At 37.2% G+C, this 72,089-nt stretch overlaps 3 protein-coding genes and 1 long non-coding RNA gene across 4 annotated transcripts; 3 read left to right on the top strand and 1 right to left on the bottom strand.

Moving 5' to 3' along the window:
- Nucleotides 1-3,078: 3,078 nt before the first annotated feature.
- LOC131429328 (probable cytochrome P450 6a14) lies at nt 3,079-4,463 on the top strand. The gene is made up of 2 exons (XM_058593395.1): nt 3,079-4,120; nt 4,180-4,463. Exons 1-2 carry the CDS (start codon nt 3,079-3,081, stop codon nt 4,461-4,463), a joined length of 1,326 nt encoding a protein of 441 aa, XP_058449378.1.
- A 25,334-nt stretch (nt 4,464-29,797) lies between these two features.
- LOC131431428 (cytochrome P450 6a8-like) lies at nt 29,798-31,512 on the top strand. The gene is made up of 2 exons (XM_058597140.1): nt 29,798-30,938; nt 31,005-31,512. The coding sequence occupies exons 1-2, from the start codon at nt 29,855-29,857 to the stop codon at nt 31,418-31,420; spliced, it is 1,500 nt and encodes a 499-aa protein (XP_058453123.1). The 5' UTR covers nt 29,798-29,854; the 3' UTR covers nt 31,421-31,512.
- A 7,022-nt stretch (nt 31,513-38,534) lies between these two features.
- LOC131431427 (cytochrome P450 6a2-like) lies at nt 38,535-40,174 on the bottom strand. Its single transcript, XM_058597138.1, has 2 exons — nt 39,063-40,174; nt 38,535-39,009 (listed from the first exon to the last, which is right to left on the bottom strand). The coding sequence occupies exons 1-2, from the start codon at nt 40,138-40,140 to the stop codon at nt 38,594-38,596; spliced, it is 1,494 nt and encodes a 497-aa protein (XP_058453121.1). The 5' UTR covers nt 40,141-40,174; the 3' UTR covers nt 38,535-38,593.
- Nucleotides 40,175-57,968: 17,794 nt separating this feature from the next.
- Nucleotides 57,969-58,686, top strand: LOC131430880 (uncharacterized). The gene is made up of 3 exons (XR_009229579.1): nt 57,969-58,081; nt 58,245-58,549; nt 58,611-58,686. It is a non-coding gene; the product is annotated as an uncharacterized LOC131430880 (long non-coding RNA).
- The last annotated feature ends 13,403 nt before the right edge of the window (nt 58,687-72,089 follow it).

Genomic DNA, 72,089 nt, shown 5'->3' with positions numbered 1-72,089 from the left:
GTTACCCGGTGAACGACCAAAATGGTTAAAGCCGGGGTAAAATAAATGATATAAAAAAAAACAATTGTCGTTTTGCAGCCAACTTTATTATTTCCCATCGGCACCAATACTCATTAAAGTTTTCATATTTTGAACAACTTAATAATAATAAACTTTACCTTTAACTAAATATTAAGCTTTATTTTTTGCAGATCTATATAAAATATTTCGCAGCAATCTTATTTTCTGTTTCTGGAATGAAGCAATGATATTTTTGTGTACCTTGAATCATTTTTGTTTGTTGATAAACATCTTTCCATTCTACAGCACCATCGTCATATTCCTCTTGTGACATATGACAAAACGAGATTGCTGTGAAATAGTCTTGATTTCTTTTAGAAGCCTAATCGTGTAAAGCTTTAGCATTTGTTATTGGATGTTCATGTTGCCATTCGTTTCAATGTTCCACCGATTGCTTCATATGGCCTCTGATCGTGCGAGGTTGCGAAAGCTAGCAAAATTTTGTCAAATACAAATGGATGAATTGTTACTTGATCATTGTTCCAATGATGACTTTGAGCAGCATCTTGAAGAACGAACGGGAAAATCACAAATCACAACTACTTCTCCTACAGTTAATAAAGGTTTCGTGTCTTAAAAATATTGAGATTGTTTTTTCTTATATAGTCATGAGTTATAAGTTTTTCTAGTTTTGCTGTTGAATACGCTACAAAATCATCTACTGTTTTTTTCTAGATTGCATCTATCAGTAGATTTCCATTGTTCAAAAGAGATCTCTTTTACAATTTTCTGCTCAAGCTCCTCTAACAAGCTTTCCTTAAGAATTGAAGAGTTCGTGTATTTCTTGCATTCCCGGAGATAACAATTCTTTGTTCTTACCGGTAATTTTTCCAGACGCTTTACAATCAATTTGAAAGGAACATTGTTTGAGTCTGTGAAGCATTAAGTCAACATTTTCATGAATTGTACAAACACGACCTGGAAGGATTCGTATTGTCAGTAGGATCGTAGCACCAGCCATGCAATGGTTCTGTACACTATGAATCGGCTGCGAAGTCAAAAGGTCAAATTCCTCTACAGGAATGTAATACCAAGGCTTTTTACAAACACGTGCATTATGACAACCTGAACCGTTTCTGAACTGATGTACGCCTACTATTAGTTCTGAAAGGAACGTAATCTCGTTGTCATGTCATAGTTCTACATAGTTGCACCCCCAAAATTGTAGTTCATGTGAAAGCTGTACCCAAATAGTGGTGTCACCTCGTGTCGATCGTGGTGACATCTGCAAGTGTTCACCACGCTGATTGAGCAAATTTTACACACAGTTGATATGTGAGCCTGTATATCTGTTATCTGTGGTATGAGTAATGTCAACAATGTGTGCGTAAAAACAAATTCCGGCGCATCTTTTCCTGATTTTAATCAATAAATCTTCCATATGGTTGAGCAATAAACCAATCAGTTCATTCTACTTCTACTAACACATTTGATTAGCAAGAAACACATTCCTATATAAATTTCCTCTTGCAGAAATTATTGCGATATGAAGATTTATGTTCATTCTATTAGTAATCCCGAAAAATAGGAATCTTTAATTTAATACGCGAACTGCGTTGGATATGGAATGTTGTCGTAAAACTATTTATTTTTTCGGAAAACTGCTTTTGTAACAGCAAATATTTAGTTTTGTTTATTTTGTGTAGCGCAATCTAATACATCCAAAATGTCAGGCTTAACATTAATTTGAGAATAAATTATTGTTAAAAAAGATTGTTTGAAACTCAATCGTGCCAGCCACTTTGAACTTTGATAAAGCAAAGCTATGATCCTGAAATACCTAAAATCATCCGCTAGACCATTGTGTTGGGAGGATGCTGAGACGAGTGAAGCTGCTTATGCTCTCCAACTTTCTAAAACACTCATTAGTTTCCTTGTAACTTGACGTTTTTCGTGATATAAAATTTAGAAAAATCTAATGGTAAACTAACTGAGAATTTCGAAAAAAATTTTTTTTTTGATTTTAGAAGATTTTTTATTCAGTGTAAATTTTTTTTAGAAAGTTCAATTGACTATCTACAACTTCTGACACATATTTTTTTTTTGTAGAAGCTATAAATTTGCAGTTATAATTGTCTGAAAATAATGTAGCTATCAAGGATGACTTTTATCGTATCAGAGAACGCTCACTAGCAACTATTCGCACGATTCAATCAGTGCCATCAAGGAGAGACGGATATCACCGCAGCAACAAAAAACCGGCATGGTTCATTTAACATAGAATAGACACCAGTGCGAGAGCGAATTTCTCTCGATGCCCTGTCTGACAATCAAAGGTTAGCATGCTGCATTGGGGATTCTCTCTGAAGTAACAAACGGTCGCTTATTCTCGTTTCGTAATCTGATTCTATATGGACAGCTCATAATTGCGATATAATCATTTTACTATTGTCGCTTATTCTAACTATGGGCATATAACCTTTGTGCCAATTTTATGAAATTGAGCAGAAAGATCTTTTTAATTCAATTTAATACGATCGACACGAAAACAGTTATTTTCCCTATGCACAAAAACATGTTGAACTCGCAAATGAAAACAGACTATTTAGAGTCAACTTAAGCTGCATTGCGATCTCGGGCGATTCCCAGTAGTGTTTCCTACATATCTCATGCCTTCATTACAATGCAGTTCGAAGCATAAGGCAGTTGGTAGACAGTTGCAAATAAAAAAAATCTTCAACACAGCTCGCCAGGTAAAGCAGCTATGAACGGATTTGGAGCGGGCAAATCCATAGCATTTTTAACACACGTTAAAAAGTTCTTTACTCGTGTTATCAAACATGCACACCACTCATGGGGGAAGCATGATACAATTTTCAGGGTTAACTGACTACTTGCGATCGCGTGAAACAAAACTCAATCAAGTCAACAGAATCTTGATTATATCCATTAGATGTTTCAAATATATATTCAATATAAGCTTAGCTATTTCAATAACCGTTAGTGATTTGCAATTCGCACGCGGCGGGCTGCAGAAGTCGCAGAATTCCGGAGTTGTTGCATCTTTTGTCGATCCTTATGTTGTTACTCTACCTGTCACTTCTGGTGCTGGCCCTGGCCGTGCAATGGATTCGGAAACGTTTCCGGTATTGGGAAGATCGCGGAGTGCCGTACGTGACGCCGGCGTTTCCAACGGGAAATTTGCGCGGCTTTGGTCGAAAGTTTCATATTTCCACTATTATGCAACGGTGCTACAAACAGTTAAAAGGGAAAGGACCATTCGGAGGAATCTTTATGTTTACAAATCCGGTTGTGCTTGTAAAAGATTTTCAATACTTTGAAGACCGATTATTTTACTATAATGAAAAGGATAATCCTATAGAAGCCCATTTGGTGGCTTTAGAAGGAACAAGGTGGAGAAATTCTCGATCCAAAGTGACATCAGTATTTTCGTCTGGGAAGATGAAGATGATGTTTCCAACTATGATCCGTGTGGCAGACGAGTTTAGCAAGGTACTGACTAGGGAAACCGCGCAAGGAAAATCTATCGCAATGAAGGATTTTTTGTCTCGGTATACTACGGACGTAGTTGGCACCTGTACATTCGGAGTAGACTGTAATAGCTTGAATTATCCGAAAGCAGTATATCGCCAAATGGGAAAGAAGGCTTTCAACTTTACATTTCTTAAAGTGATGCTAGCAGAACAATTCCGTGACATCGCTCGTGCTTTGCACGTAACCTTCTTCGACTCGGACGTTAGTAACTTTTTCCTGAATGTAGTGAAAGATATATTTGAGTACCGGGAGCAAAACAATGTGCAACAAATTGACTTTACGAGTTTACTGAGTCGGTTGAAGAACCCAGATTCGGAGAGCGGTGAGAACACAAATCAGCAGGAATATTGGTCGATTGAAGAAATTGCTGCACAACTATTTGTGTTTTTCCTGGCTGGTTCCGAAACACCATCCACCACAATGTCTTTTTGTTTGTACGAGCTTGCCGCAAATGCTGAACTTCAGGAAAGAGCTCGAGCAAACGTGCTGCAATCGATCGAAAAACATGGTTTCATGAGCTACGAAGCCATTCACGAAATGCACTTTCTTGAGCAATGCATAAACGGCACGTCATGATCACAGTAGTAGTGAAATACTTAGGCAATTTTTTTTCTATATTTGCAGAATCACTCCGGAAATATCCTCCAGTAGCATCCTTACTACGCACGGTCACTAGAGACTACCCAGTGCCCGACAGTGGTGGCGTGATCTTACAGCGTGGGACAACCATGATCGTACCAGTTTATGCTATCCATCATGACCCTGAGTACTATTCGGACCCAGAAACCTACGATCCAGACCGCTTCAGCGCAGACCTGGTGGCCCAACGGAATCCTTTGTGCTTTGTTCCGTTCGGGGCGGGCCCTAGAACCTGTATTGGATTGCGATTCGGAATGACATCTACGTGATACTGGTAATAGGTGGAAACAAGTGAAGTGACATGTAAGTGAAGTGAATGTGAAAGTGGAAGTGAGAACGGTAATAAGGGCCATGATCTGTGTGTCAAATTGATGATTACACACGTTTACTTGTATTGATACGATGTCTGATGTCATTAGATTACTCAAATTTTGAGTAAGAGTAGCTTTTGCAAGAATTTAACCGATGCTACCAAATTTTTCAAAACCCTTCTTAACTCATAAATGGAGTAGTTGTATAAAGAATTAGCTGGCCGATGTGCGACGAATGTCACTTAAGGTCAGTGACACTTTTTTGAAGCATCGTTTCCATCAACTTGACAGGATTCAACTCAATCTAGGGTGAAACACCATTTTGTGCAACTGAGTAACCGCAAGTAAGCGTGCAAATCATGAGTCATCATGAAGATTGGAATCAAGGTTTAACAGGAATGGTGTGAAGGTTTAACTTCGAGAGCATTCGGGTCAGGAAACGGGTTACTGCGTTTTGTGTTTTTAGACAGATTATTTTCCATAAACTCAACCCGTTGTTTTGAGCTTCGCTTAATCGTTGAAGTGGTGTGATCGATACTTTGCTGCTTAGTGGAAAGTGCTGCTCAAATAAAAGTCAATTCTCGCATAATTCTGTACCGCAAAAATGAAAATTTTTCTAGTGTCTGCTGTTGTTCCTGTACCACTCTAAAGTAGAGATGCAGCTGTTCCAGTGAATCGAATCATAAATATGAACTGACAACTCATAGCTCTTCTACAATAGCTCGCTCATTTCCTCCGGAAATTTTTACTAAGGAGTGTATCGGAAAGTAGTTACCAACATTGATTATTGAATAAAAAAGGCGAAAAAAAACATATTTTGTCGTCAGTTTTCGATATATTGTAGAAAAATGACATTTTAATGCTTTTCACTGATTATATTGAAGAAAAAACTAGTTTCTGTGAAACGCTCGCACTTTGGACTTTACATTCTTCATTAAATTCTGCACAGTTACTTTTGTGACTTTCCTGGTGGCAGCTGTCCAGTTTTTTTTAACTCCTGCATGCTTTGGGACACTGTACCTTTCTTCCGAAAGTGCCGCTTGACAATTACCAATACCTTTCAATTGGCCGAAGATCCGGGCAGTTCGGTGGGTTGTGTCCTTTTCCACGAATTGTACATTATTTTTCGACAACCACTGTAGAACGGAGTTGGCGTAGTGGGCTGAAGCCAAATCTGGCCAGAAGAGAGAAGGAGCCTTATGCTTTCGGTGCAGTGGCAGCATTCTCTTCTTCAAACATTTTTTTTAAGTAACTATTTATTGAAATATGAGTTAAAATTAAATTATTAAGGTTTAAATTGGGTGTTCAGCCACCAGTGGTGACTTTTCAGCCCTATTATATATATATATATATATATATATATATATATATATATATATATATATATATATATATATATATATATATATATATATATATATATATATATATATATATATATATATATATATATATATATATATATATATATATATATATATATATATATATATATATATATATATATATATGATTTGGTTATTACCATGAGGACATTATTTGCTTCCGCAATTCTGAGATTTTTGTGTAGGGAAAATTCTAAACCTACTTGTATTGTGTAATGGGGAAAAGGAACTTATATACTAACTTACTAACTAATACAGAGAGCGAATCGATTCAATTGAAGATTGCATCGATTTTTGTCGGAATTTGCTTATAATATTATGTGACATTACATCTAATGGTTCTATATTTGTGAGTCTGTGTAACTCATTTGTACTAAACCAGGGAGGACGCTTCAAGATCATTTTCAGAATTTTATTCTGAATCCTTTGAAGCGTTTTCTTCCTGGTGGAACAACAACTTGACCAAATTGGTACTGCATAAAGCATGGCTGGTCTGAAAATTTGTTTATAAATTAACAATTTGTTTTTTAGACAGAGCTTAGAATTTCTGTTTATAAGAGGATATAAACATTTAATATATTTATTACACTTTGCCTGGATTCCTTCAATGTGATTCTTGAAAGTGAGTTTTTTGTCATACGTTAAACCTAAGTATTTAGCTTGATCAGACCATGTCAATTCCAAGCCATTCAATTTGAGAATGTGATTATTGTTTGGTCATAAGCTCTTGGCTTATGATGAAAGATAATTAATTGCGTTTTTGCTGCATTTGGTTTAATTTTCCATTTTGACAGATAATCACTGAAAATATTTAAACTTCTTTGTAGGCAACTGCAGATCACTCTTAGATTTCTACCGGTGGCTAACAGACTTGTGTCGTCACAGAATAGCGATTTCTGACAACCAACGGGTAGATTTGGAAGATCAGAAGTGAAAATATTATACAAGATTGAAGGCACGCTCGAATCCTGTGGAACAGCTGCTCGTACGGGTAGCAATTCAGATTTACAATTTTGATAGCTAACCTGAAGAGTTCGATCAGTTAAATAATTCTAAATCATTTTGATCAAATAAATAGGAAACTGGAAATCAGACATTTTTGCTATTAAACCTTTGTGCCAAACACTGTCGAATGCTTTTTCTATGTCTAGAAGAGCATCTCCAGTGGATAACCCAGAAGATTTATTTGCTTTTATCATGTTCGTTACTCTGACAAGTTGATGAGTAGTTGAATGTTCATGACGAAATCCAAACTGCTCTGGTAAAAAAATTGAATTCTCTTTTATATGAGACATCATCCTCAACAAGATATTTTTTTCAAAAAGTTTACTGATAGAAGAAAGTAAGCTAATTGGTCGATAACTTAATGTTTCTGCTGGGTTTTTATCAGGTTTGAGGATAGGAATTACTTTAGCGTTTTTCCATCTTTTTGGGAAGTAAGCTGATGAAAAACACTTGTTGAAAATTTTAACCAGGAGTCTCAAGGCAACATCGGGAAGATATTTAATAAGAATATTAAAAATTTCATCATTACCAGGAGCCTTCATGTTTTTGAGTTTCCTAATAATTGATTTAATTTCATCAAAATTCGTCTCAATAATGTCATCGTGTGATAACACTTGGGTTGCAATATGATCATATTTCAGTGAGACTTCATTTTCAATAGGACTCACAACGTTTAAATTAAAATTGTGGACACTTTCGAACTGCTGAGCAAGTTTTTGAGCTTTTTCACCATTTGTAAGAAGTATTTGATTTCCTTCCTTGAGAGCAGGAATTGGTTTCTGAGGTTTCTTAAGAACCTTAGAAAGTTTCCAGAAAGGTTTAGAATATGGTTTAATTTGTTCAACTTCTTTAGCGAAATTTTCATTTCGCAAAAGAGTAAATCTATGTTTAATTTCTTTTTGTAAATCCTTAACTATGTTTTTCATAGCAGGATCACGAGAACGTTGATATTGTCGTCGACGAACATTCTTCAACCGAATGAGCAGTTGAAGATTGTCATCGATAATAGGAGAATTTAATTTAGTTTGAGCTTTGGGAACTGAAAGATTTCTAGCTTCGATAATATAATGATTCAAATTATCAATTGCTGTGTCGATGTCCGCAGAATTTTCTAAAATAGTTTCATGATCCACATGATTTTCAATGTGAGATCTGTAATCCAACCAATTAGCTCTATGATAGTTGAATATAGAACTAATAGGATTAATTATAGCTTCGTTGGAAAGTCTGAATGTTACAGGAAGATGATCTGAGTCAAAGTCAGCATGTGTAATCGGTTCACTACAAATGTGACTATGATCTGTTAGAACCAGATCAATTGTAGACGGGTTTTTCACTGAAGAGAAACAAGTCGGATTACTGGGATGAAGAACTGTGAAGTAACCAGCTAAGAGTTGATTATGAAGTATTTTACCATTACTGTTATTTTACCTACAATTCCACTGGACATGCTTAACATTTAAGTCCCTTATTACGAAAAATTTCGATCGATATCTTGTGAGTTTTTGCAAATCGTCTTTAAAGAAATTTAATTGTTCGCCGGTGCCTTGGAATGGCAAATATGCTCCAGCGATGAAATAAATTCCATCAATGGTTTCAACTTCGATTCCCAAGCTTTCAATAACTTTAGTATTGAAAGAAGGTAGAATTCGATGTTTAATTTGCCGTTGGACAAAAATGGCAACTCCACCTGGGTGGCGGAGTAAACCTGTCAAATCGATGAACCACATAATGTGGATTACTTTTCAATTTGACATTTGGGTTAAGAAAAGTTTCTGTCACAATGGCAATATGAATTTTGTGAACTTCCAGAAAATTATAAAATTCATCTTCACTCGATTTCAAAGATCGAGCATTCCAATTTAAAATATTCAAATAATTATTTAACATCACTGTTAAATTACACCTGTTACACTAGTGTAAGACTAGTGTAACTAGCATTAGAAGTAGATGACTTGGCCGATCTACCTATTAATAAATTGTTTTCATTAGAAGATGAACTGCAAGGCGGTCCTGTGTTTTGATTATTTACATTAGAAGAAATAGGTGGTAGATTTCTACCTAATATACCAGCATAACTGACATTAGAAGAAGATGATGACGAGGTCGATCTACCTGTCAATAAATTGTTTTCGTTAGAAGAGGAATTGGCAGACGTGCCTGTTTTTTGTTTTGAATTCGAAGAAATAAGTGCCTTAGAAGAATTAGGCGTGGCATTTGTAACGGTTTTTTGATTTTCAGGTATGTTCTGTAAATTTAAGGTCGTTGATTTGACTTGTTGTCTAAGCGAACGAGCGTTTAAAATTTTTTCTCTGACAGGACATTTCAAATAATTGGATTTATGATTTCCATTGCAATTTGAACATGAAAATTAATCAGTGGTTTCATTCATTGGACAAACGTCTTTCGAATGCGATTTACCACAATTCAAACACCGTATATCCATATGACAATTTTTGGTTCCATGGCCGAAGCCTTGGCAACGACGACATTGCGTTAAGTTTGCAATACGATTATGCCGTTTATAATGTTCCCAATGAATTTTAATGTGGGAAATGAAACGTACTTTTTCTAAAGTTTTCAAATTGTTTACATCACTTCGATTGAAGTGTATTAGGTAAAGTTCATGGGAAATTCACTCTTCTTCAAACATTCTTCCTCGTACACCTCGGCGTTAATTGTGCTCTTCGTGAAGAAAATCGACGACCGCAAATCACAGGTAGAAATTGCTTGCCAGACCAACACCTTCTGCCCAAACTTTTCCATTGCCACCGTGGTGTCAGCGTCGTCCAGGTCCTGGTACACAGATTTCGTATAATATTGCGGTCCGGGCAGCGCTCAAGAGTTTTCCTTGGCGTAGGTTTCGTCGTCGTTCAGGATGCATCCGTCTTTATTCTGTAGAATCCGGCACCTTGTTTTTTGTACGTTTTCAGAGAGTTCCGAACTTTGATCCGTTGAATCATCCCGATGCTGGTGTTGAACTGCTTGGCGAAATCCCGCGTCGACGCCGATGGGTTTTTCCTGATGTACTCAACCACTTTTAAGTCCCGGCCAGGCTGGCTGGGACCCGTTCTCCTACCGGATCGGGACAAATCCTTCAAGCAAAGGGTCTTATCGAACTTCTCGATAATATTTTTGACACTGGTGTGGTGCACTTTCACCCGTTTTGCAATTTCGTTGTACGTGACACCACTTTCTGAGCACCAAGTGTGCCGAATTTTCTTTCGCGTTTCCGGATCAATTCGACTCATCATTGAAACGATAAACCGTACCGAAACCAATCGATTGCGCAGCTGTTATTGACATGTAAACAAACATGTCACCACAAAACACGCTACAAAAAATTAAGCCATTTCAGAGTAATAACTGTTTGAATGTTGCTAACTACTTATCGATACACTCCTCAGTAGGATAATTCTAAAAGGCGGGAGGATGATTTCGGAGACATAGCTGGACGACCTAAATACGAATAAAACTTACATGCTTTTTCCACACATCCGAATATCGCTAATCGCACGTGCTAGTTGATTGATTATGTGAATTTTACAAACTTTCAATACGTCACTTCCATAAATGTGATGGTATGATTATGAGGCAAAAATATTACGGGGTTGTGTAGGGGACAAGGCCGACTAAATAAAAAAATGCAATGTTCAAATACATTAATAAATTGAAAAATCCACAACAAATCGGATTTCGAGGATTTCTAAATTTTAGTTGGGAATTGATATGACATTAAGTTCAATAACTTACTTGTCAAACTCGTCTCGAAAATTCATTATACAATTTAGTAATTTGAATGAATATGCTCAAACCGAATTTAACAATTCTAAAATATAAATTTTAGATATCCACTCGCCAAGCGTGGACAAAAAGTATCTATAATTCCCTCAAAAGTCATGAGAAATGGTAAAATGTTATTTACTTATATATTGATATGATGTGGACTTCACGAACTAGATAAGTTGTAGTAAACATCTTTTCAAGTCAATTGAAATTCCATATAAAAAGATTTTGTTAAAAAATAATTCAGTTATTCAACCTGATGATATTTTCAGTTTTTTTTTCAAATTTACCAGCAAAAGACAACTTCCAAACTTTCATAGAAGAAAGATCCTACGAAAAGAATGTGTTAGTGCTAAAATTTTTGTTCAGAAAAGTCTTGAGCTTTATAATACTTTCCCCCATAATCACAGATAACAGGCTCGAACAAAATTTATCGAAGTCCTGCGTGAATTTCAAATTTGCAATACGTTGGAAACACTACTGCCATCTACTCGACTATTCGCCGCGATCTTTCGAAACGTGTATAAATCAAACGGGAATTCGATCGGAATAAAACAAAAATAAACCTGTTATTTTAACCAACAACTAAACAAAAATTTAGCGATAAGTGAATGTAGCACCAAACATTGTCGATCGCGGTGACATCTGCAAGTGTTCGCAATGTTGAATGAACAAATTTTGCACACAGTTCATATATCTCGGTTAATTTTCCAAAAGGGCGTATAAACTGTCACTTGCTTATACGCCCTAATAAAAAATCAACCGAGATATGAGCCTATATATTTGTTTTCTGTGCTTTGGCGAACTGATCTGTTCGGAACTTCTCACCAGTATGAGAGAAGCTATTTCATCCAATCGAAGTGCCATCGGCATATTTTTGTCGGCGTTCTCAGACTCAAGTTTAATGGGAATCACAAACGACCGTTGGGTCAAGAAAGTCAAATCTGAAGACGAATTCAACGAATGTTCGAGGATTTTGCAACAGCAGGATTCAAATTTTTTGGATATCTAAGCCCTGTAGAAACACCTAATAACGTAAATATAACACATTTCTTGCGTAATTCAGAGATATGCATTATGCCGTGTGTTCTTTTTATTTCTAGTAAGAAAAGAACAGGGAAAGCAGAAACGGCAGATATGGATATAAGAGTTTTCCAAACAACAATTAATTCAATCACCACCGATACCTTGTTGGAAACCACCCTGTACTCCTCAGAAAATCGAACAGATTTTTTGAATTGAACTACGGTGCTGAAACCACCCAGTGAAGGAGACTACTCGAATTTCATTCCACAGCAATAGACACCGGCACCGGATCGAATTGGGGTTGACCCGGGTTGACGGTTCAATGCATAGGACGCTGATTTTACAAACCAGTTGTCGTATGTTCGAGCCCCGACCTGGAAGGATTCTTAGTGTCAGTAGGATCCATAGTACTAGCCATGTACGCTAAGAATCGGCTGCGAAGTCTATTGAAACAGAAAGGCCAAATTCCACAAAAGGGATGTAATGCCAAGACTTTTAGACCGGATCGAATTGTCAGTGTAACAAGTTTAATATTCCTCAAATTGGCGCTCCTACCAGCCTTTCTCCAGCGTTCATATATACATTTTTTTCGGAGTAAAGACTATCCCAGAAAGTATGGACGTACTTTGATTTCGCTGTAAATAATTCACAAGTGTTAGATATTCAAATTTTATTCGATATACTGATAATATTAGACTACAGCAACAGAATATTATTCTCAACATTTGCTACTTAGCCATTGTAAACTAGCTGGCGCACCTTCTTGCGAACGTTCCTCATTAAATTCCGTACAGACTTCTTGGCGACAAGTTTTGACACTTTTTTCCAATCTTTTTCGAACTGTTGAATGGTTTCGGCTGCCGAGACATGTTTCCTAAGATGTGCCTTCGTTAATGCCCAAAATTCCTCAATTGGTCGAAGTTGTGGGCAATTTGGTGGATTTATGTCTTTTGGGACGAAAGTGACATTTTTGGTAGAATACCGTTCTACCGTTGATTTCGAGTAGTGGCAAGAAGCAAGATCTGGCCAGAAGACAACAGGATCCTTGTGGCTTCGAATCATGGGTAGAAGCCGTTTTTGTAAACATTCCTTGGTGTATATTTCGCTGTTCATTGAAGCAGTGGTGATGAAGAGTTTTGAAATCTTACTGCAGCTACAAATTGCTTGCCAGACCATAGCTTTCTTACCAAATTTTTCGACTTCAATCGATGTCTCGGACTGGTTTAACACTTGCCCTTCTCGCACCGTATAATATTGTGGTCCCGGCAAGGATTTGTAATCGAGTTTCACGTAGGTTTCGTCGTCCATGATTATGCAGTTCAAATTTCCAGCAAGAATCGTATTGTACAGCTTTCGAACCCTCGGTCCGATCGATGCTTCTTGTTTCGGACTACGTTTTGGTTGTTTCTGCTTCTTCGGAGATTTAAACGTTCTTTAGCATGAAGAATATTTGACTTTGAAGTGCCCACTTTTTTGGCCACATCCCGAACTGAAACTTCCTTCTTTTGCTCGAACGCCTTCAGTATGCGTTTCGGTTTATCCTCAAAGGTGTTATCCTCACCGAACTTCCTGATTGCATTTCGCACGGCTTTTTCACTTACTCCTTCCATTTTTGCTATCTTTCTCAGTGACAGTCCGCGTTCTGTGCACCGCACACAATTTTTCGACGTTGCTCTGCTGAAGGTCCACGCATTTCGAAATAAACTAATGAAAACGAATAAAAAACTGCACAAGTGGTTAGAGAAGAGTGTAAACAACGGGACGCAGTCATAAAAATTGACAGAACCCGAATCATTGCCAAATGGCAGCGGTTTTTAATTGCGTCCATACTTTCTGGGACAGTCTTTAGTAAACAGTTTCAATTGTCACTACACATGGAAGTTCATTGGCTTTCAAAAAGTTATTATTTCAGTCGTTTCAATAAACTCTTTGACTCTATCATGGCATTTTATCGAATGCAAGATGCGACATAGCGCACATAGCATATTTGTACGCTAAATTCAATCAAGTCGATCAGTTAAACATCTTCATGACTGAAGCAGCATTAACATGAAAACATTTAAAAACAAACGCAACCAAAGAAAAAAGCTCGTAAAATTTTCAATTCTCACCCAACAACTACTGCTAGAAATGATGATCAGCAGGAACATCTCCTTGGAAGGACTTTATTTCGATTGTCGATTTTTTGTCGAATATACAATGCCAGCGTTGAATCACACTTTTGTGACCTAACCGAAACAATCTGAATGAATTTATGTCAAAAATCAGCCAAAATTCGTGTCAGAAATTATCCTTACGAAAAAATAAGGTATAATGCGACAGCTTGAATGACAAGAGAAAGGTATTATAACACCGTTAGGTGGATTAAGAACAATTTTTTTATGCTGAAAATTTTTTTTCGTTACAAGCACCTAGCAGCCACGGTGACACTTCACTTGTCTGTTCTACACTCAAATAAAAATTCACGTTCGATTTACTTGAAAAATCACGTAAAATAGTTTCAAATGTCAAATTGAATATTTTACGTGACGGAAATGAATGTTATACGAACATCCCCTAAAATGAATAGAGTCATCACATAAGGTTTACGTGAACTGACCAAACGTAAAACAATCTACGTGAATTTCCAGTGTGAGAAACTCGATTTTGATAATGGCGAACAGTGGCCCTCAAAGTGTAAGTAGTGTAAATATTTGCGAGAAATGTTAATTAGTTACAATTTTTGACTACATCGTTCGGACCATTCCAGTATGAAAGTTTCCATGTGTTCAACTGGACCGAGTGCCTGCGTGAGTCCGGAAGATTGCCCGCTCCTGCCGGAACAGGCCGTTGGTCCACCGAAAAACGAGTTCAAAATCGGTATGAAGCTAGAGACACTGGAATCATGTAATGCGACTTCAACCTGTATCGGTAGTGTTGTGGGAGTTCTCGAATCTCGACTGCGGCTCCGGTTGGATGGCAGTGACAACAAAAACGATTTCTGGAGGTTTGTCGATTTGAGATACCAAGACGTTATTAGTAGCTTTTTAGGCAATTGAAATTATATGCTAATTTTCTGAAATAAATGTTTTATTTTTCATGGTATTTTTCGTTTCAAAGATTTATATAAAATTCTGAAATCTCCCATTGGCTTCAACCAATATATAAAATAGTAATTCTCTGGTATCTAAATTTTATATGAACTGATAGGTAAATGTGATATGAACAATACATTACATTTTACCTATGAAACACGTAACTTTTACTGAATTATGCATTAAACAGGTTTTTTTTTAAACCTACGTGAAAAGTAGTGTGGAAAATATTCACATAACTAACTATACTCATGATTAACATAACTAACTATACTCATGATTTTTAACTATAACATGATTATTATTTTGAGTGTACTCAATTGGTGCCCTGGCACAATTTCAGGTAGCGTTAATACGTCAGTACTAATTATATGCGCTGAACAGAATGAAGATTTAAAAAAATCATCAAAACTGGATACACAATTCCACACGGGTGACTAATTCGAGCGATCAATAGGAACTGAATGGAGATCTACTGAGCTGAAAAATTGATGATAGCTGTGAATGAATATGGAACACGTACACTGAGCTAAATTTTCTTTTTCACATTATATGATATTCTAATGATTTTGCACTATTAGCATTTCCAATAATAGTTACAAGATGTGTTCAACATCATGTCAAATATATGAGATAATCTTATGAAACATAAAACTCTTCTTAACGTTATTTTCACAAGATTTCCATATAACGAATGAAATTTCCAGTCTGAGTCAAATTTATTGGCGCGTCTTATAACCATTACTAGATATCCGCACAACATACATTGGAACAATCTATGAAGTGCATATTATATTCACTTCGAATTTATTTATATATATATATATATATATATATATATATATATATATATATATATATATATATATATATATATATATATATATATATATATATATATATATATATATATCTGTATATAAAAATGCAGAGATCATTCTTTGTAATCGCATCACGTAAGAACGGTTGGACGGATTGAGATGCTTTTTTTTTTGTTTGATCAGTTTTTACCCCCACCGGGTTTGTACATCAAAAAATTTAGGAAAACTTACCGGAAAAGTGGGAAAAACCAATAAAGTTATTTTGTATGGACAATGGAATTTTCCACTGCAAAAGTCGCCAATGATTGCTAGATCTACAATTGATGTTTGGCGCGCAAGGAGATGCTCAGTATTTCGCCGTTGAAGAAAAGAATACTAGATCTTTGGAAAATCGTTTGGCACGCAACGAGTAGATTTGGGTGGAGATTTCACATGCATGATTGATTCGTCATTTGGAAACACGTGCTTAATAGGGTATCAAAATCATTACTTGCCAAATGACTGTTTTAGCTATAGCGTAAACACAGAAGCACAAGTTCTAATGTTATTTACCAGTAGATGTAGTTAGATGAATTATGTTGGCCATCGTGGCCGTGAGTTGAACAAATCAAATTATGTAACGATTTTTTTACGTATCAATGATAGGATTCTGCTGTTGAAATAATGAGTTCAGATGAAAATATTTATGGTACTCATGACATTTGTAAGCTGCTTAAGCCAAATCATTTCATTTTCCGAACTTTGGATTATTTGACGAATTACCATATGCGAATCGTGAATATCATATCTGAAGGAGAAATCGTGGCATGTAAGAACCATTAGTTGCGAGATCTGCTGTTTTATACATTGGCTTTAACGATAAGAATAATCACTCCGCTAGAACAGAATATTGATTCTCAGGACTGAATACTAAGCAAACCGATGTGGTGGCTCGACGAATGAGAGGCCTTTTGATACAATTCTTGAACGAATATAGCGTTCATGTCAAAGTTAATGGACACAATATTTAATAAAAGGGTAATTTGAACTTTCTAATGTCCAAGTATTTTTCATTTTATCGCTAATTCGTTAATCGAAAATTGATCCTGTCATTATCCTGCTACGAACATTCATCAAACACGAGTAAGTAATATCACTAGCGGTGAAGTAGGTTATGGACAACCGTTCAAAATTAGTTTATTACTTTCGATAATCCCTAAGGATTTGCTTTTAAATTTTAAACGTCTTCAGTACAAATAAGTCTTAATATTCAATGATAAACAACAATCCCCGAGGGCTGCTTTTGGAAATTTGTGGGGTCAATTTAAAGTATTTATCTTGGTCATCTCTTTTTCATCCATGTGTTAATTTATTTATTTGTTTATTTAGGAGCAAGGGAAAAGCCTGCTGGAGCTGAGATTTCGGTTCTCCTTCTCCAGCAGGCATAAAACATTCTCATCTTTTGTATCAACAAATAACATTTGACCATATGATACATAACGAAATCTTTAATTACCCTTATTTAAACTACAAAGCTAACTAACAACTATTCATATTGACTAATTATCCTAATAAAACTAGCGGGAAAAGATTTGGAGAAAACGGGTTTTAATGGCGTTACGAGATAAATTGAAATTAAATCCATCAGAGCAAGTATTGAATACGCGACATATACTCGAAAACGGTTCAATGAACCCTTAGTTAGTTCTAGCACGAGAAATTCTGAGAAAGGGATTAAACCGCAAATTACGCCGAAGAATGTCAAAACTTAGCTGTTGTAGGAGATCTGCACTATCAATTCGAGATTGGATGAGGTCGGCGACGAAAACATCCTTTTGTGTATCACGGCGGACAGATAGCAAATCGACGTGTATGAGTCTACAACGATTTTCGTAGCTTGGAAGATTCAATGGATCTCTCCAGGGCAGGCGACGCAAAGCAAAACGAATGAACTTGCACTGAACAGTTTCAATGCGTAGCTTATCTGTTTGATAATATGGTGCCCAAACAACAACAGCATATTCGCGAACTAGAGCGCAATATAACGATTTCAGGCAGTATATGTTATTGAAATTTTTTGAGATGCGAAAGATGAAACCTAGCATCTTTAATGCTTTAAAGAGGGCATATTCTATGTGATCTTTGAAACTAAGTTTTGAATCCAAAAACACTCCTAGATCCTTAATTGATGTTTCCCGTTTTAGTACAGCTTGCAAAATAGTGTAATCATACATGGTCCTAGATGGCTTCCCTGAGGAACGCCAGAGCTCACGATGAATGATGGAGTAACGCAGTCGCCAATTTTCACGGTCATACTACGACCAGTCAGATATGATTCAATCCAATCCATAATCCCACATGTCAAACCTTTAGTTTGAGAGAGATCTACAATTTCTGTTCAATACACTGACTCGAAGGATGAGATGGCAATCGGTGCATTTGTTTAGTTTTTGCGTCACAAAAGCATTGAACATATCCACAATAATTCCTGATGGTATTTCTTCTTCGGGACGAAGTTAATGTGTTGGATATGAATTTGTCGTAATTTGTTTATTGTAAGCCAAGTAATCAGTAAAATAATGAAAAGATACATTAACGTTTGACAACTCTACTGTCCGAAAACACAAATTTAAAAAAAATAATTTCAGGCGAGACGAAGTTCGACGGGTCAGCTAGTATATATATAAAAATGCAGAGATCATTCTTTGTAATCGCATCACGTAAGAACGGATGGACGGATTGAGATGCTTTTTTTTTGTTTGATCAGTTTTTACCCCCACCGGGTTCGCAGATCAAAAAAATTAGGAAAACTTACCGGAAAAGTGGGAAAAATCAATAAAGTTTTTTTGTATGGACAATGGAATTTTCCACTGAAAAAGTCGTCAATGCTTGCTAGATCTACGGTTGATGTTTGGCGCGCAACGAGTTGCATAAGTGTTTGACCGTCGAAGAAAAGAATACTAGATCGTTGAAAAAATCGTTTGGCGCGCAAAGATTAGTAGTGGAGATTTCCCGTGCATCATTTAGAGCCACGTGCTTAATTGGGTATTAAAACTTGACAAATGACTCAATGACGGAATGCATATGACTGTTTTCTAGAAAACCGCTGTAGGTAGCAGAAAAAGTTCTGATATCATTTACCTGTTGATGAATTGTGATTAATGATAAATATTGGCCATCCCGGCCTAACAAATCAGTAAATTTTTGAATAAATCAATGCAAAGTTTGTGCTGTAGAAGCGTTTAGGTCAAGCTAAGAGATTTTCCGTGCAGTTTGTTTTCTAATGATTTAGAGTATACTAAGCCTCTCTAAGCAACCAAAGGTCCACAGTACATGAAAAATATCCACTTTATTAGAGCTCTAAAGTTTGCGTGGCACTTTTTGGCAACTTAAACATACAGAACAAGTTCTGAGAAAACTTTCCCGCTGCCTTAAAGCTGTGCAAGGAACTGCTCTCTGTTTAGAGAATTGACTCAAAGGATGAGATTACAATCTATGCATTTGATAAATTTTTGCTTAACAGAAGTGTTTCACATTTTCACATTAATTTTTGGTGATATTTCTTTTTTGGGCTAAAGCGAATGTGTATCGAATTCTATTGATTGTAGGTTAAGTAATCAGAAAAATAAGGAAAAAGAGTCGGAGGAAAGAATACTAGATCGTTGAAAAAATTGTTTGGAGCGCAACGAGATGCTTTGTGTAGTCAATCTAAGAGATTTTCCTTGCATTTCTCTTTCTAATAATTTAGATTAGACTATGCGCACACAGTAAGTGGCTATCAGATATCAATGTTCAAGATAATTACCATAATGAATTGAGACTATCATTACATGTTGCATATTCTGTGAAGAATGTTCAAACTGGTAAGATCAATATCAAATTACAATTTCAGCGTCGTCTCCAAGCAATCAAAAGTTCCACAGTACCTGAAAATATCCACTTCATTAGAGCTCTAAAGTACGCATGGTACTTTTTGATAACTTGAACGTACAGAACAGATTTTGAGAAAAATATCTCGCTGCTTAAAAGCTGAACACACCGAATTATTTTTTCGGATGTCGGTACAGTTTTACTGACTTTCAAACAGCTGGACATTCGGTAATTCGTTCGGTAAAAGTTTTATTTGCTGAATGATCCGTATAGTTCCAATGAACTTCGATCTGTCATAATTCTAATGACTTCTTCATCATTCAATACCGACGTTCGGCAAAAATCATAAAACAATCCTAAAAATATGTAAACGTCTTGACCCGTAAAGTATTACAATTTTTTGGTAGAAGGAAGGAGCATTTTTGTTTTCAAAACATATTATCATCCGATTAATTTATTTATTTGCGTGTGATGAATGAATTGAATTACATTTGCTCTTCAGAAATATTTTTTTCAAATAAAATGATCAAATATTTTATATATTAAATGAAAAATTACCGCTAGGAATCAGTATTATCTATTTTTTGCAAGCAATCAATTCGCACGACTATTTTTTTCTATACAAATCTAGAAATTTTCACACCTTTACGACCAAAAATTATGTTTTTTGACAGATCTTTATTTCTGCTGAATGTTTAGTGATGATTACTGAAATTCTTCATTATTTTTTATTAATTTTCCGGATATTGGTAAAACTTTTACTGAGTTCGTCAAGAGAAATGACATTTCAGAGTTCACAGACCGTGTCAGTAAATAATAAATAATCGTAACTTTTACATAGAATTTTCCGATATTCAGTAGTTCTTTGACAGATGACCGTAAGTTGGATAAATTTTACGTATCTTTCAGTAAAAATAATATTTTACAGATCGTTGCCGGAAAAATTATTACCGAACACAAAAATAGAATTTTTTTGTGTATAAGAAACTGCTTTGAAATTTGTTCTGTCGGGTGAACATTCACGTATGAGTAATTCCTTAAAACGGACTGTCCAGAATAGATATTTGTGCATTTGTTCAATTTTTGCTTATTAGAGATGTTACATATTTTCACATTAATCTTTGGTGATATTTCTTCTTTTTAAGCTAAAGCGAGTGTGTGTCGAATTCCGTTGATTGTAAGTTAAGTAATCAGAAAAATAATGGAAAGAAACGTTGACCACTTAGTCTTTTGACAATTCTTCTGGCGAGACGAAGTTCGACGGGTCAGCTAGTAGATATATATATATATATATATATATATATATATATATATATATATATATATATATATATATATATATATATATATATATATATATATATATATATATATATATAACTTTCAATGGAGGTCATGCGAATTGCAGATAATTGCCAACTACTACTTTTCTTTGAGGATTCAAGCTGTACTAGTATTCCATTCGGTAAGGGAGCACCTCATGATATTTGCGAAAGAGAAGTGAGATCCCGAGACTGAAATTAAAAAAATGAATCTTACTAAACAGATAGAGTAATGAAATGTACCGGATATATATTTCATGGTTCGTTAACGCTTATCCTTAAACGAAGTTGGATGAGCTGTCTTGTCAGCGACTTAAAATTACATTGAGATGCGAAACTTCCTGAAAAAAATGGTCTGGAGCAGTTGATGAATATCGAGGACACAACTATTCACGACTTTCATCGGATTTCCATATAAATTATATGGGATATTTTTATAACTTTCATTATGATAACGTCCATTTAGATTTGACGTACACATTAAATAAAGATTATAAGTTTCCATATAATTTCTATGAATTATATTCTGCGTATGATTCATATCACAAATCTAATGAATATGAATAAGATTTTCATTTCAGTGTATGGAGAAGAGAGGGTAAATGAAAGAAAATGTTACTATATCTTAACTAAAGAACATAAAACGTGAAAATTGCATGCATGCCTATCTGAAAGCAAGATTCTTTCTCATAATCACAAACATATGCTTGCTATGAGCTTTGAAAAATGCCTTAAATATATAAATATTCAAAAACATAACAAACAAACATTTTTAACCGCGTGAAGTCACAGCAACCTGAACATAGAGGTATGATCCTCAACAACGGATCAAAATTCGTTAAAATAACGGGGCAAATTTATTTTTGTCAAAAAAATTTAGTCTTCGGGAAAGTAATACTTTCCAGACGGAAGATTGTTAACTACGAGTTAATTTTATAGCACGTGTAGGAGAATAACTAGGTTATTTGTCACGCATAATTTTGATCATTTTGCTCCCATTGATATGAGACGATAGTTTTGAAGATTGATCCAATATATTTGCAAATACATCATCTGAATTTGAAAAGAACAACGGCTTATCTGTGGTTACACAATAAAAATTGTGTTTGTAACTAAAAAACAATACTACTGAACGATTATCAGAAATTACATTTAATAACGATACAATTGTTTTTTTTTTTTGTTATTTTTCCAGATATGATTAATCCTTAGTAATCAAAATTTTCATTGATACTACTGCTAAAAAATTTGATAACTTCTGAAAAAAGCTAGAATAGCAATTATCCCCGGAGAAGCGTTCTGCCCCATCTGCTTCTAAATCCAGCAATCGATACTCAAGACACCCTACCAATACAGACAGTTTTTTTATCGGCTCACGGTCGTGTGCGTGCTCGTAAGCCGATCGGTCAACTTCGTGTAGCGGCATAACATGTGCCGGCAAGGTCAAGACTTTCGGTTTTTCGTTTGCAATCAAACGCGGCACTTGCGGCATACATGTGAATATGATGTTATAAGAAAAATTAAACAAAAAGGTTAATCGATTAGTCATCCGAATTACCACAGAGAATTACTAATTACTATGAGATTTAATTAATTTTTGTCTTTCTATACAGAAAGAATAGACATCGTTTGAAGCCACAATTGGGGTCTTTTAAATTACCAAAATGCCTCATGACTATTGCTTACCAACCGGAAATAAAATCGTAACCTACAAAGCACATGGCACTTCCTGTTCCGGAGATATAATCGAGTAAGTGACACAACCAAGCCCATTATGATTAAGAACACAAGACCGTTATTTTACATTGATACATATCAGACATACCGGCAATGACATAGCATTCCTGAAATCGCTATACAGAAACTCAGAGATACGCAACAATTAAAAAGATGCCCATTCACTAAGAGTGAGTCACTCATGTACATATCAGATAATTCTTACACACGCTTATGAGGTCGATAAGCTAGGTTGAAGCTCAGCGAGTATTTGGCGCGATTTCGGTGTGATAAACAGATTGACTTTGTTTGATTCAGCCAAATAAAGTATTAGTGTACTAATAGCAATGCAAATTAATCAAACTTTTTAATCAATAATCAAATCACGTATTGTTTATTGTGCCATTGTTAGAAAACACATTTTCACGGGGTCATGTCAATCGAGCTCACATAGCTTTGTACTAAACAATTAGTATTTATTCTTTGCTTAGTGTCAATATAATCAACTAGCGGCTGGTCTGTTAGCGAGTTAATGCGCCGAGAAAATTCACTTCAAACAGTCAGAGTAGATCTGAACATAACATCTTGTTGCAAGAAATCGTATTTTGTGTAGATGAAGGTAGTTTACTTCAAATAAAATATTAAAGACACGTTGGTGGAGTTACTAGTGCCCTCTACAGTCCCTGTTATAATAAAGGGTAATTTTTCAGGAGGTATAGGATTTGATTTAAAGAAAAACTTGTTTTGAAACAATTGATGGAATCGATAAAACGTTCAATATAATTTAATGTTTGAAGGTGATTTCATGCAAATGTTGGCCGCCGGTCCAATTTTGGCACACTCTCTCCCACATATCGGCTGGTATTTCACGAGTAATGCCACCGGTTCATAATCCTCACCAGACAGTGACTTTTTTGGGATGCATTGGTAGCTCTTGCAATGCTTCTGACTGGTCTTCACATCAGATGCAGCATTTTTGGTTTGACTGTTGACAATTTTGCTTCGATAAAAAAGTGGATCTTCCTCCAAATTTGCAGCGCCTTTTCGTGATTAGATTATAGACCAAGGGACAATCATTTCGATACATATAGCGTTTTCCACTGTTCGTTTATTCCGATTTCTTTGAAGCATACACTTAAGATATAATTGAGTGCAATTTTGTGAACTTCTTTGTTGCGAATATAGGGAAAATTCTACGCTGTGAAACGTAAGTTTCAAATTTACATGCATATTTTAGTTCCACTTCAATTATTAACGTGATCCATAGATTGCTTCCGGAGGAGGAAACGTAATTTTGATTCCAGAAATGTGTTTGTGTTTTGCTTTCCGATGATTGGTTTTCAAGAAATGATGACACCCACCTACAAATCTTCTGGCCCTTATTACCGTTCTTACTTCCACTTTCACATTCACTTCACTTACATGTCACTTCCCTTGATTTTACCTATTACCATTATCACGCATAGTGAAATGATCACTGTAGTGGAAAAAACTAATTTTTTTTCAACAAAATGTTGGTGGCGCGATGTTCATAATGACATCAAGTTCATCCAAGTAATTACTTTCATCTCTGAAGCGACTTCCGTAATAAGGACCTACATTCACTTCATTTGCTTTCCATCGTGAAGTGATACCCATAGTAAGGGTCACAGTCACTTCACTTGGATTTCACCGTGTAGTGACACCGGTAATAAGCGCCTTTATCTGTAAAAAGTATAATTTTGAAACCTGGCCTTAATTGACTAATATTATGGAGATATATTTGTACATGTTGTTTATGATCGGTTGATGGATTTTTCTACTTTGTCCGTTTATTCAAGCAATGTAGATTGGGATTTATTGTTTGCTACCAGTGAAGTTTATGTTATGGCAGAAATCTTCTGCTTTGAAATAATTAACTGTAGCGATAACAAGTAGCGATACGGAACTGCTGTCATTTAAGTCATTTTTAAAGTCTTTTTTCTTATTATGAAAAAATATTTATATTTTCAAAAAAAAAATCAAACTATAAAAAGTTGGATTTTTGTGTTTGAAAACACCAACACCAACAAGTTTTTCGGTTTTCATGTTTGGTGGATAGAGGGCGCTATATATTTTTTCCGTTTCTGAGTAATTATTTTTTGAAAATTCCATTTAATCGGTAAATGCAACACATGAAATTTCCAGAAAATTAAACGAAACAAAAACGAAAATTTTTACTCCGCTAAGGGCATGTTCAGGAGTGTTCTAGTTCTAGTTCTAGTTCTAGATGCATTATTTAAGTCAGCTACAAAATTTAAATCTGGATTTTATAACTAGAAAAACAAGCAGCCCCAGCAATGTTTTACTCGTGTTTCAAACATACAAAAAATAGAACGGCATCGTAGACTAGTTTTAAATTTGACAGAAAAAATAGAACGGCATCGTAGACTAGTTTTAAATTTGACAGAAGAACTGGTCGAAAAAATAAAACTAGAATGGCTTGCTGGGGATACGTTTGTTACAGTTTCTGTTCTCTTATAGATCTTCCATATAGAACTTCTAGCCGCTGAATTTGCTCTAATTAGTTGATGTGTTATGGAAAAAAGACAAATTTTGTCGAAAAAAAAATTAAAAAATATCACTTTATCTCTAAACCACGAAAACCGTTAAAAACTTGCACAATTAGCATTCTCAGCCAGAAAAACTACAATTTTATCATATCCACGCATTTTTCCTAGAAACTTCTGGAAAACATATCCAAAAATTAAAAAAAAATAATTGGTACCAAGTTACGAATTTTAAACAAAAAACAATTTTCAAAAACTACAAGGATCAGCCCCATGGGGTTGTTCGAGCCATTGCTGTGGAACAAGGCAACCAAAATTTCTAATGATCTACAATCAAACAGTTCAATCAATCGTCACACTTCACTTTGGTCTCTCTTCAAATGTCGAATAAAAATCGTCACACGTTTGAATCCGCAATTGCACGAGAGTCTGCTTACACGCTCGTTCAATGTTACTCTAAAGTGAGTACAATTTAACACTTTTTCGTTAAAAGTGGAACTACTCTATAGAGAGTAAAGCTTGTTTACTCACTTTTGAGTAAATATGGTATTTGTCAAATTCTGAGTAACATTTACTCAGTGCTTCAAATGGGAAAATTAGCACGAGTGAGAAAATATTACTCAATATCATTCGAATTGAATAAGGGATTCGAATAAGGAATTCTTTGATTCAAACAAATACTGCCTTACTTTTATCCAACGAATGAAGGAAGCCACTACCTGTTCATCGGTCATTGGAAAGGATCAGTCTGCCTTCCTACGTTGCCCACGTACTGGCATTTTGTACAGCATTCGTAGAAATGTTCGATGTATTCTTATATAGAAAAAATAAATAAAATACTTGCTATATGACTGAACACTTTCTTACCGTCTTCAACCTGCGCACATTGCTTTGAGGTGTATAGTAAGCATTTCGATAATGTGTTCTTATAACATGGTTCCGCCTCCGACAAAGGGAAAAGTTCAGTGAACGTAAATTTTCACACAACGTTTTCAAAGCACTGTGAGTAAAACTTGTAGTCAATTCAAAAACTGAGTACAAGTTATTCAGTCTTCTAAATCAATATTACTCACTTTTTGACATTTGAATTAAATAAGCAAAAATGAGTACAAATTACTCACTGAGAGTAACATTGAATGAGCGTGTATGCGATACGCATCTTGATATTAAAGCTTCTCTTCGTCAAGCTTGTGTTCAAGTTTTGTTTGCAAGCAGTGATTTTTATAGCGTTAAGTTTCTCTACCATTCTGCGATTTCGGTTGAAGCTATAAACTTTTTCTCATTATCAATCGAGTTCATCTTATATAAATTAATCTTAAGCACTCAAATTTTATCCAATTTCAATTTGTCAATTTCTCAGGCGAAACCACATAACATAAAATTTCATCCCAGCTTCCATGACACAAGATCAGAGCATACCAATTAAAGCTTCAAATCGTTTTATAGTGCTTTCTGTCTAACAACAACCTATCTCTGACATGCTACACGTAGGACTGATACGTTAGCTATCATTTCGCTTCTATTTATAGATTCGCGTGCTTCCAACAGCTTCGCTTTTGCATCGATTGACCAATCAGAGCGATGCTTTCCCTTTGATACATCGCTTACTCCTTCAAAGCCGTCGTCTATGGCAGGGAAATCCGGTATGCCAGAGATTTTTAGCAGACAAAATAGGACACTGCTCGCTACTAATCAAAATTTCAATCATTTATTATTGAAAAAAAAGGTGCTTGATACATTCAAATCGAAACTTAGAAATATTTCTAATAAAATGATGAAATAATATTAATAATTGATCAAAAATACACTGAGCTGTAAATGTTTAAAACCTGATCACATTTCTACGTGTAGTTTTCCTTAAGTTTCTGATTTGAAAATAAAGATGTGTTCCACATAAAAAAAAAAGATTTTTATCCACTCTAACATGAAAATGGTCACCCCAATGGCGAAACAAAAAACTTCGGGTCAAATATTTTTCGATGGAGAGCTTAAATGCTTGACAGTTTGTTTAGCTCTTTTTGGCTTCCTCTTCGCGTGACTCTCATTATAACATAACAGGGACCCCAGTACCCCCGTATGTGTTTTGCATATTTTCGGGAAGATGTTTGTCTAACGAAAATTGTAGGTTGTTTTATTTACAGTTATATTTGTTAGTACGTGAGTTATGCAGTTGTTTTGCATGATGTGATTGTTCGATGAATCTTGAATTTGGACAATATCGAATATTTGTTTAATTATCGCAAAAATTGAACACTAAAAGTTAAATATAAAATGATGTCACAGAACTCCCGCCAGCCGAATGCCCTGAGTTTACTAACGTTCAGAAATCAATCGTTTCGAACACTAAGTTTCCAACGAGGGTTGTTACTTATGTATTTTGCCTAAAAAGGAGAACAGTATCATATTTGATCGGAAATTGTTTTATTGTTTTTCAAAATATTCCCCTAGATGATCAATACAGTTTTGCATACGCTTGAAACAAATTTCAGAACATTTTTTTCAATCTTCCCCAAACATGGGTTTTAAACGCTTCAACAGCTTCTTCAGGAGTATTCAATCGCAGTTTATTCTTCACGGAAGGGAACAAATAGAAGTCGTTAAGTGCCAATTCAGGACTATACGGTGGGTCACGGTCAATTCGACATTTTGAGTGCTCAAATATTCGATTGTTTGAGCCGATGTGTGAGAGCTTGCATTATCGTAATATGATTAACTTCTGGCAAACAAATGGTGGTATACCAATCATAATTGACGGTCTTACAATGCTCTAAAGCAACGGTAGCGATATGTCCGTTAATACCGAAAAAAAAACAAGCCACCATTTTCTTTGAAGTGTCTATTTTGAAGTCTTTTTTTGGGATCCAACGCGAACAATTTTTTTTCACGACTGAATGTTCATGCCCAAGGCTGCCTCAATTTCACGGTACGTCACGTGGCGGTCTTCCATTATCATGTTTTTCGCAGAAACGATGTTTTCTGGCAAAACAACTGATTTTGCACGACCTCATTTGAATTCATCGGCAAGCGAACAACGACCACGCTTGAATTCGTTACAGCAGTTTTTACAGTCGCATAGGATGATGCTGCACTGCCAAAAGTCGAACTAAGTTGATTGAAGTACTCTTGTCTTGATAATCCAATTCCATTTTTAATGTGGAATACATTTTTGTTTTCTATATAGGGGTGCAAATTAGAAACTCAAGAAAAAGACACGTAGAAATGTGGTCAGGTTTTGAACAACTACAGCTCAGTCAATTTTGTATCAATTATTAATATTATGCCACCATTTGATTGGAAATATTTCTACGTATTTATTTGAATGTTCGTTGCCATGTATTTTTAATTGTATATCATTGAAATGTTGATTAATAGCTAGAAGTGCCCTATTTTGTCTGCAAAAAATTTCCGGCATACCGGGTTTCCCTGCCATAGTCGACGGGTTTTAAGGAGTAAGCGATATATCAAAGAGAAAGCATCGCTTTCATTGGTCAATCGTTGCTAAAGCGAAGCTTTTGGAAGCACGCGAATCTATAAATATAAGCAAAATTGTAGCTAACGTTTCAGTCCTACGTGTAGCATGCCAAAGGTAGGTTGTTGCTAGACAGTAAGACAGAAAGCGCTATAAAGCAATTTGATGCTTTAATTTCTAATTTATATAAGATGAACTCGATTGATAATGAGAAATAGTTTATCGCTTCAACTGAAATCGCAGAATGGTAGTAATGGTAGAGAAACGCTATAAAAATAACTGCTTGCATACAAAACTTGAACACAAGCTGGGGTAAGAGAAGCCTAAATATCGATATCCGTATCGCAGGCATGTACAAACATATAATTGCATACATTTGGGCTATTGATATAATTTCGTCGGCTACAAAACAAATACAAATCATGACAAATAGAGTCTATATTCTGGGTTCGCGTATTCGGTTTTGGTTCCTAATAAAGATCAATCTAAGCAGATTCTCGTGCATTTGCGGATTCAAACGTGTGACGATTAATTGAAAATGTCGACCAATAGTAATTTTGGTTGCCTTGTTCCACATCATTGGCTAGAACAACCCGATGGGGCTGATCCTTGTAGTTTTTTTACTGAGGTAAAGTTTTCAACTCACTGTAAATAAAACAAATAGCGCTCAATTGACAGAATGTTCTGAAGATGGTTATGGTTAAAAATGTCAAACTTTATAATGGAATCCTTAAATCCACCGGTCAACACTTAGTGTGGCCAAAGCTAAATCCATAAATAACAACAATCACATGGGCATTAACGCATACAACGATAAAACTGTCCTTGGTCGTCCTTAGTATCAATGTGTTTTGCTGAACAAAACATTTTCCAACCTCAATTAGTCCAAATCAACAACGAAGTAACAACACTCGGGTGATGATCAATGATAACACTAATGGAGAATTATTTACGTTTGACTAACTCTTCCTCTCCTCATATTTACTCTAACCAAAAAAAAAATGCATGCATCATCATTACTTAGTAAACCTGTCCTACACAAACTGCGGATGTGATGATCAATGACAAACCGAAAATTTACTGATTTAAAATCAATCTCAATTTATATCACCATTATTGCGAAATATACGCGATTATACTGGTTATCTCAGTTGCCGGCAAGCAATAGAATAAGTATTCATTCTTCTACGACGAGTTACGATTAAGTGACTGTCATATCTCTCAACAGGGTTTTTTTTATTAGCGAAATGTTGGTGAGATAAGAGCAGCATTCAAATAGTGACCATTCGGCACCGGCTGGGTAAGCAATCCGATGTCAGTCGCTTCGTTCGGTTCTCCCGGTGCTGTAGTGATTTCATTTTTTCGGTTATGTTGTTTTATTTTGCACTACTCGCGGTTTCTCTTGCCTTCTACTGGGTGGGAAGAAAATATGCCTACTGGAAGCAGCGGGGAGTTCCCTACGTGGAACCGAGCTTTCCCTTCGGCAATCTGCAGCTAATGAGAACTCGACACATAAGTCTGCAGATGCAAGATGCATATAAGAAATTGAATGATAGCGGAAAAAAATTCGGTGGAGTGTTCTTTTTCATCGAACCATTGGCGATTATATTGGATTTGGATTTTGCGAAAGATGTGTACGTGAAAGATTTCCAGTATTTCCATGATCGAGGAGTTTATAGTAATGAAAAGGCTGATCCAATTACTGCTCATCTAGTCACGATGGAAGGAACCAAGTGGAAGAATTTGAGGGCAAAACTGACGCCAACTTTTACTTCTGGTAAAATGAAAATGATGTTTCCGACGATCATTGGAGTAGCTGAGCAATTCCGGAAATGTATGCAAGTAGAGGCCAATAGAGGAGGCGAAGTGGAAATGAAAGAGTTTCTTTCGCGTTTCACTACGGATGTAATTGGAACTTGTGCGTTCGGCTTAGAGTGTAACAGTTTGAAAGATCCTGAAGCAAAGTTCCGCCAAATGGGTAGAAAAGCTTTAACTGCGACTCCAATGGTGTTTTTGCGAAGAATTTTCAGTGTCACTTTCCGAGATTTGGCAAAAGCTTTGAACATTCGACTCTCGGATCCTGAAGTAGCTGATTTTTTCATGAACGCAGTACGCGAAACAATTGAGTATCGAGAAAACAATAAAATCCAAAGGAATGATTTCATGGATCTGTTGATCAAATTGAAAAATGAGGATCCGATTGACGATGGAACTCGACAGCCGCTAGACAGATTAACATTCAATGAAATTGCCGCTCAAGCTTTTGTATTTTTCCTGGCCGGATTCGAAACTTCTTCAACGGCAATGTCGTTCTGCTTGTACGAGTTGGCCAAGAATCAGGAGATTCAGGACAAAGCAAGGAAGAACGTGCAGGAAGTTTTAGCTCGGCATGAGGGAAAAATGACGTACGAAGCAGTTCACGAAATGAGATATATTGAAAATTGCATAAACGGTATGTATTTTGTTGAGTTTTTTTTTTCCATATTCGTTCATTCATATTCATATTCATATTTCCTAGAGTCACTTCGCAAGTATCCACCGATTCCAAATATTCTCCGCAACACAACCAAGGACTATCATGTTCCGGACATGAACGTCACCCTGGAGAAAGGCTACCGTGTGATGCTGCCGGTTTACGCAATCCATCACGATGCACGGTACTATCCGGACCCTGAAAAGTATGATCCGGATCGTTTTAGTCCAGAGGAAACCGCCAAGCGTCACCAAATGGCATTCGTTCCCTTTGGCGATGGTCCTCGCATTTGTATCGGTATGCGCTTCGGTATGATGCAAGCCCGTGTTGGATTGGCGTATCTGTTGCAGAATTTCCGTTTCAAACTGTCACCGAAAACTTCACGTGAACTGAAGTTTATAGCTTCTAGTTCAGTTCTCGCTTCTGAGGGCGGTTTGTGGTTGAACATAGAAAAGCTGTGAAATTTAGATTTATTGAAATATAACCTAGCGATATAAAGTTTATAGAATAAGTTTGTATAACTAAAATAAAATTTTTCTTTATTCCAAACAGATTTATTTTTACTATTTTTTACTATTTTTGCCAATAATTATCCAGAGATAGTTATGAGGTGGATAGGATTAGAATGTGTTGGACAAACGTAGCTTTAAATTGTGTGCTGTTCTGAAACCGTATCGACTGTAGCTCTGAAACGTACCCAGAGGAAGGGTTTGAGGGGCCCTGGCCCCTCCTGAAATCAGAAACAGAAACAAAAAAAATGTTTGATACGAAGCGAACAGTGTCAAAACTAAATAAAATGGAAATTAAGTACGGGCAAAATAAACGACAATAATAATAAGACACTTATTTGTTCTGGATGACTGGAAAAAGAAAGTGCGTGAGCTTACCTGAATCTCGCACATACTTATTTCGGACTAAAAAGACGAACGCAAGTGCACTTCGAGTACATGTTTGACTGGATCCATTATTATACAATAACTGAGCGGAAATATACATTGGAGAAGCCAAGTGAAAGTAAAACTAACAGAAAAGATGAATTTTTTGGAAAAAGATTCGCTCAGAGACAGGACTCGAACCTGCGTTCTTATGCATTCCGTGCATACGCGCTACCATTTCGCCACTCTGATCTTGCTTTAGCCACACTAAAACTCACAGACATAGTAGCAACGTACATCGAACAAGGTCTACATCCTGGCCGTCACCCGACCGATACCTTATATCCAAAAATCTTCTCTGTCCATCAAACACTAGTCCTCTCGCTTTATACCTATTTCTCCGATCAAGCATTGAGTAGGAGAGTGTATTTATAATTGCTTGTCACCTTCTTTAATGGTGCCAGTCGCTCTGTGTCTGTGAGTTTTAGTGTGGCTAAAGCAAGATCAGAGTGGCGAAATGGTAGCGCGTATGCACGGAATGCATAAGAACGCAGGTTCGAGTCCTGTCTCTGAGCGTATCTTTTTCCAAAAAATTCATCTTTTCTGTTAGTTTTTCTTTCACTTGGCTTCTCCAATATATATTTCCGCTCAGTCATTGCAAAAACTGAACTTAGTCATGGCGGCTTTACGTCAAACTAAAATTAATAAATCGCATTATTATACGCCAGAGAAATAAATGATTACCCGACAATATACTGAAGTCGTCGCGGCACGAGTGCCTGGAAGGTATAACCTCGATCATAGCCACACATTTTTTTTAAATACCTAATAATGATAGTTCCAGCGTAAAAGTTTAAGATGTCTGTTGAAAACGCCGGTAAATGGCGTACAGGAAATTATCTACTTAAGTAATCAATTTCTTCAATCACCCTTATAGTCTAAGTGCGTTGTCGTTTTCAACAGAATAGAAGCAGTATACATTTCATATAATAAACACTCGGTGCTGTGTGGTGTTATACCAACAGAAAATCGTAAATTGATAACTCACGAAGAGGACCCAATTAACGATTCTTATAAAAAAAAGCTTTAACTTCTCGAATATATAGTGAGAAATATTTACGAATACACGTAAAAACAAAAGTTATACAATGTTTAAGTTTATACCGCGTATGTGCCCATAGTTTGATCCCAGTGCACTCTTTCTATTCTATACCAGCACGCGGAAACGGCATATATTGTGATAGGCCCTTTCCAGAGTTACAAAATACAATATTTTTTTACAACACACTTAGAAAATTTCGCAGAATTCAGTAATTTTTTACCGAATTTTCAATAACTGAACCTTCGGTAGTCAGTTCGGTAATTAAATTGATTACCGATCGTTCGGTAATTGTTGAACTGTCAAACAACTACCGTAAACTGTAAACCAATTGGATCTAACTGATTGGTCGGTAATTTTTTGTTTGTTTGTTTTCCTTTGGTTAAAATTCTGGATTTTTGGATTTCAAAACACAACACAAATTCACAAAAAAGAATGAAGGAAATTCGAACCTGATGTGGCTATGGTTTTATCCCACAAAAAAATCCAGAAATTACCCTCGAACGATTTGTGTAGGCGGCAAGTGGACAAGTGATACAAAATTATTTTCTGCCTATAAGTAAACAAACAGCTTTTAGTGGTTCTATTGTTTTAAAAACTTTTGCACCTGTACCTCAATCCAATCGATGAATTCTTCAGGATTTTTTTCGTTTGATTAATAAAAAGACACATACTAAAAACTGTTTGACAGTTAGTTTCATGACCATCAGTTTTCACGGAAGTTCGGTTATTGGAAGATAATTTTACCATACGGACAGTTTTTTACCGGTTTTTACCGTACTCGGCGACTTTTCAGATTTACCGTATGAATTGTATATCTATTTACAAAATTCTGTAATAAAAATTCAAGTAAGACTGATCGTCCGGTAAAAATTTGCATAATTATTGTAAAAGAAAACTAATTTACCGAAATATCGGTCATTTCTACAGATTACCGAAATTTATCGTCAAAAATATTACCGAACAAAGAAATTAAATCTTAGTGTGTAGGGTTTAAGCATTAAATTCAAGTGTATTGTATAAAATTCCATGCATTAGATTTCCATCCACGAGATCGTAGATCAGCATTATATTGTGTAACATTTTTAAGGTGTAACCGTACGATATACCCAAATCATATGTTGGTACCGCACTCAGAAAATTCTTACTGTTTGAATTTGGAAAACATAAATAATTTCATTTTTGTCACGCGGCAATTTTCGATTTTGTACTGCAGAAGATGAAACAATCACTGTAATACATTATTAGGATGATGAAACTAGAGACCAATGCCTGGTCAACGTGTTTGTGTGGCAATTAGGAAAGACGGAAAACTCCAAGCTGTTCAAAATAGGCTAATGTTCATTACATTGCGAGAAGCCTATAACCGATTTTATGAATTGAATACTGAAATACAAATACAATTTTCATCCTTTGCCCAAGTCCGGCATAAGAACTGCAAACTATTAACAGGCTCAGGGACTCACAACGTGTATGTATGCACCATTCACGAAAATGTCAATTCAACCATTTTTTTAACAATAGGATGCAATATAGAAACATTCATAAAACAGATGGAATATAATAGACGTTTATAAAAACAAGAGTTTGTTTCCCATTTTATTCAAAAGTTAGAAAAATTCTATCTTGTAAAAAAGCTCAAACCTAAGCTCGACTAACCATTCAAAAATCGTTACAAAAAGAAATTTCCGATTTTTTTGAATAAGGTCTTTTTTGTTGAAAATATAGTGTTCTTTCATAAAATTTTGTTGAAAAATATATAAAAACTTTTTTGATCTACCTAGTTGTAATGATGCCTCACATTACTTATATTTTCGAAAACATCACTAGAAGATTCTGTCAAGATTTTTTTTTTCAAACTCGAGAAAAATCAAAAACTTTCTCTGGTATAAACTATCATACCCTTTTCAATTTGTAAACAATTATTTCAAGTTAATATAGATTTAAATGTGGCAACCCTGCACGTTATACAAAATTGAACTAAGCACGCTGTGTGCTAGTAGGTGGCGTTTTCTTCTTCCTTACCAGCACGTACAGATGCGTAGCGATTTTGCATCATTTTGTATGACAGTTTGAAAGTTTTTATACTTATTGCCCTATAATTTCGGAACCGGAAGTCGGATCTGGATGAAATTGCACAGTATCTTTCAAGACACTGAGAGCGTTATTGTTACAAGACATTAGTGCTATGGAAAATTCCATCATTGAGTAGGGGCTATTAATGGAACCATCATTTGGAGAAGACTCCATAATAATGCTATGCGTAGGAACAGAATATGGACAAACTTTCCTCGCAAAGTCAAATATCCATCGGTTCGAGTATTCCTCACTCCCATTTCCTACGTTACGATTCCTCATTCGTCTGGCCGTATTCCAAAGAGTGCTCATTGAGGTTTCTTTTGACAAACCTTCGACAAAATGTCTCCAATAGCTACATTTCTTAGTCTGAAGTATGCTCTTGTACTTGGTTTCTAAAATCAAGAGTTTTTTAAAATTCTGAGGAGTTCCTCCTCCTCGTTTTAGAAACGTCTCGAAAGCATTTTGTTTCGCGTGTTTAGCATCTGAGCACTCTTTGTCGCACCAAGAGTTTGGAGGGCTTCTGTTAGACGATGAACCAAGAAATCGTTTGGTTTGTGCTTGTTCTGCCTCCAGAATCGAACAAACGAGGAAGTCATATTCTTCAAGTGGGGGAAGCTCTTCCATTGTGTTCAAGGTACTTGAGATACTACTTTGGTATTTAATCCAGTCTACATTTTTGTCAAACCATATGGAATATTAACTGAATTAGAAATGCCTTTGCTACTGCTAATTGAGATGATGATTAGTAAATGATCGCTACCGTGTAAATCAGGGAATACTTTCCATATGCAATCTAGTCGAATTGAAGTCGAGCAAAGAGATATATCTAATGCACTTGGACGTGCCGGAGGTCTTGGAATCCGAGTCATGCTACCCATATTCAATACTGTCATGTTGAAATTGTCGCAAATATTATATATTAAAGATGATCTGCTATCATTGTAAACGGAACCCCACATCATTCCGTGCGAATTGAAATCTCCCAGAATCAATCGTGGAGCAGGGAGGGCTTCGACCATTTCATTAAGCTGTCGCTGTCCAACTTGTGCTTTTGAAGGGATGTTTAATCTATAAAAGGAATAGCATTTCTTAATTCCCAAAAGCAGTCCACCATACGGAGAGTCTCTATCGAGACGTATAATGTTAAAATCATTAAAATTTAAAGCTATGTTTGAAGTAAGCCATGTTTCGCATAAAGCAAATACATCACATTTTTCACTATGCAATAAAATTTTAAATGAATCAAGTTTTGGCATGATGCTTCGACAATTCCACTGCAGGACAGTGATTGTATCATTTGCGACGGGTGATAAATTATCCATCAAAAGATACAAAACCTGAGACAATTGGCCATTGAGCTGATAACTGCTTCAAAAAGGTTCTAGCTATTGGAAGGAATGCCATTATGAGGGTCTTTAAGGGTTCAGATATATTGAATGCTGAGAAAATCCATTCAACAATTTCCGAAAACTTCAGTAATCCTGTTGGTGGCTGTGAAATGGAGCCCACTGGATTATTATCTTTTTCTGTACTAGATCCTGGATTGGTTTGTGAATTTGACAAACCAGGAGGCACAGGCTTTGGTTTTGACTTTTTTTGTTTAACACGGGGATCTTTTTTTGAAGATGAAATTTTAGGTGTCTTTTTTGGTAATTTGGAGGAAGACTTCTTTCTCTTAACTGACCCTTGGGTAGTGATAAACGAATTACCTTCACTATTTTCGTCAGAGTCAGAGTCCTCTGGTTCCTCTAGATTTGAAAACCCGTTTTCGGTTTCCAAAGGGGGGACATCAATGACCATTTTAAGCATTTCTGCATATGTGCGCTTAGACCGTGCTTTTAAAGAAAGCTTAATTTTGTCTTTGTGTACTTTAAATGCAGTGCATACTGAAATATCCTCATGAGGACTTTCTTCACAATAAATACATTTTTCAATTCCCTTGTTGCAATCATTATCTTTATGAGGCCCTTCACACTTAATACTACAGTAATTAGCTGTGTGGCCGAATTTTTTGCAGTTCGTACAATTCATTACATTTGGAACAAAATGCCGAACAGGGAGGCGAATTTTATCGACATAGACATGGGACGGCAACGCAGACCCGGCAAATGTCACTCGAAACAAGTCTGATGGGCGATAAACTTTTTTTCCCTCTTCATGAACTACTGAGTACAGTTGTTTGCACTCCAGTTTTTTCACACCCTCAAGCATAGAGTTCTTGAAACGACCAACACCATGCTTGAGTAAATCATCTACCGAAAGACTCGCTTCGGTAACAACACCGTCAATTTCGACATCTTTGAAGGGTATGTAAACTTTATACTCTTTAATGAAATGTTCCGAAGAGACAATATCATTCGCGTGTTTCAAATTATTTACCACAACACGAATTTTATCGTTATTTACTTTTATGATCTCTTTGATTGAAGAGTATCGTGATGTCAAACCTTTAAAAATTTGTAAAATGTTTAATGGCTTTGATATACGTCTAAAAAAGACTATCCAAGGCCCAGAAGAGCTCTCCTGATATTTTTTCGTTCGTGGGGGTATCGGATTCATGCTAGGATTTACGTCCATGGATTCATCCATCACATTAAAATTTTTAATCAAACTTTAAAATATAAAATGAAACCAACACTACACAGTACTCAATCAAAAGGAAAAGAAAAAACTTCTACCTTGAAATTGTTGTCTATCTCCGTTGCACTGCCGTGTAGATCCTCGTTGCTCTAGATGTTCTTGTTGGATGCTGATTGTTGGATGTGATGCTACTGCTACCTGACATCCAGCACCACTCGAATTCCGATTTGCTTTCGTCTTCGCCAGCTGTAACCAGCGCAGGTCACCGGTGTATACCTGCGTGTTGTATGGCAGTGGAAAGACCGAGTTGTCTTGTCCCCTTCTTCCTTGTGCTCCGCACCGATATGCTTCTGCACCAATATGCTTCTGCACCGAAGTGCCTTCGCACCGGTGTGCCTTTGCACTCTCCTGCTTCTGTGTGCCTTTGCACTCTTCTTCTTCGATGTGCCTTTGCACTCTCCTGCTCAGCACTTGTGGCTGTATATTGTGGCCTGGGTAGAGCTTGGGAAACGCCCTTTGTTGTTTCCTTCACCAGCTTGGCCCAGCACTAGGGCTCTCTTATGCAGCACGACTATACGTTTTAACGGCTGCTGCCAACAGGTCTCTACCTGCAGTTCAACCGTTGTCGTATTTAACGCGTGTAAACCAACCAGCGTTATTAAACTGTACGCTTCTATACACGGCCAACGTTTCGAAGCTTATACCTTCATTTTCAGGGCCAAACGACTACTCATCTTCAGGGAAAAATGACGACTGTTTTGACGAGAAACCAAGCCATCTTTTGATTTATATCAATGTATGATGACTGTGACGAAAGATTAGTTTAAATAGTCCGTTAATTGAGTTGGGATTTATTTTGCGTAATCGGTAATATCAGTGTACACTGTTTGGAGTGCAATAAAATGATTCTTCAATTCCAGGCTCCAATTAAACAACACTCACTGTGGTTTGAGAATGTTGTACACAATTAGATTTTGAATATCTGACTGAAAACGTAGCTTTCATAGATTTTCGATGTGCAACCACAAACCTCCCTTGGAAGCGAGAATCGCATTTGAGGCCAGAAACTCCAGCTGACGTGAAGTTTTCGGTGACAGTTTGAAACGGAAATTCTGCAACAGATAGGCCAATCCAACACGGGCTTGCATCATACCGAAGCGCATACCGATACAAATGCGAGGACCATCGCCAAAGGGAACGAATGCCATTTGGTGACGCTTGGCGGTTTCCTCTGGACTAAAACGATCCGGATCATACTTTTCAGGGTCCGGATAGTACCGTGCATCGTGATGGATTGCGTAAACCGGCAGCAACACTCGGTAACCTTTCTCCAGGGTGACGTTCATGTCCGGAACATGATAGTCCTTGCTTGTGTTGCGGAGAATATTCGTAACTGGTGGATACTTGCGAAGTGACTCTAGAACATATTATTCAGAGAAAGATATGATGAATATTAAAAAAAATACATACCGTTAATGCAATTTTCTATATATCTCATTTCATGAACTGCTTCGTACGTCATTTTTCCCTCATGCCGAGCTAAAACTTCCTGCACGTTCTTTCTTGCTTTGTCCTGAATCTCCTGATTCTGGGCCAATTCGTATAAACAGAAGGACATTGCCGCAGATGACGTCTCAAATCCGGCTATAAAGAATACAAAAGCTTGAGCGGCAATTTCATTGAATGTTAACCTGTTCAGTTTCGCTGGAGTTCCATTGTCAATCGGATCCGCATTTTTCAACTTGATCAATAGATCCATGAAATCATCCCGATCAATTTTATTCCTTTCACGAAACTCAATTGTTTCTCGTACTACGTTCATAAAAAAGTCGGATACTTCTGGATCCGACAGACGAAAATTTAAAAATCTGGCCAGATCTCGGAACGTGAGACAGAACATCCTTCGCAGGAAAATCCTAGGAGTTATAGTAAAGATTTTTCTTCCCATTCGACGAAACTTCGCATTTGGATCTTTTAAACTGTTGCAGTCCAGCCCAAAGGCACAGGTTCCTATGACATCGGTTGTGAATCGGGCAACGAACTCTTTCATGTCCACTACTCCTCCGTTTTTCGCTTCTACTTGCATACACTTCCGGAATTCCTCAGCTACTCCAATGATTGTCGGAAACATCATTTTCATTTTACCGGCAGTGAAAGTTGGCGTCAGCTTTGCCCTCAGATTCCTCCACTTAGTTCCTTCCATCGTTACGAGATGCGCTGTTATTGGATCTGCCTTTTCATTACTATAAACTCCTCGATCATGAAAATATTGAAAGTCTTTCACGAAAACATCTTTCGCAAAATCTAAATCCAGTATAATCGCCAAAGGTTCCACGAAAAAGAATACTCCTCCGAATTTCCTTCCACAATCTTTCAACTTCACGTACACATCTTGCATCTGGAGTGCGAGGGAGCGTGTCTGGTTAAGGTTTCCAACCGGAAAGCTCGGCGCCACATAGGGAACGCCTCGATGCTTCCAGTAGGCATATTTTCTTCTCACCCAGTAAATAGCAAGCGCAACGGTTAATAGGACAAACAAAATGAACATTTTCCTACAGTTCCTGTCGACAGTTAGCTACCGAACTGAGCAGATCAACTAACATTGGATTCAGCGTTTGCAAATGCATTTTCTCTGGGTACAGTTATCTTACCTCAGTTTGCTGATAAGAACCAGATTGGATGATACTGAATGAATTATTTTTGCGGCTTTTCGTTGCGAATTGTTCCTCTATCGACCTTCAAAGTGTGTCGAGGATGATAACCCGATGCCATATGCTTGAAGTACAGAACTGCAGGCTTCCAAGCATTGGTTTTACCGCTGCTAAAATCACATTGTCCGCTTCCGATGAAACTTTGAAGAAATTACGCGGTGATTGCCATTCGATGTTGCAACACAGTAAGGTTTTCGCTGGTAGCCCAGTGAAAAGAAAGTATATTAGACTATTAACGCAAATTAACTGGCAGTATAGCCCAAGTAGCTGTGCCTTCAATAAGTGTCATCTCAATTGAAGTGAGGCCAACCAGAAGAAAAAGAAAAATCGCACTGTCTAAGTTGCGACTATACTTTGAATGTTATTCCGTTAGTTATCTCTATCTCATTTTCTCCGTCTTCCACTATCTCTTTGATCACTAATTAGATCTACATGCCGGTTCTAACCCCGTCGTTCTCTACGCTCACTCACTGCATCCTTAACTAACCTTCTTCTTCCATCTTTATATATACTTTTCTCTTTTATCTCGTCTTTCGAGGAAGCTGCTCTGTAATGCTGTAATATTGTATCATCAACTAGTTATAGGGTTAGTGGTTTAGCTTCAACTGTTAGTGTTAATTGTTAGTTTTAAACGTAAATGTATCTGTTGGATCATTGTAATCTGTTGATACGAAAGATGAGGAGGTTTTATGCCTGCTGGAGAGAGAGATTGCTATATTTCACCTCCATCGGGCTTTTTTCTGCTCCCCAAAATAAATAAATAAATAGAGAAACTCATCAGACAATCTTTCTGGTTTGATGCATTCCGAATACATCAAAGCATTTATTACCTAATTTACAGAATAATACAATCTCAAATCGAAGCATTATAAATGATAAATTCTAATCGTCAGGTGAAACTATTTTGAAACTCGTGCTTGCTGCACAGAAAGTAAAGAAGATACTTACACGACATGTAAACCGATACTACTATGAAATAGGCATCAGTTGAAACGAAAATCTGATTTAAAACCATGATTGATGTAAAATTACATTAAGATTCATTTAGTTTTCCATTAAACAGGACTGTATATTTACAAACTGCTTAGTTTTGTAATGTAACCTTCCATTCAATTGCCTACTCCAAATATGTGCATGAAAATAAATGTATATCCACAAAATATTTTTATCTGTGTATTCTGGCAAGTTGACACAAAATGTAGAAATACTAGCGATCGGATTGCCGGTAAATATGAATGGTTGATCAATCACACTCAATCGCGATTTACTAAGTATAACCTGTACAGTTGTTTATCAACCAATTCAGAATTACTTCATCCATACGACACAACTTAATGTGAAATGTAGCCTCAAAAATTAAGCGTATAATTTTAACCGCTTGAGTTGCACGAATTATCGCACAAAGCAAAACATGCAAAACCGACACAAAGCAAACAGGAATATTTTCAGTGATTGAGCACAGTGGGGTTACCACACCTTTTGTTGGCTTGTAAAATAGAGACTCTTATTGATTTGTAACGGATTTGTGAAAATTTCACAATTAAGTTGTATCCTAATTCAATCTTTATTGTTATTGAATACAAGAAAACATTCAAGTATTTCCAGTATCTTTACCAGTAATGTGAAACACACTAATGATCCCTCTACTGCAGTAAACTTCACACTCTGACACACTCAACGTTCGCTGACGTACCGAATTGGCAGTATTCAGTGCTTCAATCGATTCTCTTCAAATAAAAGCTCAGTTTAACCACACTCAGTTGATGTCTTGAAGTAACAAAATATCTCTTTTAATAGTGTGAGAGCGGCCTTGAAATGAGGTTTATGTAAACATTCCAATTGGTTCAAGATAATAGATGAAAGATTAAGCAGGTAGCTGAAATATCAATTAATTTTCAAAAGGTCAAAATTAAATTCGGCGGTACTATTTACAAAACCTATTGGGTTTTGGAAACCAATTCGACGACCTAAAGACTGTCCCAGAAAGTATGGACGCACTTTGAGCTCGCAGTAAATAATTCAGATGTGTTAGATATTCAAATTCTATTCGATATACTGATAATATTAGACTACAACAACAGAATATTATTCTCATACTTAGCCTTTGTAGACTAGCTGCCGCACCTACTTGCGAACGTTCCTCATTAAATTCCGTACAGACTTCTTGGCGACAAGTTTTGACACTTTTTTCCAATCTTTTTCGAACTGTTGAATAGTTTCGGCTGCCGAGATATGTTTCCTAAGATGTGCCTTCGTTAATGCCCAAAGTTCCTCAATTGGTCGAAGTTGTGGGCAATTTGCTGGATTCATGTCTTTTGGGACGAAAGTGACCATTGATTTCGAGTAGTGGCAAGAAGCCAGATCTGGCCAGAAGACAACAGGATCATTGTGGCTTCGAATCATGGGTAGAAGTCGCTCTTGTAAACATTCCTTGATGTATATTTCGCTGTTCATTGAAGCAGTGATGAAGGGTTTCGAAATCTTACCGCAACTACAAATTGCTTGCCAGACCACAGCTTTCTTGCCAAATTTTTCGACTTCAATCGATGTCTTGGACTGGTTTAACACTTGCCCTTCTCGCACCGTATAATGTTGTGGTCCCGGCAAGGATTTGTAATCGAGTTTCACGTAGGTTTCGTCGTCCATGATTATGCAGTTCAAATTTCCAGCAAGAATCGTATTGTACAGCTTTCGAACCCTCGGCCTGATCGATGCTTCTTGTTTCGGACTACGTTTTGGTTGTTTCTGCTTCTTATAGGTTCGAAGATTCAAACGTTATTTAGCACGAAGAACATTTGACTTCGAAGTGCCCACTTTTTTGGCCACAACCCGAACTGAAACCTCCTTCTTTTGCTCGAACGCCTTCAGTATATGTTTATTAAACAGATGGTTAGCAGGACCTTTTTTTCGACCAGTTTTCGGTTCATCCGCAAAGGTGTTATCCTCATCGAATTTCCTAATTGCATTTCGCACGGCTTTTTCACTCACTTCTTCCATTTTTGCTATCTTTTTCAGTGACAGTCCGCGTTCTGTGCACCATTTGTACACAATTTTTCGACGTTGTTCTGCTGAAAGTCCACGCATTTCGAAACAAACTAATGAAAACGAATAAACAACTGCACAAGTGGTTAGAGAAGAGTGTAAACAACAGGACGTAGCCATAAAAATTGACAGATTCTGGGACAGTCTTAATGAAACTTTGGTAAAGTACCTTACACATAGTGTGTCTCATGAAAAGATTTCTGACAGTTTTATACAATATGTTTAAGCCGCAGAACTGCACTGAACAGAGGACATGACAAATTCAAGGATTCAGAAGTTTGAAATAAAACCCAAATAACAGCTGTTGTGAGTTTGAACGAAACCCCAATTTGAAACAAATTCTGTTTTTGGCAGACTGAATTAACCAATGGAGCATATAATAAATTATGTACATAATACACATACGTACTGCCGTACTCATAACTTTTGGAACCGGATCAGTAGCGGAAGTACCGAAGTTTAACTACATGTGTCGGGTAGCAGCTGCATAAGTCGATCAACATTCGAATACTAAGAAATAACATCATGTTCCCCCGTTCGATAAAAGCGATACCGCAAATGACAGGTGAGAGCCTGTTTTCGTATTCCGTCAGAGACCCGAATCAACATTTCATACCAGATGGTCTGGTGGTGGTGGCGGGAAAAAGTTATTAAGATTTTATGTGAAAATATTTCCTACACACGAATATTTTTTCGTGCTATTTGCTTCATTTAAAGTCAGTCTTGAATGCAACATAAATAGAGCGCTCGATTTTTGTTCTAACTTCCATTCACTATTGTTCCAGTTGGGTAAACTTTCCAAGAATAATGTTCCGGTCCAACACTAGGTTAGTATTAGGGTCATGCTCCACAGCTAATGGATCGTGTTGCTAACTCAACACGAAGCTGAAAAATGCGAATGATGTTTTCGTTCACCGGAGAAAACTATTCCAAGTGTGCACATCAGCTCGCACGGTAAGGAAGATTGGATGAAGCTAAAATAGTTTACCCGATGTTGGATCCATCGGCATCCTTGCTCTACGTTGACGATGCTCACCTGACGATAAGATAGCCGTGGGATGATGGCAATGAGTATAGGTGATAAAAGTCGTTCCACTACAAGCAACTGAAACATTTCGGATTAGGACCAAAAGTTGGTGCAGTTTCCACCTTACATCCCCATTAGGGTGTTGTTATTCAGCTGGCGTCCACGAGCCCATGCTTGAGTATAGTTTTTCAACCGCAAACGTGTTCGATCTTAGTTCGAGTTTAAAGTGTTAAAACTTGGTGAAACATGACTTTTAGTTTTGTAGTTTGTAGTCTAGCGTAACTCAGTTGGCACGCTCTATTTAGCATTAGATAGCATATTGCATCGTAGGAATAACTCGATTATTCTCTGTGACTTTCATTAGCTTCTAAGTAATGAAGAGTCAAAATCGAAACATAATCTCTTTAAGTATCAGTGAAGATTTACTTCAAAAAGTTCTTCGAACTCGGCAGAACTGCTTAATGATTCGGATATGACAATCGTAATGCTTTATTACCAATAGCAAGCTGCAAGCAGCGCAACATTTTGCGCTAATTTTTAATGCAAGCTTAATTTTGATATTGACTAAAAATTCTACATTTTTTTTTAAATTAACGCAAAGATACGATATTCTGCATTTTTCACCCTTAGTTTTTATACGTGCTTGTCAAGTGCATGAACAGCTACCAGTATATTTGAACCGTGAATGTGCCATTTTGCTCAAATCCGTTGCCATAGTCCTTCAATCATTCCGTTACTTTAGATGTGAATACGTTTCCATTTCGCGAGGGGTGCGGATTTAAATTTTCTTAAGCGAAAATGTGAATGGATTTGATCGTGAATTTCACAAAGCAAAGTAGCTGAAAGGATTTTCTCGATTACCGACCAACTATTCGGCATCCTTATTTACAGTATGTTTTCATACCTCGTTCAAGATGGTCTGCAGAATAATTCGCTCATGAACGGGACGACAAAAACAAACAATGTGTGAACAATAACGATTTCGAAATGAGTGTACCAAACGAACAAAAGGTGCCGCCTCCAAAGTGAAATACCGGGAATTTTGTTGAGTGCGGAGATAATGAATTCGCTAAAATCAACAACAATATGCACAATATGGAGTATAAAAATCGGTATCCTCAATGTCGTAAGTTTGTTGTAACGGGTGTTTTTAGATGGTTTATTTTCTCAATAGGGATTACTCTATTGTCTGAAAGTTGTTTTGACAGTGTAAAGTGACGTCTCTACTCCGTATTGTTTGGCAAATTATCATGAATAGATTAGCTCTAAAACAACGCTTCCAAATCGCGAAAATTTATTTTCAAATCAGTGTTCAATTAAAACTGTTTTTTGGGGAAAAAAATTTCTTGGTTGAATGAATGCGCCAATAAGAAAAACTGCCGTATTTGGAGCAAAGATACACACATAAAAAAAAACTGTGATTTTACATCTTATTAGATGCACATAAATGGAGCGTCGCAGTTCACGCAAATGTACGTCGAAGAACATTTAATATTGTTTCTAGGACTCCATGACATGAAATTCATTGAAATAAAAAAAGAAATACTAATAATAGCAACCGCCGCGACTTGAACCGAGAATCATTTGATCGCAGATACGTCTGTTAATCGACTGAGCCACAGAAGCATGCATCTGCTTGGCTGGTAAAAGGTGCATTTAAATTTATACAGTCGAACCTGCTAGCAGAACGCAAGTTACAGTTGAAACCAGTAAAATTCAAGCTCATCTAACATTAAGTCATTACAAATAAATTTTTCAGTCATTTGACAAATTAGGTCTTTATGAATTACATCGTATGAGGGATTAAGTCACCTGTAAAATTCAAAATTTTTTGAAGTGTGTACACGCCGTTCAAGAATTACCGATGCATCCCGATAAATGCGCTGTTTGGTGCGGTCTATGGGCTGGTAAAATCTTTGGACCTTAGTTCATTAAAAATGAGGAAGGACGACGCGTTACCGTGAATGGAAATCGACACAGAACCATGATCAATTAATTTTGATGCCAAATCTTAAATATATGGATGTGAAAGAAATGTGTTTTCAACAGGATGGTGCCACTTGTTATACTGCGGCCGAAACAATCGTTCCCTTGAAAGAATATTTCAACAAAATTATTTCGAGAAATGGACCGGTGAATGGGCCTCCGCGTTCGTGTGATTTGACCGGCAACGATTGATGCTTTGTAAATTAATATTCAACGTGTCATTGCTGAAATACGTCCTCAAGTGCTTGAAAAAGTGATCGAAAATTGGACCTCCCGAATGACCTAGTCGAAATAGTCGTGGCGGCCGTATGCCCAAAATCATAATTAAATGTTAAATGCCAAGAAATTATCTACTGAATAAAAATTTGTTTGGCCATTTCATAATGTGGCATTTCTTTTATTTAATAGATAGCCTTTACATGCATTCAAAGAAGTCTTATGTGACTTTTGGTTCGAAACACTAATTCCGTGTAAATCACTTGTCACGTGCGACCATCAGCTGGCTACATGTCAATATTATCAAAAGCCTGTTCAGTACGATAAGCCTTGCGAGAAATATATCAAGAAACATCTACACCCGAGAGCATCGGTACTTCCTCTGCATCGGCGCCAAGCAACTCTAGTACTTACGAAATAAAGCTTAACAACAACATTATCATCAATGAACCCATTATCAAGGTACGCCTGTTTCATTGAACCATAAATTCAACACCTGAATAAAAAAAACAACAAAGACGGAAACAATACAGGAAACCACAATTTCAGTGTCATTTAGGGATTTGGATACAAGTAACTGGTTCGTGCTAAGCGCACAATACTGACTGGTTACTTGTAATCAAAATTCTAGATGACTACTAGCTGAAAACGACCCGGGGGGGATCATTCGGGATCAGAACACACATTGCGCTTCGGTACAATTCAAAATGTTTCATGTAAAGGTAACATTACGTCTACTCAGCGGTTCACGTTGATCTGTTGAGTGGCATGACAGTTCTATGAACTGTTATACACTGATGAATCGAAAACAAAACGTGGAAAACAGAAAAAAAACCTATTGCGATGTTTCCAACAACAATAGCGACGACTATTCAATGGGCAAGAATAGTAGGGGAAGATGTTCGGTTGCCGGCAGTGTTCAGTGGCCGGCACACCACCATAACTTTTGACAGAAAGCAGATAGCATCATTCCGACAAATGTCATGTGTGTGTGTAATAGCAGCACGTTCTTTTTGTGCCGAATACCAAAGCAAATAGACGCTTGTACTTTTCGCTGCATTTAAAACAAATTTAAATTGCGTGAAAATCGACACAATAGTTTTTTATAACTTTTTGTCCGACTTTTGAACCGAGCAACGGAGGGCCGAATGTCATATAGCATTCGACTTGTGTGTGTGTGTGTGTGTGTGTGTGTGTGTGTGTGTGTGTGTGTGTGTGTGTGTGTGTGTGTGTGTGTGTGTGTGTGTGTGTGTGTGTGTGTGTGTGTGTGTGTGTGTGTGTGTGTGTGTGTGTGTGTGTGTGTGTGTGTGTGTGTGTGTGTGTGTGTGTGTGTGTGTGTGTGTGTGTGTGTGTGTGTGTGTGTGTGTGTGTGTGTGTGCACTTTTCGAAGATATTCCTACCGCTCAATTTTATCAGAGTTGGCTGAACCGATTTTAACAAACTTAGGCTCGTTTGAAAGCTACTGTCGGGCCATTGATCAAGTTCGAAGATCAAATGGCTGTTACTTTTGGTTCCGTAGATATGATGGTATAAATGACGTAACCGACAAAACGTGTTGTTTTTTTACCGCGCAAGTTTCTCGGAGATGGCTGAACCGATTTCAACAAGCCTAGGCATGTTTGAAAGCTATTGTTTGGACATTGATCAAGTTTGATGATCAAATGACTGTGACTTTTGGTTCCGGAGATATAATGGTATAAGTACCGTAACCGACAAAACACGTTGTTTTTATCGCTCTAATGCATATAAGGGTACCAACGACGACACGACCAGACACTCCGAAGCAAAATTGAAATAAAAAGTGTCTGTGAGTGATTTACCGCCAATTACCAAAAATATAGCAGCCCCTTGAAAACTATAAAAATAACCTTCTCAAGCAACACTGGTTAAGTTGCTACGAACTATAGTAACCAAGGAGCCAGAATAAATAAACAAACTATTCGAGGCAGTTGTGGAACAGTTCTAGGTTTCGTGCCCTCAGTTCCATTTCCTAACAGCAGATAAGGAAAGTGGAACGTTCAAACGGGCATCATGCACTAATAAAGGTGAGTGCCTAAATCTTATTTTAGAGATAATAGTTTCTATTCTTCCTAGTTCGCCGTCTCCAGAAAATCTCCTATATTTGGACATGAATAGCCAACAAGGGCTGTATACTAGGAGATCATTTGCCATAATTTATTCACAAGTAAAACTTTTTCCAGAACCGATCCCCAACCAGAAAAACATCTATTGGAACAAACCAATAAATGTTCCACATGAACATGGGAATGAAAGAGGTGGGTACGGTGAATAGTACTACTACTAATCCGAAAATTTCGAAGGATGGTAATTACCCACCTGAAATTTAGAGCGGAAACAATAGTAATATTAGAAATATAAATTATGATAAGATTATTTTTTTCTATCCAGGAATAATAAATGAAATCGTTTAAAAACTGTTATGTCGTATTGAAATAGTAAATAGTAGGTAGTCATCAGTGCGTAAAATTACTCACCTAGGCTTAACATATTTCGGTCAAGTTCCTCCCATAAAAGTTCTAAGTGGCTTAGCGATTCTGATGGTCATTCCATGAGTTTGAAAGTGTTACTTATCTTAAATCATGCAGCTGGTTTTTTTTTCAAAATATGACTGCTGCAAAATATATCTTGCTGCAACACAACCTCAATCGGTAGCTATTCGCTGAAGTATCCGGAGAAGTCATCAGTTAACGTTCGTATACGGTTCGGTTCACGAACGTTAACTTGTAACATTGTACAATGTATATCGAAACAATGAATAAAAGGGAATTGAAAGAAAACGTTTATTTCATACAAATACATACATAAAACTATCTGGGGGAGAACGATTTATCAGTTGTTTTTTGTTTGTCCTTTTCTTATAAATAGACTTCATCAATATATCTTCATTAATCGTTAGTACTTGCAACTTACTGCACAAAAGAGATCTTCCACTAGATACATTTCAGTTTTTGGATATGAAATACTCGTTTTGCCATTTGTTTTGTTTACATTAGTCTTCACTAAGCAGTCACCAAGGTTATGGTAATTGTTATTTAAAATCAATATTCTATCAACTTGTGTTGCCAGTTTCAAAATTGTTCCCACCAATTTCATTTTGACATTACCAGTTACTGAGGGGTAGTTAAATTTGCGATACAGTTTTGATAGACGAGTGGCAGGTCGTGTCGTCGGTACCAATCTTTTGGGATCACCTCTAATTTCGTAAAGCGCTATTGTTCAAAAGTTTAACCCTTATGCACTCGAATGGGTACCCGGGTACCTTTTCGAATTTCAAAATAAGAAATTTCTGAGTTAGGTTTAAACTAAGATTCTGCAATTCGGTCAATTCCAAGAACTAGTTGGACCATAACTTCTCATGCTTTGACTTTTCATTTTACAGTAAGGGGGGTCGAATGGGGGGGCTCAAATTTTTTTTATTACGTAAACACCCGAATGGGTACCCGGGTACCCACAAATAAAAATGCTTGTAACTAAGGCAAATTCCATCCGATTTGAATTTTTTCAGTACGGGTAAATTCAGAAATTTATCCACTTTTCGATGGCCGTGTATATTGCTGTAGTAGGTTCTTCTGGTTCCCGTTAATCCGGATTTCCGTAGAATGTTCCGACACTTGTGTTTTCCACCATAAATGTCATTTACTAATTTGAAACTTTTCCAAACCAGCTATTTGAGAAAGGCCGTACCAAAATGAAACATATGTAGAATACACAACGCTGCCAACTGTTGCAGGACATCTCACTTATACATATTTACATCGCCTGAGGCCGAGGGGCACGCAGACCGAATTGATTACATGTTCAATTTCAAAATTTATTGTTTTTGTTACATTTTCATTACACTCCTTATATTTTTATTACCTGAAATTTACTACTGCTTTCACTAATTTTGATTGCATTTAATTACATTGCATACATAACACAAAATTTGGTATTGCGTGCTCCTCGCAATAGGCCTGAAGTACATAATAATTTTCAAACTGAAGATAAGAAAGTGAAGTATATAAGGGAACATACATAAAGTACGTCACGCGTTTAGGGGGGAGAGGTTTCAAAAATACGTGACAATACATGGTGAAAAGATTGAGAAATGCTCGACAAAGGGGGAAAGGAGTGGTAGAAAAATTCAAAATTTTATGTTACGTACATAACGGATGCCCCCTGAAATATATAAACATAACAACTCAGCATAGCACTTGATTTCATATAGCAATTCTTAGATAAGATTACAAAAATACGTGAAATCCGTGTATAAATGCCTCGATGTCGGAACTCATTTAGGATATCCGGGTTCCTGGGAACCAGGAGCACCATGTCCATCTTTATGGGTACCAATCCCAAAGAGCTTAAGTTCCTGAATCCAACAGTGCTAAAATTACTTCAATCGGTTGAAAAATGCTCAACTTACAGCGATTTAAAAAAATGGGTACCCGGGTACCCATTCGGGTGGTTAAAGGTGTTTTTTTTTCGAGTGCACAACGGTTAAGCACCTCGAAAAAAGTCCTCATGAGAAAAATTTGAGCTAAATCGGACATGGGTAAGGGGTGCTGCCCAGCGGTTAAAATTTGAAAATTTTCGATCTTCAAAAAGCACCATAGGGGAAAGTACATAAAATTTCCTAAATCGAAAAATTTTTTGGCGCCGAAAATTTTAAAATTGCATGAAACGTCGAAATTTAGTGTTATCTCAATAATTTTTTTTTAAATCGGCTTTCTGGGACTTTAATTTTATTATTTTAAATACTAAGTGGACTAAGAAGGGTTTTTTAGATTAGCATCACTCTTCTCATACAAATAGGCAACGTAAATGTCAAGCACATGGTTGGAAAAATGATGCCTACTATGTGATATAAACACTGAAGAATGCTTTTGTGAACTGCTCGATTCAATCTGAATCAATTGGTGGCAAAAATGAGCCCAAATTTGTGTCACAAAAAATTTAATAAAAAGATAAAAAATGTTTTTATGATACTGTTTTGAAGAAAGAGAAAGGCATTATCCACCACTAAGCGGATTAAGAAGGGTTTTTTTTTTTAAATTGACATTGTTACACTAAGCACCCTACATCTGAAACGTAGAATTATCATATCGTGCATATCACCCTGTAATTCCGGAACCGGAAGTCAGATCGAAATGAAATTCAGGAACGTTGTATGGGACTATAAGACCTTTCATTTGAATCTGAATTGTCACACATACACATCCGCACACACACATACATTTAATCAGTTCGTCGGGTTGAATCGAATTGTATATGACATTCGGTCCGCCGGGCCTTGGTTTATAAGTCGGTTTTCGCAGTGATTGTATAGCTCTTCTATACTTGTGAATCTATTTGTGGTAGGTAGAGAAAATGGTAAGTCTCAGTCTTGATTAGAAAAAAAAACGACTCTAAATGAATTTTTGTTATTCGATAACCATGTTCACAGAGTGTAGTATCGAAAATTGAGAAGAAGGAAAATTGAAAACATCTACTGCCCTTCTTCGATACATTTCGTGACTGCTTCCAAATTTTCGGGTGAACGCAGATTTAGCACTTGCTTCATTTAATTTTGTGTAGGAATTCTGCATGCTATAAATAAAAAAAAAACAAAACATTCAAGTTTTGAATATTACACGCATCCTACGTCATGCGTTTCATAAATGGCGGCATTTTTCCCGTAGTTTTTGTACGGCGTCTCCCCCGATTTGTTGGCATAGACGCCGCTCAATTCCAAATGACGACGAAAAAAACAACTTTCCCTGTGATCGAGAAAAAAAATCTTCGAAAACATTCTATCTGTCTCGAAAATAAGTTATGGCATATTGGATTCAAATGAAATACGAACCATTACTTTTTTTTTTGTGCCACATTGAGTATTATATTTGTCAATAGTTAAAAGTTTTATGTCTTACAAGTTCCAGCGAAGACGTTGTTGTGCTCACCATTCAAATTATTTCAAGATAGTAAGAGAAAGCAATTGGCTGGAATTTAAGAAGAAAATCAATACTGTTGCTTCTATTCGACATTCTTCGTTTACATGAATTTCACGACCACAGAAAATTTGCATGAATCAAATCAAAATGCGCAATGACAATGGCAATTCCAGATTGTTACCTAATGAAAAGGCAAAAAAGTATTCCATATCAGAAAGAAAATATGGTGCATCCCTAAATATTACAGATGGGATAAATTATTTCAATTTAATAGCTGTTCGTCATTTTTTCCGCTTCCCACTGAAGGGATATATTAAAACGATCTTTCTCTTACGATCCATTTCTTATACACGACTATCTCAACCCTAGATCGAACCCAACAGTGTGCCAAAAACAACATCCGAAGCGAGTTGCTTTCATCCGTTCTCCAAAGGAGCGTGTTTCGGAGCATATTAAAAATTCAGAGCATTCCTCAACTTTCATGCGTGACTATGTAATTGCTCGGGTCGGATAAGAGAGTTAGAAGCACCGCTGCAATACCATTCTGGAATCGATCTTGCTTTGGGACAAAGAACAGTTTCACCCCCGAATGCCGACCAAGGCGAGTACTCAGGAATGCTATTGGCTTTTTGTTCAAAATAAAAGTTCTCAGAGCAATGCTGTAAGAGCTTTCAAAATGCTGTATGCACTGATGACTAATCGTGACGCAGACTTCGTAGCCAACGAAAGTATCCATTATAGCAAACAAAAGCCCTATCCAGTCCGTTAAAATTTCCGACGGATCAATCAGACTGCATTGTTTAAAGTCATTCCGTTCTGGTTGATGCTGGCACCCGTATTAACCTTTCCGTTTTTTTTTTCTTGAATAAGAATCAAAAAGTAGAGAAGGATGATGTGAAAAGTAAAACCAACGAGAAACCTAATCATTGAAATTAGCACAAACATTCAACAGCTTTCTTCCGGTCTCGGGAGAGACCGACGCTTGTGGGAAATGTAGGTTGAAGACACGTGTCGGAATTGAAAGCAAAAGGTTCATTTCTCGAGGGAAGAAGTACGCATGATCACCGACAGTCAGATTCATTCCGAAAATCGAACACGGATACGCTATTCATTCGGGCTGAAATATTCCCTGAAGCCGGTTGAATTGAATTTAGTATGGAATTCACTACATTCGAAGTAACACCTTAAACTTGAAAGATACAAATCGATCCTGAATACGAATTTTATTAGCAACTACGTTAGATACTTGATAGCTAACAAAATGGTGGAAAAATAATTAAGAAGAATTCCAAAAATTTTAGAGGTTGATACTTGAAATACGTGATTTACAGATTCTTGAAACTTTGCACATGGATTCAGTATGATAAACCATAAGTTTTGAACCGATGAAGAGGTCAATCCGACTCACGACTGATTTTTAAAAAGAGCGTATGTATTTTTGCATTCCACAAAAATTGCCTTTTTCAAATCGTTGTAACTCGGAAAACGTTAATTGTACAAAAATGGCGTTCAGGAAGTTGTAGGGAATCGATTGAGCACTCTTAAAAAAAATACACTGAAAAAAATTTTTGATTTTTTTTCTCAATAATTACAAAATAATCCGAAAGGTTGAATAAAAAACCTGTTTTAATCCACCTAGTGGTGTAATGATGCCTTTCTCATATCAATCATACTATCACATATAATACTGTGGTATTCTTCAAAATAATTTTCTTCGATTCTTAAAAGAATAACCAAAATCGATTTGTTTGGCCATCTACTGATAAAAACTATCAATTGGAAAAGATTTGAGGTCGATTTAGACATTTTTTAAGGTTTTTCCCCATTTTAAGTGACGGTATTCAATTTTTAACACACTTTACCCTATATTTCAGGAACCGGAAGTTGGATTCGCATGAAATTCAGGAATTATGTATGGGACCACAGGACCTTTCATTTGAACCTAAGTTTGTGAAAATCGGTCGCGCCATCTATGAGAAAAGTTAGAACACATATTTTCTTTATTTTGCACATTTTACCCCATAACTCCCGAACCGGAAGTCGGATCCAAATAATATTCAGGAATTTTTTATGGGACCTCAAGACTTTTCATTTGAATCTAAGTTTGTGAAAATCGGTTCAGCCATCTCTGAGAAAAGTTAGTGCACTTATTTTCAAAATTTTTTGCACATTTAACCCATAATTCCGGAACCGGAAGTCGGATCCAAATAATATTCAGGAATTTTGTATGGGACCACAAGACCTTTCATTTGAATCTAAGTTTGTGAAAATCGGTTCAGCCATCTCTGAGAAAAGTTAGTGCACTTATTTTCAAAATTTTTTGCACATTTAACCCATAATTCCGGAACCGGAAGTCGGATCCAAATAATATTCAGGAATTTTGTATGGGACCACAAGACCTTTCATTTGAGTCTAAGTTTGTGAAAATCGGTTCAGCCATCTCCGAGAAAAGTTAGTGCAAAAAACGTTACATACACACATACACACACATTCATACACACACATACATTTTGCGTACTCGACGACCTGAGTCGAATGGTATATGACAATGACAAAGTCGGTTTTCACAGTGATTGCATAACCTTTCTATATGAGAAAGGCAAAAATCAGGGTTTTAATTTTTTTTATAAGTTTTATTTTAAAGCTCTTATTAAAACCTGCAGATTGATGCATATCCCATCCGTGCCTTTTGGAAAATGAAGAAGTTACAGCTAAAGCAATATAATTATCCTCGAGAAAAATATTTGGATATTTCAAGAGGTATAAAAAAGCAAATATTCGGGTTCCCGGCGGATGAAGAAGATCCAGAATTACTCAAAACGAAAGCAGCAGAGTTGGATGAAGCGATTACTAAAATGATAGAGCAGTTTGCTAAGCCTGATTGAATGAAAAAGTGCGTTTGTTGTCAGTCTTGCCAACCTCGTGGTCAAAGGAGAAAATAGCCACCCAATTCAAGACGAACAAATACATTGTGTCGGAGACAAGAGAATCAACGGACGAAAAAACAGCCAAGAAACAAACGGGACGCAGCAGGAACGAAACGATATAAAACGAGGTGCTTCAATATTTCAACAGAGATTGCGTCACAGTCAAAATGAATGGTAAGTGTGAACGCAAACAAAAACGATTGCTTTATTCATCATTGAATGAAATTTATTTGGGTTATAAGGAGGAATTTCCAGAACAAAAATTTTGGATTTAGTACATTTGCAGCATTAAGTCCAAAACACTGCAAGTTACTTGGAAGTTCTGGTTCACATAATATATGTGTTTGCACAATCCATGAGAATGTTTCATTAATGATTCGTGCTGTTGAAAAATATTTCAAGTATGATGATAAGAATTATTATTTAAAAAAGCTATTATGTGACTCATCAAAAAGATTTTTTTCTGTGAATATTTTTTTTTGAGTGCCCAATTGATTCCCTACAACTTCTTCCTGAACGCCATTTTTATACAATTAACGGTTTCCGAGTTACAACGATTTGAAAAAGGCAATTTTTGTGAAATGCAAAAATACATACGCTCTATTTAAAAATCAGTCGTGAGTCGGATTGACCTCTCCATCAGTTCAAAATTTATGGTTTGCCATACTGAAGCCATGTGCAAAGTTTCATCCAAATCGGAGAAGGTCGATTCTGATTTTGTCACATTTTCGTCTACTCGTTCCTGGAATTGCTCAACTATTAACTATCGTATTAACGAATTAAAATGATCATGTCAATCTGGGCTGTTTTGATATCATTTATTTTCTAATGAATACAATTTTCTACTAACAAATATCGTGACACTTGTGGAGTGCGCAGTAGTATATACGGCCCCTAGTAACAACAAGTGTTGGACTAACATGACTTCCTATCCTTAAGCGGACCTATAACCGAACCTGGCCGGCGCTGGTACTGATCAATGAACTCTGGGGTTATCAGAAGTTGCACATTGAAGGTTGATTTGCCATTCCCAGGTTTGATCTTCCACAATTTCTCTGTGCAATATCAGCTGATCCCGATCAGTAACGGAGTTGCAACCAGAGGTGGCCGCTCAAGCTCAAGCTTAGTTTAATCTCCACTGATACACTTGACCTATCGGTTCTCCAACATTTTGATGCCCTTTAAGGAAATAAGATATATCAAGGCCTTCAAAATAGACTCCCGTTTCTGCAATGACCTCAGCATTCGACGAAAATTTCTTTCCCTGGAGAAATTTTTTCAGGTTTGGAAATAGATAATCACCCTTATTCTGAATAAAGACGTATTGATTTTCCGATCGAATGTGGTTCGTTTGAATCCTAGCTACCTTAGATTTTGCTAGCATTATTGGGAATACAAATAAAATACGATTGAAAAATCAATACGTCGTTATTCAGAATAAGGGTGAATAGTCGCTGGGGACCAGGTCTGGAGAATACGGGGGATGGTGAACCAATCCGTATTGGGCTATTTATGTTCGAGTACTCAGTCAGGAATATCGGATCAGAAAGAAAATACGTCTGGTTTGAACGAAATTCAGACAACTTATTTGTTACTAATAACTAACATATTGCTACGACACAATTAGTTTCCATGGCATGTTGTTATCGTTGCTCTTCTAGAGTTGATCGTGGCAACGTGGTTCAACAATCTAAAGGCTTATTCTCAACAAAAATATACACGGTTCGAAGCTATTCACGTCTTTCATGTGAGAGGCCCGGGACTTTTCATTCTATGGCTTTGTAACAGGAAAAGAAAATTTAATCATAAATCGCTGACCATTTCTCCGATGGCATATAAAAAGTATGAATTTAGAATACACAACCATAATTAGAACTACTTTGAAACGTCAAAGCTCTACTCAAATTATTGAAGTTCTGTTGAATGTAACAATTTTCTTAACTCATTCAACCCATCGAAAGATTTCATTGCATTTTGCTTATATTTATCTGCTGGTTGCGAAACCCATACCCTAATCATTCTTTGCACGCGTGGTACCAGATAATATTTTCTCCAACGAATCAGTTCATTGATTATCCCAAACTGATAATCTAGTGTATTATTTATTCCACCCGGTTTCAGATAGGCTCGGGATCTTCGGGCAAGTCAAGCATGACGATGCTATAACAAGCAAAATTTATCCAAATACAGATTTGTTAGCACCGAAACCCGATCGATAGTACCCGTCGTCGTGAGGCACCGAACATATGGTCAGGGTTGCTTCGTAATATCCCATTTCGATTCCCGCTGGGAGGGTTTCAATCCCCAAGCGTTACTCACACGCCACGAGATGGTTTCCTTTCGCTTTTATGACCTAGCATAAAACTTTTTCTCCTCTTTTTTTATTATTCTCATGCACCAGAGTGCGCGGGACACAAATCATACATCAACAAGTTTATGGTTGTGCGGGACCGGTACCTGCTGCTGAAGTAGGGTAAATAAAAAATTGCATACACACAGAGGGAAAATTCATTGCTCGCTGCTGTGTGGGGGGTGGTGAAAAGCAATCCGCTTTTTGCGTCAGGTAATTTTAAATATCAGAAGAAAGGAACCGAATGGAGACCAGTCGCGATATTTTTCATAAGAAATTAAGTTTTCTTCTTTCAAGGTAGGAATTAACTTGCGTTTGTTGAATTTAATAATACTTACTTATTACGTTTCTCGATGACTCAACTTTCTGAGTAATCCAATTACGACTTCGAGAGTTATTCATAAACTAATACAATTCTTCATTTTTCTCTATACATTTTTAAACACTTCTGACAACGTAGGAAAGTAGGAGAAAACAACGTAACGAATGCTTATCGACTGTCGAAGACTAATTAGGAAACTGTTTTCGATTCTTGCTGAACGCGTGCCAATGAGTCAAATGTCGATGTTCTGAAATCCAATTTCAATCCAAATGTTGTTGTTTCTCTTGCAGTATCTTCAAACTAACATGGAAAAATTGTATCTAACTTTCTGTACAACATTTTCAACTATTAGTATGACCTCATCAGGGGTAGCAACTTCACAGCCCAGGCTACCAGACCGACAAGATAGGAAGTCTCGATAAAAATTCAATTTCCTTCCCCCAGTAAGTATGCATTGTTTACACGTTGCTGACGTCACGTACAATGTCTGTTCTTCTACTGTAGTTTGAGTTTCGGTGGGCTTACCGTACATGAGAAAAATAAATCCAGTGCTAGGTGCCAGGATGAGACAAAAAAATTGCCCGAGTGTTTGTAGATGGTTATGAAAAGTTGATTTTTTTTAAATCGCTTTGTTTTATTTACAGTCTGGATGGAAGTCTCTTTGAAGCCGGACGTGATGACAGACCAATTAAATCCTTCGGGCTGTTAAGCAAAACGAATCTTATAGAACTCATTTACCAGAACAATTGGATGAATGAATATGTAACTTTTAAGATATGACTAAGTGCCACTTCATATATTTAAAATGAAATGCAAAAAAAACATGGATTGAAGCCAATTTTGTTTTATGAGAGACGATTCTTTTTCATGTTTCTTCGATGATGTAACTATGATGAACGCAAAACAGTAGCATTGATTTAGAACTACTAACCAGAATTTCATTCCTTTCACTTTTTTTTCGAGACGCATATTTATATAAATCCCTGTAACGTTACCTAGTCAATGACATAATTTGATTAGTGAGCCTCATTTGATCAAACTAAATGCAACGAGAAAAAGCTTGACAGGGACAGTCTGATGTTGGGATTGAGTAATGGAAGTTGTTGTCATAAATAAATCTTTTTCCTGAAATTGGCTCAGTGATATTTCGGGTTTACGGTTTGCTTCTAGAATAGCAAATTTTGAACTTAATTGATAAGCAGTTTTTTTAAATTTTGCTAATAATACTCAGCAACAGAACTAACAGACGGGGAACATACGTGAAATCAGGAGTTTAATCGGTAAAAGCAGTCTTGAAATTGTAATGCTTTAGTGGTGTTTGACCTTCTATTCCAACATATTTCTCAATCGATTATTATAATACAGAACCATTGCTTGGCTACTGTGCCACGATGCTAATGGTAACTGGCTTTCGTCACTTTTACGTCCAATCCGATTTAATATGTCAAGCACTTGCATGTTAATTGAAGAATTGATAAACTCGACCAAATCCGTGCAAACTTCGAAGCGGATAAATGAAGCGGCATGATCCGGTTTTGTTTCACTTCGCTTAATCTGAAATATTATTTCGAATGACGTTTTTTGTTACAAGGATTAAAATAGCAAAGCAGATCCGAGCTTAAGCGTGCAGTGTTTGAAATATTATTGTCGAGCACGCTGTTCGAAGCGATAAACCGTTTTATCTCAAATCATATACACTGAGGTATTTTTTTACGCTGGGAACACATACGTACCGCACAAAAAACGCGTAACTTCGGAAATCTGCGTAAAACAAAACCACGTAGCTTCCAAATTCCAACCGCATAAAAATCACGTAAAAAAGACCTCAATGTATGAATGCATGTCACGGTGTGTGTGTTTGAAAAATTAAAATAAAGATCAAAAGATTTTGGGTTGAAGCAACAATAACACAGGGCCATGTTAAACCCAGGTAGGTAATTTTTCGTTCGGGGGGAATGACCCACCAAATCATTCCTTTTTTTGCATATATATATATCTGTTTATTAATCTTATTTTTGTGTATTACATCAACATTTTACAGTACAAGTGTATGACCCTTTGGCCTTTCATCTTTTTTTTTTTCATAAATACGTTTATTTCATAGGCAATATACATAAGTTTTTCTTCGCCGTGGCATCTACAATACATAGTACTTTAAACCTAATACATTTCGAATATCCTATTAGTATGTTGGTATTCATTAGTTAATCTAAACACTGTTTTTATCAAGCGAGTTGCTATTATAAATTACATTAAATGAAATACATTTATTTTGTACATGATCTTATAACTATTTCAGGTTTGTTTGTATCAGTTCATCACTTTTATTTAATATAAGATAGCTGGCTATTGGTTGAGCTCATGGAAGAGAAAACAATCTAACATAAAATAAAATTTAAATTGGAACTCCAATGGACTTAATGAAATAATAAAGAAGTTTCATGTAAGGAACGTCACGACAAGCAAGAATGTCGCGAACTGGGACATTGGATAGTCTACCTTGGGTACGCAAGGAATTTATTAGTTGAGATCTGACATCACGATACTCCACGCATGTCCAAACAACATGGTCAATATCGCGGTAACCTTCGCCACAAGCACAATGATTAGTCTCGGAAAGTCCAATTCGAAGGAGATGTGCATCTAACGTGTAGTGATTGGACATGAGTCTGGACATCACACGAATGAAATCTCTACTCACATCCAGTCCCCTGAACCATGCCTTTGTCGATATTTTAGGAATAATTGAGTGCATCCACCGACCCAGATCATCTTTATCCCAAGAAGCTTGCCAGCTGGCAAGTGTTCTTTGGCGAGACGCGCTATAGAATTCATTGAAAGCAATTGGTCTCTCATAAATTTCACCCTCAATAGCACCACGTTTGGCTAAAATATCGGCTCTTTCATTGCCTGGAATGGAGCAATGAGCCGGAACCCAAACTATTGTGATTTGATAATTATTATTCAATATGACGTTCAGGCACTGTTTTATTTTGCCCAAAAAAAAAAGGTTCATTTTTGCCAGCAGCCTTTGAGCGAATGGCTTCAATTGCACTCAGACTATCTGTGAAAAGAAAATAATGGTTTGGAGATAATGTGACGATTATACTCAAACTATAATGAACTGCTGCTAACTCTGCTATATAAACAGATGCAGGTTCTTGAAGCCTAAAGGAGACCGAAACATTATTGTTGAACATACCAAACCCTGTCGCTTCTTCAATTCGCGATCCGTCCGTGTAAAACATTTTCTCAGAGTCGATATGCCTGAACTTACTTGTAAATATTTTTGGGATTTCCAACGAGCGTAGGTGTTCCGGAATTCCACGCACTTCGCGCTGCATGGATGTGTCGAAAAATAAAGTTGAGTCAGGGACATTTAGGAGGCTGACACGGATAGGAATATATCTTGAAGGGTTGATTTCCTGTGACATATGGTTAAAATATACAGTCATGAATCTTGTTTGAGATTGAAGCTCAACTAGCCTTTCGAAGTTATTAATAACTAGGGGATTCAGTACCTCGCATCTTATTAGCAGTCGCGACGAAAGCTCCCAAAAACGATCCTTCAATGGAAGAACTCCCGCCAGAACTTCAAGACTCATTGTATGTGTCGAATGCATGCAGCCTAAAGCAATTCGCAAACAACGATATTGAATTCGCTCTAATTTGATAATATGAGAGTTTGCAGCGGAACGAAAGCAAACGCATCCATATTCCATCACTGAAAGTATCGTTGTCTGATACAATTTTATTAGATCTTCCGGATGAGCACCCCACCAAGATCCGGTTATTGTTCGAAGAAAATTTACTCTTTGTTGGCATTTTGTTATCAGAAACCTAATGTGTCCTCCCCACGTGCATTTGGAATCAAACCACACCCCGAGGTATTTGAAAGTCAAAACCTGTTGGATCATTCTTCCCATCATATGGAGCTGAAGCTGCGCGGGATCATGCTTTCTTGAAAAGACGACTAACTCTGTTTTCTCCGCAGAGAATTCGATACCAAGATGAACAGCCCAATCGGACAAGTTATCTAAGGTATCTTGCAATGGTTTATGCAGATCAATAGCTTTGGGTCCAGTAACTGAAACTACGCCATCATCTGCCAATTGTCTTAGTGTACATGGGGATACTAGACAGCTGTCAATGTCATTTACGTAAAAATTATAGAGGAGCGGACTGAGGCAAGAGCCTTGCGGTAGACCCATGTAGCTAGTTCTGAATGTTACCAAATCGCCATGTGAAAAATGCATGCGTTTCTCTGACAAAAGGTTGTGCAAATAATTATTTATAACCGCTGGGAGTCCATGTTGGTGAAGCTTGTCTGAAAGAACATCAATGGAAACTGAATCAAATGCTCCTTTAATGTCTAAAAATACAGATGCCATTTGTTGCTTTTGAGCGAAGGCAATTTGGATGTCAGACGAAAGTAATGCAAGGCAATCATTCGTCCCTTTATTTCTACGGAAGCCAAACTGAGTATCTGACAACAAACCGTTCGTCTCGACCCAAGTGTCGAGACGTCGTAGAATAATTTTTTCGAACAATTTTCTGATGCAGGACAACATCGCGATGGGTCTATATGAGTTGTGATTGGAAGCTGGTTTCCCCGGCTTTTGAATGGCGATAACTTTCACTTGCCTCCAGTCAGGTGGAACAATATTTTGCTCAAGAAGCTTGTTGAACAATTCCAACAAACGTCTTTTTGCGAGGTCGGGCAGATTCTTCACCAAGTTGAATTTAATTCTGTCCAACCCAGGAGCGTTATTGTTACAAGACATGAGTGCTATGGAAAATTCCATCATAGAAAAGGGGCTATCAATGGAACCATTATTTGAAAAAGATTCCCTAATAATGCTATGCGAAGGAACAGAATCTGGACAAACTTTCCTCGCAAAATCAAATATCCATCGGTTCGAGTATTCCTCACTCTCATTTCCTACGTTACGATTCCTCATTCGTCTGGCCGTATTCCAAAGAGTGCTCATTGAGGTTTCTCTTGACAAACCTTCGACAAAATGTCTCCAATAGCTACATTTCTTGGCCCGAAGTATGCTCTTGTACTTGGTTTCTAAAGTCAAGAATTTTTCAAAATTCTGAGGAGTTCCTCCTCCTCGTTTTAAAAACATCTTGAAGGCATTTTGTTTCGCGTGCTTAGCATCTGAGCACTCTTTGTCCCACCAAGGGTTTGGAGGCCTTCTGTTAGACGATGGACCAAGAAATCGTTTGGTTTGGGCTTGTTCTGCGGCCTCCAGAATCGAACAAACGAGGAAGTCATATTCTTCAAGTGGGGGGAGCTCTTCCATTGAAGTTAAGGCACTTGAAATATTACTTTGGTATTTAATCCAGTCAATATTTTTTGTCAAATCATATGGAATATTAACTGAATTAGCAATGCCTTTGTTACTGCTAATTGAGATGATGATTGGTAAATGATCGCTACCGTGTAAATCAGGAAATACTTTCCAGGTGCAATCTAGTCGAATTGAAGTCGAGCAAAGAGATAAATCTAATGCACTTGGACGTGCAGGAGGTCTTGGGATCCGTGTCATGCTACCCATATTTAGTACCGTCATGCTAAAATTGTCGCAAATATTATATATTAAGGATGATCTGCTATCATTGTAAACGGAACCCCACATCATTCCGTGCGAATTGAAATCTCCTAAAATCAAACGTGGAGCAGGAAGGGCTTCGACAATTTCATTAAGCTGTCGTTGTCCAACTTGAGCTCTTGGAGGAATATATACTGAAGCAATGCAAATGTCCTTTCCTTTAATGTTTATTTGACAAGCAACAACTTCTATACTAGAAGTCGAAGGAATATTTAATCTATAAAAGGAATAACATTTCTTAATTCCTAAAAGCACTCCACCATACGGAGAGTCTCTATCGAGACGTATAATGTTAAAGTCATTAAAACTTAAGCCTATGTTTGATGTAAGCCATGTTTCGCACAAAGTAAATACATCACATTTTTGACTATGCAACAAAACTTTAAATGAATCAAGTTTTGGCATGATGCTTCGACAATTCCACTGCAGGACAGTGATTGAATCATTTGCGGCGGATGATAAATTATCCATCAAATGATACAAAACCTGAAAGAACTGGCCATTGAGCTGATAACTGTTTCAAAAAAGTTCTAGCTATTGGAAGGAATGCCGTTATGATAGTCTTTAGAGGTTCAGAAATATTGAATGCTGCGAAAATCCATTCTACAATTTCCGAAAACTTAAGTAATCCTGTTGGTGAATGTGAAACGGAGCCCACTGGATTATTGTCTTTCCTTGAGCTAGTTTCTGGATTGGTTTGTGAATTTGACAAACCAGGAGGCACAGTTTTTGGTTTTAAATTTGGCTTTTTAGCTTTAACACGGGGATCTTTTTTTGAAGATGTAATTTTAGGTGTCTTTTTAGGTATTTTGTGGTTTGTTAATCTCCTCTTAACAGACCCTTGAGGAGTGACAAACGAGGTATCTTCACTATTTCCGTCGGAGTCAGATTCCTCTGGCTCCATAAGATTTGAAAAACCGTTTTCGGTTTCCAAGGGGGAGACATGTATGACCGTTTTAAGCATTTCTGCATATGTGCGCTTAGACCGTGCTTTTAAAGAAAGCTTCATTTTGTCTTTACGCAACTTAAATGCAGCGCATACTGAAAGATCATCATGAGGTCTCTCCCCACAATAAACACATTTTTCAACATTTTTATCGCAAAGATTATCCTTATGAGGCCCTTGACATTTGATACATTTGGACTTATTACTACAGTAAGTAGCTGTATGCCCGAATTTTTTACAGTTCGTGCAATTCATAACATGCGGTACGAAAAGCCGAACAGGAAGACGAATTTTATCGATATAGACATGGCTAGGCAACGCAGATCCGGCAAATGTTACACGAAACGAATCTGAGGGACGATACGACTTTTTTCCATCGACAATAGATGCTGAGTACAATTGCTTGCACTCGAGTATCTTAACTCCCTCAAGCATGGAGTTTTTAAAACGACCAACTCCATTTTTAAGTAAATCATCGGCCGTCAGACTTGCTTCAGTCACGACACCGTCAATTTCCACCTCCTTCGATGGAATGTAAACTCGATATTCAACAGAAAATAATTTACAGGTTACAATTTCGTTCGCCTGTTTCAAGTCATTGACAACAACTCGAATTTTATCTCTATTAACTTTACATATTTCTTTAACTTCAGAGAAATGTGATGTCAAATCCTTGGTAATTTGCATCAAATTTAAAATCTTTTCTTTTTTTCGAAGATAGACTATCCATGGCCCAGTGGTACCCTGTGGATAATGTTTAGCCCTCGGAGTATTTAAACTCTTACTAGTATCCGGAATCGGATTCGGATGATCTTCCATAAGATCATCCATTACATTAAATTTTTTTGTAAATTAATAATACCAAAATAAAAACTTATGTTTAGTAAAATTTCAGATATAAGAAATAAAAAATAAATTAAATTAAATCTACCTTGTAGCTGATGTCTCTGTTCCTTTATCGTGAAGAACGACGTGAAGCTCTTCCAACGATTTCCAATTGGCAGTCTTCTGCTGTTTCCAATTGGCAGTCTTCTGTCGTTTACTGCTATCTCAGTTGCTCTGCCGTCGTTGTGAACACCACTGCACTTGCTGTGCTGCCTGTACCTGACCCCAGGTACAGTGCTTTTGCTCTTGGTGGCGATCAAATGCGATGCTTGCAGTGTAGCACCTCGCGATATATGCCGTCTCTTTTGATCCTACGCAGCGTACAAATTCTGGTACCTGGTAGATCAGCACTGGGTTGCTTTAGCACCTTTGTGCCTTTGCACCCCTTCGTCTTCGCACCTTTATGCGATGGCACCTCTGTGACTCGTCACTTCTATGCTCTCGCACCTCTGTGTTTCTACACCTCTGTGCGTATGAACGGGATGGCCTTCGTTGCTAGCTTTCCAGTCGGGAAACGCCCCGAATATTACGTTTGCTATGGGCAGTTTAACTACCTGAAGCTTAGAATTGTCTCGGTATCAGCCGTTAACTCACGAGCCAGTACAATCGAAACACAACCTCTTCGCTTGAATGGTTTTTACTGAATGAACCTTTCATCTTTGTTGTTCATACAATTCGTTATTAATAATAGGTGTTTTAGTTACTCTTGTTTTACATACTAATGTTTAATCATAATATTTATTTTAATTATTAATGAAATATCTACCTCCTTATAACTATCCCTAACCTAATACGTACAAATTTTGAATTATTTGTATTTCAGAGATTGAGCACCTCTCTTAAAATTTCGTGCAGTAATGTTCGAATTTTTGTTCTAGTATATCCAGGGAGGCCATCTCATGTACTTCACTAGTCCTTTGTCCAAGAGGGTAGATTTAGAATCATCTTTAACATCTTACTCTCTAATGCGCGGAAACCTAAGTTTGTGTATTCGTGCACAGCCCCGCCAAACAGGGACTGCGTATTCAATTGCGGGGTAGATGATTCGTTTATAGACAACCATCTGATTCTTCAGCCACAGTTTAGATGTTCTACAAATCAGCGGATACAGATACCTAATGAGTATGCTGCATTTTTGAACGATTTTGTCAACATGTGACCTGAATATCAGATGTCTGTCAAAGGTGAGTCCTAGATAGATAACTTCGTCGGACCATTGGATGACCTCATCACCGAATCGTATTAGGCATTCGTCTGATGGAACAAGTTTTGGAGATCTTGAATGTGGAAACAAGATGACCTGAGTTTTTGCTGCATTGATCACAATTTTCCAGCTTGTAAAATATTCAGTTAGAGCGTCCAGACCTGTCTGTAGTTTATTCTTCAGAGCATTAATGACACGACCTTTGTAAAGAATGGCAGTATCATCAGCAAATTGTGACAGAACACCACCACCCGGAAGAGGTGGGATGTCTGATGTAAAAATGTTGTATAGGATGGGACCTAGGATACTTCCTTGGGGTACACCAGCAGGAATAGTAAATCTTTCTGAAAGTGTATTATTCAGAGAAACCTGGAATGCTCTATCTGCAAGATAATTTTTGATAATTTTAATAAGATACATGGGAAAATTATATCGATGCAGTTTGAACACCAGACCATCGTGCCACACATTATCGAATGCCTTTTCAATATCCAATATTGCCATGGCAGTCGTTTTGGACACTGATTTGTTTTGCTGGATGACGTTGTTAACCCTTGTGAGTTGGTGGATGGTGGATCTTCCTTTCCGGAACCCAAACTGTTCTTCCAGAAATATATCCTGTTCATCTGCGAAAGCAAGAATTCGCCTTTGTATTGACTTTTCAAACAGCTTGGATAGGGCAAAGAGTAAGCTGATGAGCCGATAGCTCTTGGAAAAGGAAGGATCTTTCTCCGGTTTCAAAACTGGGATAACTTTAGTTAACTTCCACATTGAAGGGAAGTAACCAAGCTCCCAGCACCTGTTTTAAAATTGAGCGACAAATGAGCGAAAAATGAGCGAAAACTCAAAGCGAAATGACAAATGAGCGAAAACTCAAATGTTTCAGCTCAATGTTGAATGTGTTGAATGTGTCGAAACCGGGGGCCTTCATATTTTTGGATTTTTTCACAATAGCCATCAGCTCATTCGCAGTGAGTCTACTTTCCTCAGGAATCAAGCTGTCTGATTGGTCAACCTCAGCTACGCTATCTGCAACGGCTCTTTCATGTGGACTAACAATGTTGAGTCCTAAATTGTGAGAACACACAAACTGCTGGCCTAGCGCATTTGGCTTCTCTACTGGTGTGATTAAAGGTATTCCTTCAGTTGTGTCCTGGGGTGACATCAGAGGAGGAATAGGATTCGGTTTTTTTAAGCACCTTCGTTAAGGACCAGAAGGGCTTTGAATGTGGGAGAATTTCCCGAAGCTTTTGCTGGAAGTTCCTGTTGCGAAGCTCAGATATCCTTTCCTGGAATATCCTAGTTAAGTTGTTATAAGAAGTCTTCTTATCTAGGATGCCAGTTCGTTAATACTGCCTCCGGTAGATATTTCGAAGTCGGATGAGTTTCTTTGTGACACTGTCAATTTGAAGAGAGGAACTCGGCATATGCTGTACTGGAACCGTCCTATCACGAGCGACTGTGATTGAATGCTGGAAGGAAGATAGGGCCGCATCGATTTCCATCGGGGAGTCAAGTGGCAAATCGATATTAATAAGTTGGTCGGTGATTTGTTGAAATTGGACCCAGTCGGTGCGATAATAGTTCCTCCGAGGTTGAATAGGCACTGTTTCTGGTGAAGATCCCAACGTCAATATTACTGGAAAGTGGTCAGAAGAGAGCTCGTTGAAGACAATCGGAGAGCTGTCTATAGCGATGTTGCTGATAAATATATCCAAAATGGAATAAACTCCTGATCTGGAAAGTCGCGTTGGTTGATCAGGAGCGAGGATGTTGTACTGTCCAGCTTCGTAATCTTCGGCAAGTACGAATCCGTTTCGATTCTGTCTTTTGTTTCCCCACAACTCATGTCGTGCGTTTAGGTCCCCAGCAATGATGAATTTGTTCTGTCGTCGAGTGAGCATAGCCAGATCTCGCTTCAATGATGCACACGTACCATCTCGAAGATTGGTTTGTTTGGGGCAGTACGCTGCAATGATGATGATAGGTCCCATCGTCGTTGTAATCTCAATTCCGATGGCTTCTATTAGTTGCAATTTAAAGGCTGACATAAGCCTATGCTGAATGGATCGTTTAATGGCAATGGCAACTCCACCTCCTCCGGTAGTTGTCCTGTCGAGCCTGTGAATCCTGTAATTAGAAATAAAAATTGAAATTTCAGGTTTAAGATGAGTTTCAGTTAAAATAGCAATATCGGCATTCTTCTCTTGAAGAAAGTCGGATAACTCAGCAGTCTTGCTCCTGAATGAGCAAGCATTCCAATTTACTACAACCAACTCATAATATTGCATATTCGATGATGAATTTGCCTAAGGCGTTGATTTGATCTAACCGCGTTCTGCAGTTTCGTAGTTTTGTTGTCATTGTTTCAAAAATGACAATCAGTTGTTCAGCAGAGAATAAGTCACCAGAGTCATCCTTTGCTTGTGGTTGATCCAGGAGGGATTTTCGAAGAAGATTCTTTTTGTGATCCAGCGGCTGAAGTCTTTGGATTGCTGCGAGGAAGTGACGGCAAATTCGGAATATTCTTCTTCGGTGGGAGCCGTGGGAAATTAATTTCATCCTTCTGTGGAACATTCTTGCGCGTTGATTGTTTACGGGACGCCTGTTGTCGAATTTTTGTGAACTCAGCACGTTTGGGACACGATTTGCTAGTAGATGGATGGTCGCCATCACAGTTCACACATTTTACAGCGATGTCATCTAGTAGGCAATCGATGGTATTGTGTGGTTCGGCACATTTCTCGCACCGACTTTTTATGTGACAATTACTCGCTCTATGGCCGTAGTTCAAACAGTTCGTGCACTGTGTGACATCCCGATGTACCGGTTTTTTACTTTTGCCATTCGATGATTATATGAAATAATGATTTTATGATTTTCAGTTGACTCATGGTGATGGAGCCCTTCTTCAGATGAACCAGTTACAGTTGACCTCTAAACTTTTTGTCCGTATTATGTCGTTTCATTTTAAACACCATCACAGGCTTTAGTCCAGCCTTCGACAGTGTCTGATTTAGTTCGGCTTCCATCATATCGGGTAGTCCTCGAAGTACAACTTTCATAGGTTTGTTGGCGGCAATATCGTGTGTAAGTATTCCGCTTTTGTCTGCTTCAGATAACATTCCACTCCTTTGTAGTGGTTCGAAGCCGGAACAGTTATTTTGTAGCCTTCAGTACATAAACGGATTGTTGCCTGTAGTCCTTTGCTGATCAGCGTATTGAAATTCGAGCGTAGAGTTGGTGAGAAGCCCTTCAGGAAGAAAGGCGGCATTTTTTCCTTCTTCTGCAGTTCCTCTTCGACATCAACTGGCAGATCAGCGTATTGGTTTTTACTCAGCAAACGGTAGTTTACCTGTACATCACTTGGCTTCAGACGCTTAACATCCTTTGGATCCTTCTCGGATCTATGACGCGTTTTACCCATAGCGTGGGTAGGTAGAAAGCTGCGAATAAAAGAGAAAACAAAATCGAAATTAGTCGTAGTAGGTTATTCATCTATCCACATCGAGTGTAAGATGACGAATTGATGATCGATTTTCACCACGGTTCCCCTTTTATACGCATTCAGTTGAAGATATGTACCTGACTACCTCAAAATCATCGTCCTTGCGCAAAAAACCCAAGCGAAAGTAAAGAGTTTTCCGCATTGTTTTCAAATTTTGAGAAAACCTAATTTTTGAGTTATTAGTGGTTATCTCACACTGTTCAAAATATTTTCCTAAATTCCTGATCATATTTTTGATGAAATGGTGAAAGAATTATGTTGCTACCATTAATACAAGTCGAGATATTCACGATTAAGTTCTGCCCATTCTTCCATATGGCTAATTTTGAAAAGGCACCCTATAGTAAAGTAAGTCGTATTCACGACAAAAACCGAATTGAAGGAAGTACACAGTTCGAAAAGTTGTTGTGATTTTACATCTTATCAGATCAGTTCGCTTTCACATCTCATCCAAGTCAGTCGATATAACAAAACCGCTTACGTTCAAGACGGAAGAATCCAAGTACAGTATTGTGTAGTGAACAATAGAACGACTTCGAAATGAGTGAACCAAACGAACAAAAGGTCAATGTCGGGTAATGTCAGACACATAACTGGATGTCGTGAATACGAAAACAACTGACATGTTCCTTAACACTTCCGAATATCAATTAGTTGATCAATTGTATGAATTATGCAATTCTCCGCAGTTTTCGCAAAAACAAAGAAGTCTTCACTTGATCTAGATTACTGTGAATTTCACACAGAGAAAAGTGCAAAAATCAAATCAAACAGTTCTAGATTTGTACTAAACTGAGGATATTTCCCATCGATTTGCGAGCAAGAAATCCTAATAGTTCTTTAGAAAACTTTTAGAGCCATTAGAACGGCTGATTTTGTGTGATGCTCTCCACCGTTGCTTTTACGCCAATGCAAATGACAGGCAGCTGTGACGTAATCGCTCTTGTCGAATGCGAAACTAGCTTTGCAAACGACACAAAATACTTCTGCTCGCAGTGGCAACAGCGATGCCAGATAGTAGTAGTGTCATTTCTGTAGATTGGCATTTTTCTCGGAAGCTCTCGTGGCTCGTCAGACAAAACTAGTTTCCGTAGTTGTTCGTTGATAAATTCAAATTTCCGTAGATTTCCGTAGAAAAAATCCAATTTCCGTAGATTTTGTCTACGGATCCGTAGATCCGCAGAAAATGGTCGAATTCGTAGATCTACGGAGATTTCCGTAGATTTGACATCGCTGAGTGGGGATAGAATACAAACTGATCCAATTTTTGTTGAGAGGCTTGTTTCTACCTGATTTCGTTTGTAGCTTTTTCACTAATGGGCGGTCCTAACGGCTATAAAAATAGCAGCATATAGAATTTTAATTTCGATGTTTCATTTCGGATTTGCATTTCATTGAAAGAAACTATCCGGATGCTGCACGGGATTCATTCCTGCCTTTCAGAAGGACCAAATTGTGGAACTCACTACGATATTAAACACTGTTCGGAACATTTTCTCGAACGATTTGTTGTACAGCAGCAGATATTTTGTTCTCTTCCTCAGAACGCGTTCTGATTGGCTGGTGTTGACTTGGGTCAAATGAGGCAGGTTTTTCAATAGTGTACTATTGAAATATTTCAATGCTTTTTTTATACACGCTTAAGTTGAAAAATTTCGAATCTATTGGTAGTTAGATTATATAAATCCTTTCACAGATGAATTTTCCTCTTTGATACTCGTTTATACCAAACATTTCAGAAAAGTTTAATTTTGAATTATATGAGATTATGTCACACAACTGAATATTTTATCATAAAATTGTGATCATATTTCCGATGGCA

Source organism: Malaya genurostris, chromosome 2, assembly GCF_030247185.1.
Source record: "Malaya genurostris strain Urasoe2022 chromosome 2, Malgen_1.1, whole genome shotgun sequence".
NCBI lineage: Eukaryota > Metazoa > Arthropoda > Insecta > Diptera > Culicidae > Malaya > Malaya genurostris.
The sequence above is the reverse complement of the archived record's forward strand: the minus strand, read 5'-3'. Positions and strand labels throughout refer to the sequence as shown.

Excerpts from the sequence above, each read along its gene's own strand:
- LOC131429328 (XM_058593395.1), top strand. The coding sequence starts at position 3,079 with ATGTTGTTACTCTACCTGTCACTTCTGGTGCTGGCCCTGGCCGTGCAA. Across the intron at positions 4,121-4,179 it reads TCTTGAGCAATGCATAAACG|AATCACTCCGGAAATATCCT; the intron begins GCACGTCATGAT and ends CTATATTTGCAG.
- LOC131431428 (XM_058597140.1), top strand. The coding sequence starts at position 29,855 with ATGTTGTTTTATTTTGCACTACTCGCGGTTTCTCTTGCCTTCTACTGG. Across the intron at positions 30,939-31,004 it reads TATTGAAAATTGCATAAACG|AGTCACTTCGCAAGTATCCA; the intron begins GTATGTATTTTG and ends CATATTTCCTAG.
- LOC131431427 (XM_058597138.1), bottom strand. The coding sequence starts at position 40,140 with ATGTTCATTTTGTTTGTCCTATTAACCGTTGCGCTTGCTATTTACTGG. Across the intron at positions 39,010-39,062 it reads TATAGAAAATTGCATTAACG|AGTCACTTCGCAAGTATCCA; the intron begins GTATGTATTTTT and ends AATATGTTCTAG.